This window comes from Phragmites australis, chromosome 22, assembly GCF_958298935.1.
Source record: "Phragmites australis chromosome 22, lpPhrAust1.1, whole genome shotgun sequence".
Lineage (NCBI taxonomy): Eukaryota > Viridiplantae > Streptophyta > Magnoliopsida > Poales > Poaceae > Phragmites > Phragmites australis.
Window position 1 is genome coordinate 23,935,375 of NC_084942.1, and position 70,451 is coordinate 24,005,825.

At 44.5% G+C, this 70,451-nt stretch overlaps 7 protein-coding genes across 13 annotated transcripts; 3 read left to right on the plus strand and 4 right to left on the minus strand.

Annotated features, from left to right (window-relative positions):
- Window positions 1-8,118: 8,118 nt before the first annotated feature.
- LOC133905110 (ocs element-binding factor 1-like) lies at window positions 8,119-9,015 on the minus strand. The gene has a single exon (XM_062346824.1). It carries the CDS (start codon window positions 8,936-8,938, stop codon window positions 8,441-8,443), a length of 498 nt encoding a protein of 165 aa, XP_062202808.1. The 5' UTR covers window positions 8,939-9,015; the 3' UTR covers window positions 8,119-8,440.
- An 11,857-nt stretch (window positions 9,016-20,872) lies between these two features.
- LOC133904644 (uncharacterized) lies at window positions 20,873-21,358 on the plus strand. The gene has a single exon (XM_062346109.1). The coding sequence runs from the start codon at window positions 20,903-20,905 to the stop codon at window positions 21,356-21,358; it is 456 nt and encodes a 151-aa protein (XP_062202093.1). The 5' UTR covers window positions 20,873-20,902.
- Window positions 21,359-26,382: 5,024 nt separating this feature from the next.
- LOC133904429 (uncharacterized) lies at window positions 26,383-27,038 on the minus strand. Its single transcript, XM_062345937.1, has one exon. The coding sequence runs from the start codon at window positions 26,898-26,900 to the stop codon at window positions 26,547-26,549; it is 354 nt and encodes a 117-aa protein (XP_062201921.1). The 5' UTR covers window positions 26,901-27,038; the 3' UTR covers window positions 26,383-26,546.
- A 4,981-nt stretch (window positions 27,039-32,019) lies between these two features.
- On the plus strand, window positions 32,020-34,512 carry LOC133904431 (glycosyltransferase BC10-like). Its single transcript, XM_062345938.1, has 3 exons — window positions 32,020-32,249; window positions 32,730-33,294; window positions 33,623-34,512. Exons 2-3 carry the CDS (start codon window positions 32,731-32,733, stop codon window positions 34,280-34,282), a joined length of 1,224 nt encoding a protein of 407 aa, XP_062201922.1. The 5' UTR covers window positions 32,020-32,249; window position 32,730; the 3' UTR covers window positions 34,283-34,512.
- A 3,345-nt stretch (window positions 34,513-37,857) lies between these two features.
- On the minus strand, window positions 37,858-39,253 carry LOC133904432 (elongation of fatty acids protein 3-like). Its single transcript, XM_062345939.1, has one exon. It carries the CDS (start codon window positions 39,165-39,167, stop codon window positions 38,142-38,144), a length of 1,026 nt encoding a protein of 341 aa, XP_062201923.1. The 5' UTR covers window positions 39,168-39,253; the 3' UTR covers window positions 37,858-38,141.
- Window positions 39,254-44,213: 4,960 nt separating this feature from the next.
- LOC133904868 (uncharacterized) lies at window positions 44,214-47,392 on the plus strand. 6 transcript variants are annotated; one of them, XM_062346488.1, is made up of 4 exons: window positions 44,214-44,337; window positions 44,424-44,502; window positions 45,670-45,729; window positions 46,445-47,392. In XM_062346488.1, the coding sequence occupies exons 1-4, from the start codon at window positions 44,215-44,217 to the stop codon at window positions 47,161-47,163; spliced, it is 981 nt and encodes a 326-aa protein (XP_062202472.1). In that variant the 5' UTR covers window position 44,214; the 3' UTR covers window positions 47,164-47,392. The 6 variants fall into 6 exon arrangements, with proteins under 6 accessions (XP_062202472.1, XP_062202473.1, XP_062202474.1 ...); XM_062346489.1 differs by lacking the exon at window positions 45,670-45,729; XM_062346490.1 differs by lacking the exon at window positions 45,670-45,729 and having other exon boundaries at window positions 44,224-44,342.
- Window positions 47,393-49,705: 2,313 nt separating this feature from the next.
- LOC133904380 (BEL1-like homeodomain protein 7) lies at window positions 49,706-54,931 on the minus strand. Of its 2 annotated transcripts, none has more exons than XM_062345846.1 (6): window positions 54,561-54,931; window positions 53,550-53,629; window positions 51,705-52,674; window positions 51,042-51,418; window positions 50,875-50,935; window positions 49,706-50,557 (listed from the first exon to the last, which is right to left on the minus strand). In XM_062345846.1, exons 3-6 carry the CDS (start codon window positions 52,548-52,550, stop codon window positions 49,928-49,930), a joined length of 1,914 nt encoding a protein of 637 aa, XP_062201830.1. In that variant the 5' UTR covers window positions 52,551-52,674; window positions 53,550-53,629; window positions 54,561-54,931; the 3' UTR covers window positions 49,706-49,927. The 2 variants fall into 2 exon arrangements, with proteins under 2 accessions (XP_062201830.1, XP_062201831.1); XM_062345847.1 differs by having other exon boundaries at window positions 54,466-54,931.
- Between the last annotated feature and the right edge of the window lie 15,520 nt (window positions 54,932-70,451).

The window sequence follows — 70,451 nt, forward strand, 5'->3', positions numbered from 1 at the left end:
TCTCCAGGTCAACCTCGCGCAACACACGATCCGCCCCAGGCCTGCCTACTGCTCCATCCTCGATGATGATGATCGGCTAGAAAATCTAGCCACAGCCGACGCTCCCGTACACACTTGTGCACACCACATATCCGCGACGTCTCCACACCGCCATCCACGCTGCACTGTCTGTACGCCTGCGTTGACCACCGTGACCACAAGCGCTTCGCCTACGCGTCGGCCACCGCCATGCTCCACCTTGCGCCATGTTTGCCTCGCACCGCCCGTGCGTGGCACGACGCCTTGTAGAAGCATAATCCTCGTGCCTCCATGAGATCTTCCACGCACCGTCTCTAGATCCAATCCAAGTATGGCTCTGATACCACTTGTTAGAAAATCAGCTATCAGCGGAAGCAACAGATAGATCTACTGAGATGATGCACACGATCACAGATGACACCAGAGGCACGATGTTTGTTAACGAGGTTCAACCGAAGCCTATATCCCCGGAGCATGACTACGGACGCTCCTCCCCAACTAGCAACACCGGCCGTTTCCCGGGGTTCCCACAAACTTATTGTCCCCCTACGAACCTGTCGCTATATCGTCATGGTTACAAACAGCGGTCCTCCTCTCATATTTATGAGGAGGCCTGTTTATAGCAATTCTACTAGAATTCCACTAGAGTCCTACTAGGATTCCGCTATAAACAGCTAATACAACTCTAAGTCCTATACGTAACCAACTTCGTACAATTATTCTGTAATTATTATATTTGACCATTTTACCCATGGTGAATCCTTATTCTACACGATTAACGTGAGTGGTACAGTCGTCACATGTGATATAATTGTTGTTACATGTGGCATGAAAGATGCTTATAGCTGTATACGAGACCCAACACAAGAGTTCGTGCTTAGTTACAAAAGAGGGGGCAATGGGACCCCACACCCCTATCCACTTGGTTTCATGTGACTTCGTGCTATGTTTCATTGAAGTCGTAGTTATGCAAACACTTGAACTCATGATTTTTTATTTTTGACATGTTCATTGTTATTTATTTCTTCCAATTGTAAAGTCTACAAATACCATCTAATACAAGACGGGCCACACGTAGGTGATGTCTTAAATTTGTTTATTTTTTCAAATGTTTAACTTCTGAAATACCTTCCAATATGAGGTAGGCTCACATGTCGGTGAGATATTAAAGAATTTTTATTCGATATGGTGCTCTGAAACAAAGTATTATTATGGGCATCTCGCAAAATGTAGCAGTCCAGCCCAACCAAATTAGGCCTGCTTGCGTAATTTTCTTTGAATGGAAATTGCCATTGGCGTAATACCAGACTTGTTTATAGCTCAGATGAACCCAAACTAAAACTGACACTTCACGGTCACAACAAGAAAAAAATACACAAGAGAAAAAGCACCCTTTACTGAGAAACATCCATCACAAAATCCACCATTTTGTTCCAGTAAGCCCATGACCTTGCAGAACTGAAGCCAAATAAAATGGGTACAAGCTTGACATAGATTCATGATTCACCACGTTACAATGACCTGATACAAACAAAAAAAAAATGCTTGGGGAACTACAGTCTTTAGGTTCAGGCGCCACCTTCACCACCCGACTTTCTTTGTTTTCTGGAAATACTTGATCAGCTAAAAAATCTCTTTCACAAACAAACAAAAAATATGATACAGCAAAAAGGAGAAATCTATTCCATCTCACGTCGCCTCGATCCTGTCTTGGTCGACTAGATTGTTAGAAAACATTGTCCGAAGGCAGAATATATAGATTTGTAAAAACAAATCGACACCACATGCAACTCGAGTCAAATGCAATTCTGCCAAAACCCGTACCTGAGACCATGCTTAGCTGCTGAATTGTTTGAAATATACTGAACAAATCAGAAATGACCGCTAAATATTCCATCAGGGCTACTCAGCCGACCGGATTAGAACAAGGTCGACCAACTAGTAATAGTTCTAGTTCAAATCATAAATTAAGTTTGAGTTTGACCACTTCCCATAATACAAGTGATTTTTTTCCGTAAGAGCCTCATTATAGGATGTTTGTTAAACAGCAAAGCATGCAATACAGAAAAAGTGCAGGAGACATGTTCTCAAACAAGTCGTCATTTTCACTTTGGGCCATAACCTTTTCCTGTTTCTTTCTCCCTTTTTCTCCTAATGCTAAGCAAAACTAAATTTAGCTGCCTTGTCTTAAATTTTAGTGGCTAGTTGGCAACATATTAACCGGTGAATTATATAGTATTGAGTACATGAGCTACTTCTAAGTTTTTGGCTGCAATATGCGAAGTAGGTATGCAGAAAATTATATATGTTTTTCGCATACAAAGGTAGCTATTTCTGCTTAATGTTATTGTGCATCTGCTTCTATTTTCTCATTGTGACTACATGGTGTCACCTGAGGGCTCAGATTCGGATTTCAAGGATAAACAAAATCCGCATCATTGTCTTGAGATAACACACAGAATTTGTATCATTGGCTTTGGGATGACATTCATGTTAGAACAGGCCTCAATGTGAAAATGGTTCTGCAACAGTATTTTGCAGGAAATGCTAGGTGGTAAAAATAGTTAACCATGGAGTGCTGCAAACAATTTGAGGCCATAGTAAATGCTCATAACCTCTAAAATCATGAGGCCAAACAAACATTGTCAACCTCATTGCTGAAATTTGCGCTTGACCAAAAGGATCCTATCTAGCTATTAACTGCACAGTAACAACCGTGGAATGGAGAGCATGCTTACAAATTGGCTCGGGCGACGGCGGGCAGTGCGCTTGACGACTGGGGAGTTCGAGTGTGCCACAGGCCGGTCGGGCATGTGGAGCAGGCGCTGCCGATGGCGGCTAGTGGCGCGACTGACAATGGTCGCTGGGTGTCTGTTCGAGGAGCGGCGCGGACGTCCCTGGGGGGCGACGCGATTGACGACGGCCGCTGGGTGGCTGTCGGGGGAGCGGCGCGGGCGTCGACGGTGAAGCGGGGGACTGGCGCCGGCGACAATTGATTCGAGCATGCCTCTGCCACCTGCCACCGATTCCTGCCTTTGGATGAAATCCCAATTTTTCCCGTGATTTGAGAAACGGAAAGGACGAAGATTGGGGAGCTTGTTTCGATCTCTTGTGATTTGGGGAACGGCTTTGGAAGGGAAGGAGATCGAAGAAGAGAGGAAAATTGGGAAGAACCAGCGCCCTGGTTCTTGTTCTCGTGATTTGGAGACCATTGACGTGTGGATGGTGACCGGAAGTAGCATATTAGACCATCTCTAACGGTTTCTTTTAGCGTTCAGAATCTCTTTAAAAATTCTCATTTTCTTTAGCGCTTCAATGGTTTCATTTCACGGATCCTGTCACGAAAAGATTCTCAAGATCATTCACTTCGAGACGGGATTCTCTCTCGTTTCCTTTCACGAATTCTTTCGAAGGGAAACTGTTAGAGATGAGAGAAAATAAAAGAATGAGAACAGGAAGATGAATCGAGAAGGGAACGAAATGAAAGAAATATGATTGAAGATGGTTTTATTTGTTTTCTTACACCTTTAATTGTTTTTCCTCTATTAAAAATCAAGGGCTCAGAACTATTCTACCTCTTAGCTCCACTATTCTACCTCTTACCTCCTAATAATAGGTCAAAAGGTGTACCGTAATATGGCCCTTCATTTAACATTTCAGGTTGGTCTATGTATCGCCCTGACGAAATGATCCCTGCACGAGTTGAAGATGTGGTTCCTGTTGAATTAAAAACACTCAGATTGAGCAATGCACGATCGAGTTGCATGCCAAGAAAGCCCTCTCCAACAAATTCAGATATTTCAATTACTTTCAGGAAGGGGGGCATCCAGATTTCCATACTGATTATTGAGTTCTCCAAAAGTGTCCCCTGTCCACAGTGCAGTATAGACTCTGTTGCGATTTGTCTCCCAGCCGGTTTTAATTATCTGACAGAATTCAGATGATTTTGGTGTTACCGCTGCTACTGAGTAGCAGTACTTCGTATATGTTGGCACAGAACAGCACGGTGAGTTGTGCAACTATTCGTGCGGCTACCTGAAATTACAACAAGTCGTGACCCATGAGATGGAACTGACAGGGCAGGCATTAGTGATCCCAAACCAATACGCATGAAGGTCTTTTTCTCTGACGATGAGTTCAGTGGCATGAAGAGGGCGCGTGCAGTTTCTGGATTGCAAGCCATCCCGACCGATGCCCCGTGCTTGAAAGAAAGAAACCACGGACGTCGTACAGACATCTGACACGGATGCTAATTTCAGGTAAGATTATCTGTACCGGATTACAAAATCTCGTTGTCCCAGATCTGAATGACTGAAAAACCTGCAATCCAGTTCCAGGGGGAGAAGAATGAAAACTTGAAAAAGGGACAGCAAGTGCTCAAGATTGTGTGGCCCAACGCATGATTGGTGCCACTGATGGTTTGCTACCCATAACCCTATTTCCGTTTTGTTCCTTTCTATTATTTTCAGCTCCTTACAAGAACACAAAAATTAAGCCTCTGTCTGATTCACTTTTCTACCTTTCAGAACCTCGACACAACTCCTAGTATTTACTTTACCATCAGTTGCACCTACTCTCAGAATCAAGTACTAGTATTTTTTACTAATGGAATAAGAAATTTTTTCCTATGGGCTATGCCAGTCACTGCGGATGCACACTTAAAGTTAAATACCATGCTAGTACAAACAGTTCAATTCTCTGCCGTCTGCGAAGCTAAAAACTTGCGTGTCTCTGGCATCACCAGGAACATCCTTGGTTCGTAACCTCACCTATCGATGGACAAATTTTTTCAGAATTTTTGGAAAGTTATTCATATGATTTCTAAAGAATTTGCTTCATTTCCAACTCCTGATCCATTTTTATTTGAGATGCACGGAGACGAGCGAATGATTTCTTGGCAGACAGAGCCCATGCATTGCAGCAGTCCACGCATGCATGTGCAGCTCGATTGCGAAATGTCAATAAGATCGCCTTGTCTGATTCCAACTGCCGCTTCAGACTTTTGCACGCCGGAGCCTTCATCGATCATCTGACCACCCTGTCCAGCTGCTCTAAATCTATGCTGCTCACAGATGGATCCAAGTGGACCATTTCATCACCGTGCAGAAATCAACACTGACTAACCTGAAGCTGCAGTGAAAGGCTGGACGATCAGAGCACCGGATCAGTTTGAGATGGCTGAACCCATTGCTGGCTGAACCCAACGCGTCTACCTTCTAACTTGGACAAGACCACATAGTCCTTGAGGAACTAATAACCGTAGGAATCAAGCTATGAAAGCCTGAAGCAAAGCAGAAGCAAGAACACAAGATAAGCAAACAAAACCGAACACCCAGAGCTCCAACAGTCTGACTGTAAGTCTGTAAAAGCGTTGCGATCTGGCGTAAAATCTCGCAGGCTGACCGCTGGGTTCCTCGCAGCCAACTGAACAAAATCCCTCTGGCTAACCTGGCGGTCTGACCATCAAAATCTAGCTGTCTGTCCGTAAAATCTCCTGCGGTCTAACCGTTGAGACTTCTCGCAGACAACAGACAAAACCATCTCAGTCTAGGGAGATCCAAAAGGTGATATCTAACATGCAACTCCATGCATAACAACACTAACCATATGCTCAGCCATGCTCTACAAGCATGCACATGCATCTATCATCACATACAAAGCATAAAGGCCAATGCACCCATACACAAACATCACTCATCTTGCATGTACTTGTTGGCAATTACATTAGCTAGACCATCCATGATCTCAGAGTTATCCAACATCAAGCATCACTCCGAAATTTAAAACATCCATGCATGCATACTTTCGTTTGTGCATTTGTCAAAATGAGCACACACTAAATGATTACATCATCAACTGCATTCTGGATGCTTCATGAACAGTAGTAACAGGATAAGTAGTAGCATTCTACAACTGAATTGTCATTTCCCTTCGAGGACGGCTCCACACTAAGTCGGAGTGTCAACAAGCTTACTGGCGAGTCATCAAGACTTTAAGGTACTGGCATACCAAGAGGTACAAGCTTGGATCACTCCTTAATCCACTCTCTAGACAGCAATTATATAGCAACAAACTCTCTAGACCTATAAGCACTAATCACTCTCTAATGGTATGCTTAATCATCTTGAATAAGCACTTTAAGCACTTTGATGGTTTGAATGTCTTCTCAGGTGTACATGAACGTCTCAGGACTCCAACTGTCTCAAATGACTGAGTGAAAAGGTATTTATAGCCTCAAACTCGCTTACTAGCGTTTAACTCAATGGCTCAGAAAAATTGTTAACACAAAATGATCCAGTGGAAACAATAGTACCAACACTGGATCATCCGGTAAGTACACTCTCACAAACTAGCCGTTGAAACCCTATTTAAGCCTATGTGAACATCGGACACTCCGGCGTATACTTCATCTCCATCACTGGAGTATCCAGTAAGTTATCATGAGCCATCCGAGACTTTTCTTCTTCTCTGTATAAATTACTCCGGTGAAAACATCCGATGCACATCACTTTATCACCGGACTATCCTGTACTTTGAACTTCATTCTTTAACACTTGGCACCCTCTCTATGTAAATTAGTCTGGTGCTTACTCTGGTGCACTTCTCTTCATCACCGGACCTTCCGGTGAGATATCTTCAGTCTTCTCTTCTTTTCCCTGGAAATGCTCTGATACAATTCTTTGTAATCACCGGACTATCTGGTGCATTGATCCTCAACTTCCTCAATGGCCGCGACCTTCTCTGGTAGAAATGCTCCTGTGAGCACAGTTGCTAATTACTGGACCTTCCGATGAGGTCTTCAGGCCTCTCTCCCCCTTTGTCAAACATGCTCGGGTGAGTACAATACCTAAAGTAACAGATTATCCGGTGAGGCAAATCTTGCTACGACTTCTCCAATTCAATCCAACTTTATCCCGGCTACAGTGGCTTCTTCATGTATTACATCCATGAGACCTACCAACATATATTCTTGACAAATATGTTAGTCATATTGTTTATGTTATCATTAATCATCAAAATCACAATTATAACCTAATAGTGCTATTTTCGCTACACCTTCTCAACTCAAGTGATCTTTCCCTGGGTGATAAGGGTTCTAGTAGCAGGAGAGAAGAGGAACTATAAAGACGGGTTATAAAAGTAATATCATTGTAATCATGTCTTATAATTTTAATGCTTTACTATAAGTTGATCTAAAATGAGAATTCTCTAGCTTGTATCATTTTGAACTTGACTGGATGAATAACAAAGTGTATCTGTTGCATGTGCTAAATGTATGTGATGAAAATATGTGTATACCTGCTGCTTGTGATGAATGCATATGTATTCTTATAATGCCTGTAAGGCACAACATAGTTGGCTTTCTGCTTAAACCGAATGTGATATGAAATGTAAACCCATCTCAGCCTCCCTGTACTTTTCGCCATATAGTCCTTTAATTTCACCAGCGATTTAAGTAATTAAAGCAGAGCCACTTTGCAAAAGCTAGCAAAGGTGTCATTCAGCGTTGAGATCATACAGGACGCCATTAGCAAACGCAAACCACAATTAAGAGACGTAGAACGCATTGCTTGCTTTCGTCGTGGCGACGGCGACAAGCCACCAGCTACGACTGCTGGTAAATAACAAAGCTAGCCGCCATGGGCGTCGCTGTCGTTCCACCTTGAAATTGACTCGATCGAACACCCCGGAAATTGAAATAAAAAGCACGAAACAGTGCATAAATCTCCATGCCATATCAATTTGATTCGCTCATCACAATTCAGAGTGATAAAAAAGGGACAGATGAAAATGATATGTGGGACAAGCTAGCATATATGCAATCCTACGCCGCCGCCAGTGACCGCGAAATTCTCGACTTGAGCGTGACAAGTACCAAATTTCCCCCACAGAATTTGACATACAGCGCTGAATAATGCTCGAGAAGAGTCTAGTAACCACAGAGATCAGTTCCAGCACGTGAACATATCAAACCAGATATCGGTCGAGACGAATATATATGGATCACGCCAAAGCAAATAGTTCTATCTCTATGATGTAACGATATAAAGTTTCCATTATAAAAAAAAGTAAATTGATCGATTCATGTTTGAGCTGGTTTTATCAATCCCGGCCGTCAATTTTCATCAAACGGAGTGCATATGTCATAAGCATGCATTCTTAGAACCAAATATTAATCGGACGTTCGCTGTGCATGCATGCATATATAGTTCCACACGTACGTGCGCAGTTCATTTTTTCATCAAGAATTGCTTACTTGCTTGGTGCTGCTACTAGCAGTAGTAGTGTATCTACAAGAATATATATCCATCCTGCTTGTGAATTGTGATGATTAAAGTCCTTTCGTTCCAGGTGAGCCAGTCAAAAAGATCAGCACGTGCGTGCATGCATGGGCATGGCATTCCCAGCCGGCCCAGCGCGCCTACACGATCAACGAGGCCAGCGTCTGCAGCTCATGAAAGCCGGCGGCGTACAGCTGGCGTAGCACTATGGCGCGCTGCGCGGCCGCGAGGCGGCGGCCCAGGGCGGTGGCCTCGGCGCGCAGCCGGGCGTTGCCGAGCCGGACGAGCGCGGCGCGCGCCTGGAGGCCGCGGAGGCGCACGGCGAGCTCGCGGTTGCCCGCGCGGAGGCGGGCCGCGCGAGCGCGCAGCTCCTCGAGGTGCAGCTGCTTGCGCGCGCGGGAGCGGCGCGCGGACTCCCGGTTCGAGATCTTGCGCCGGAGCCGCCGCCGCTCCTCGTCGGCGGCTGCCGAGGCCGACGTCTCCTCCTCCTGCGCCGGCGGCGTGGCGGCCACCGTCATCGCGTCTTGAAGCGGAGTAGCCGGCGGTGGCGGCGTGTGTCCGGGCACGATCCCGATCCCGAACCCGATATCGGAGAGGAAGGCCTCGACAGCGGGATCCGAGATGAGGGGGAGGGCCATGGCTGCTGCTGCTGCTGCTGCTAATTGGCCAGGGGCAGAATGGTAATTAGCAACTTATTAGAGGGGGTCGAGTGGTAAGAGAGGGAAAAGGGAGGGAACAAGTGTAGGAAGGCCCCTATTTATAGGCGAATCAGGGGAGGGGGGGGGGGCCCATCCTTAGTGGTAACCTGACGTGGCAACTTTGTTCTTCTTTTCTTCTTTAGAAAAAAGGTCTTGCATCGACAGGTTGATTGTCCTGGCATACAACTTTGCGGCATAAACATATATATACTCCAAAATAAAATTAATCACAATGCAAAGAGTTTTAAATCAATGAACTTATCAACCAAATCGATCGGCTGGAAAAAAGGATCGATTGGTTAAGACATAAAAGAACTACTCATAAAGGTGCAAGAGTTTGTCGTGTCCAATCTACTCGTCCAGTTTCAAACAGATGTCATGTTTCAAAATGCTAATGATATTGCAGATGTCATGTTTCAAACAGATATAACTTTGCGGCATAAACATATATATATATACTCCAAAATATAGTTGCACATACTTTTACGATTTTCCCAGTGGTTATCCACAGAGTTCACTTTGAATCCAACAAGATCTTGAAGGAAAAGTTGATGAGTTACATCTCGAATAAATAAAACCTTAGCGGAGAAGTTGAAAGTTTGGTTGGTACTCTGTGGGTTAGTTGGTTGGTGCATCCATGCATGCATATACATGGCCAAAGGTAGAAGAAGAGGTGACTAGCCCAACCTAACTGAGAAGCCTCCAAACCTTAGTCACTAAGGAAGATCTAGAGATCAGCTGGATCCTTCTTGTTTTGCCACGGCCGTGAGACTTTGATAGGATCAGCCCATATCTTTTTTTCATTCTTGGGATGTGAAATTAATCGATCGATAAGCTTCAGATTCTTGATATTGTAATTAATTGATCGAGTTTATATATAGCTACGAGGCGAGATTGACTTAACGTTCAAAATAGAGATCGATAAATATTAAGGAATTTGCAATCTACGTTATCTAGTTTATTTCTTAGTCTTGTTTATTATAGGCAGACAGGTTTTATGCAGTAGGCGTATATGCAGCCTTGCAAGATAGTAAAAAACTTAATTAGCTAGCATTCACCTCATGCATCATGCGTTATGCTCAACCACTAGTTTGTGGACATCTCAAGTGATCGATCGAGAGGTCGTAGCTAGAATTTTAGATTTTTAAGCGAGCTAAGTGGCAGCCTAGCGTGTATCAACCAGTACTTTAGTTACAGGTATATATCTTGAGCTTAGGCCTGAAAGCTACGCCAAATCATGTGTTCTGCTTCGTAATGCACCAGTACAAAAAATATCTGCTCGATCAGGAGTGTGCTCAGCCACTAGAACAGCATATATCATCAAGTCACCATCCACACAATCTAAAGCAGTGAGAATCGAAAGCAATACTCTCATCAAAATGGAGTACGTATTCCGGCGTTGCATAGCATTGCAAGTAAGTAATCTTTCCATTTAATCATAGACAGAAATGTAGACGCCGTATGTCGTCACTTGATAGTATCAGCGAAAAATCTAAATCGACAGATAAACTATATATATGTGAAAACAGTTTTCATATAACACTCTGAATTGAATATGAGGCTGGTTGCATGAGGCAGGCCAAAACCTTGAGGCAGAAGGAAAAGAGCCTTGCCTGCACTGCATTGGAAAACAAGTCCTCATCGACTCTCTTGAGAAAAGTGAAAATATGTTTTGATTTATCGTGATGAGTGATTGATAAGATTATAGTTTTGGTTTGACGAATTTTGGGTTGCGTGAGTATGTCTATATGTTGCAAATATAATCATATCTGATCAAAGATGAAAAAAATAGAGTTTGTGTTTTTGTCTCCGAGTCCAGAGAAATTGTACTCACCGGATGGTCCGGTGTGTAAGATATTATATACACCGGATAGTCTGATGATCAAAGACAGTGCACACCGAAGCTATTTTTATACAGAGGCAAAACTTAAACTGTGCACCGGATGGTTTGGTTTCAGGGATGTGAACACCAGAGTATTTTCCAAAAATGTATGTTTTTTGTGCCAAATGGAGTTTGACCCATCGAATGGTCCAATGATGGAACTCAGTACACACCGGACAATTTTTCAGAGAAGTCTAATTTTGGTGCCAGAGAGAAAATGTGCACTGGATAATCTAGCGATGAGCGGAGTGAACAACGGAACATTTATCAGAAAGGTTGCAAAATGGGATTTGATGCAGATGTACTCACCGGATAATCTGGTGATAAGCTTAGTACACATCAAAGGTTTCACCAAAGGGTTTTACAGAAGGTTTTTAGCAGAGAAATCAGTTCATACACAAGATGATCTGGTGTTCAGAGATGGGTACACACTGGAACATCCGGTATTCACAATTCTTTATGAATTTGGTTCTTTGACAGGGATCTTGATGTTGGGCTAATTGGAGATGTTTTTAGAGGTTTGGAGAAACATGTTTCCTTATCTAATATTATGCATGTGATGGATGCAACTTGACAGTCGACGGCGGGATGATCAGGGCTAAGCGGAGAGTTTGGTGCTGGATGATCAAGAAGGCCGGATGAAATCAAGGGTAATAATAGTTATGTACATGGAGATCAAGCAAAGTATGGAAGGAAGAATGAAGACGATGTGGTGATAAAGTCAAGCGAAGGAGATACCGATGCAAGTGACAAGACGGCCCGAGGGATCAGGAACCGAAGAGATTTGTGGACGATCAAGATCGCAAAACAGAGTACATGTGTCGACTTCGGATGCTCGCTAACAGAAGACCATCAATTTAAAACAAAATTAGACAACTATTTACCCTCGTCACTCTCGATCCTAGTCTATACTAAACAGTCCTAAAAGCAACACTGCATCACTTTTCACTACACTTGATCTGCTGCCTGTCGAGTACTAAAGCTGCCTGTCGACTACTAAAGCTGCCTGCCTCCTTTCTGCTCCAGCAGCAAGTGGACTGCACGAGAGAGATCCAGCGAAAACAGGCACCCAGCAGACAGACCCTCGCGTACAATTGCTTAATCGCAAACGGAGAATGATTGCGAGCTATTGGAATTAACTGCTCAGAGGCAGTCTAATTAATCAGTTAGCTGCAGTGATTAGGGATCAGTGGAGGGAGTTATGTTCGTTAAGCGTTCGCTGCCGGACAGATGCCATGCATGTGTGGGTACGTAGCTAGCTGCAAAGCCTGCATCCTCGTGTCTGTAGCTGCACTGGATCATGGGTGCACGATGGGAGATGGGATCTAGCGATCGAGCTGGGCGGGACGGCCACATGGTGTGCCTCAGGATTTGGGGGGATAAAGCAGCCCCTCTCTCTCTCTCTCTCTCTCGGAATCTGAAATCTCTCTCTCTCTCTGGGAATCTAGTTTAGGAAATCTGAAATCTCAGTTTCTTGTTTTGTTAGACAAGAGAGGATGAACTGAGGATCTAGATTGGGCCAGGTGTCGAACATGCAACAGCTGCACCCCCGGCCTTGGTGTATCATCTTTTATTTCCTCCTTGCATTTGTTATGAAGTACTGTAGTAGATATATAAGCATGTAATTGATTCTATGTGATTATATATATTACTTCATGAAGAGGTTAAAAACCTCATGTTAGGCCGATTTGGAGACTGTAATGATAGGTAAGCTTCTTGTTTTTCTTTTTTTGAGAACTTAGGTAAGCTTAAGTAGACTCTGATGCATGCTAATGGAGTAGGGTGTGATTACAAATGATTACTGCATGCTATTTTTTCTTGCAAAAGTGTATATATTGTGAAGCCGGGGTGTCACCATTGGTTGTTCATAAAGATAACCCAAATCATGAAAAGGGAAGAAAGCAAACAGTGCAAAAAATACCTACAGAGAATCACATGCATGGATCATTGTATATCTAAAAATTTGACTGCCGTCTTCCCTTCATTTTAATTAACATTTCCTCTTGCAGTTCTCTTTTTTTATCTGAGACTCACTGTTATGTATCATTGTTATGCTGCACCGATGGAGCTCGTTATTACTTGTGCATCCGTTATTACTTGTGCACCGATGGAGCTCTTTGTTCGTGCGCTGCGAATCGCACCATTTGGTCACCAGCAGCTGCAGGAAAAAGAAGGAAGAAGATGGAATAAACACACATGGTGTCGCCGAGGCCGGAAATCATATTCCAATTGATGCATGCCAGTCGAGGTTAAGAAGAGAGCATCCTGATCCTGACAGTTAAGTGGAAATAATTCAAACAAATACTAGATCATTCCAGCTGCTATGTACAGTTTAAGTGAGCGAGAAATTGACCCAACAGATCGATTCTTTGGTGCATCGATCGATCGATCTTGCATGCATCAGAATCGTCAGGGGCGCTCAAAAAGGAAGATTAAAGTGGGATCCTTGACTTGTTGGAAGGGGATATCATCCTTGTCGCTGGAAGTGGCCCACGGCAGCCGATAGCGGAGGCCGAGCTGTCCACGCCATCGACGACGGCAAGTCAACCTTCCCTTGTGTGATGGCCGGCCGGCAGGGGCAAAATGAAGTGGTTCTTTTCCTCCGCCACGGATATCGCCACCACGGACTTTGGGCGATGCGTTGGTGACGGTCGGTAAAAAGGGCAAAACAAAACCGGTGGGCGACAACAGCATCTTCATCCTCTCCGGCAACAAAACCATGGCCACGGGTGGTGCCGGCGGACAACGGCCATGGTTCACGCGCGCCGGCTAACGCCTCTTTCCGTTACAAAGCCCAAAACAAAGGACTGGCCCCTTGCAAAAGCCCGATAGAGGTAGTCTGGAACGAAATAGGCATGGCCCGACTCAAAACCAAAAATTATTTTTCGTCTAGTCTCCAACACAAAACAATTTTTAGATAAAGAAAAATTTTATTATTCCGATCTCTGCACAAGGTATGCATTCAATCATTCGTTATTACATAGTTTTAGCCTTCGACTGTGAATAATAAGCTAACAAATGGCAAAAGAAAATAGTTCACCAATTATAAACATGATAATAATCAAACATCAAGCACCAAGCCTCCTAGTAGACATCCACCCATGGTTCGTGAATATCTCTATTATGGTGGTCTCCAACATGCGGCATGCGCAGCTTATTTGGCACTTTGCCTCCTCCTTTTGCGATGAGGACCAGTGTCGAATCCAATAAATCCCCACGAAGATGATCTACATATATGAGTTAGCTTTTGATTTTTCAAAGATAATATTATTCCTTGTTAACCATATTACACAACATAAAGCACTCACCCCAACCCAAATTTTAGGTTTAAGCTTTAGATCAATATTACTTAATCAATTGCTAAACATGTGTGATATACTAGTTGGAGGTGGAAGACCTAAGTCAATCTGTACTGTTCTCCAAACAAACTTGGTAAAATGGCAATAACAAAACATAAGATTGTCTCATTGTTATTGAAAAACAACATTGAGTATTACCTTGCCAATTCTGTTTTATGAGATTGTCTTTTGTAATGATAACCCCTCTAACTAGATAAAAAAAAATCTTAATTTTTAGTGAAAACTTTAATTTCCACAACTTTCGATGTGAACTAGTAAGACCTTTATTCATAATAACCTTATACATAAACTAAACCGTGAACCTTCCAATTTTATGCAAAGCTATTTAAACACATCACTTTGATCATTAAGTTACACCAACGCCACTTTTGCTACTAAATCATGCCATTTATGTAACTTTATGCCTATAATGGATCTACTAAATCATACCATAAATTTTCATCTATACGGGGCAGACTAGAATAGTGGATGCGAATTACCAAACATGCTTATTTGAGCTTGTATCCGTCGGACCAGACTACGGAGTAAAACTCAAATCAAGCTTCACTCGAACTAGAATAAAACCATATATTTATATCCATACGAGGCAAACTAAAATAATAGATACAAATAATTAAATATATTTTTCTCTAAAATTATACGCATACAAGAGGCTACACTGGGTGAGATTCCGACAACTAAACACACCCAGCTCTACTGCCAGGGGCTTTGCTCCACCTCCGCCTGATGCTTTGCTTCTTACTTTCTTTCAGCAGCTCATCTAACAGATCAGATTAGTTGCTTACAACTTTGTCCCCATCCCGTGTGGAAGGTAGAAGAAGCTTTGCCAGCTGCTGCATCCACATCTATAATTCGTCTATCTTTTCTTCCTATGGTTCTCAATCCCAGACAGAGACCGAGGACTCTACAAAGGCATGCATTATATTACTATTGATCAGTTTCGTAACAGGATCTGCTGCATGCATGCATGGACCCTTGCATGATATATCCATAATCCATTGCAGGTGCTCCAGCTGGTAGCTCAAGTGAGTGCTGCTGCACTGTTGATACGTGCGACGCAGACATCTCTGCTTTTTTTTTTAAGAAAAAAGAAGACAGACAGCGAGACACGCGTGTCTCGCGATCGCAGTCACGTCGTCGCGTGTGCATCCATAGAGATCGACCGCCACTCGAAAGGCATCTACGCGCATACTCTCAGTCCAGAGCTGCCCGGAGCCATGGCCGCGCACCACTGCACCCGCCCCTGTTCCTCCTCTTCATCTTCGCTGCCACCGCCTAAGCCGCGCGCGATCTTGATGGCGCCAACCCCCTCCCGTCGCCCGCAAGGCTAGCGCCTTACTATGGGTTACGGCACCATTCCGGGCATCCCTCCCGGTGGCTTCTACCGAGGCTTCGGGGTTCCGGGAGGACTTAACGTCGGTGATGGGTGGGACGCGCAGAACTGGTTTTATATGTCGGCACATTACGACTGGTTTCTAATGGGTCAGCAGTGATGAAACATCACTGCCGGTTCATAAGCTGCGCGAAAAGAATCAGCCATCGTGGCTTATGAATTAACAGTGATAAGGTCATCATTGCTGGTCGATGGATTGAGCTAACAGTGATGTCCTGCTCGCTCATCACCGCCAGCTTAATCCACCGACCGATAGTAATAGCATAACATCACTATAGACTGGTTAATTGAGCCGGCAGTAATATCCTGGCTATATAAAAGTCGCCCTCTCCTTCCGCAAGCTCGAGCACAACAGAGAGAAGCACTGTTCTTTCTCAGTGACGGCTATTTTTGCTCACCGAAATCTTGGTGGCTTCAAAATTTTGAGAAATTCTCATACTCTAGGTGTTCCAAGGTGTGTAACTTCCTCTCCAATCCTACTAGGTTAACATAATGTTAATAAATATAAATAGTACAAACTCAATCGAAATCACCTAAGTAACGCAGCGGTTTGTTCAGTCTTACTTGGTGTAGGGCTTGGGTTCGAGTCTCTGCCCGCGTGCGCGAAGCTAAAACAATTTTTTTTTTCACCCCGCGGCACCATCAATGAAAGGGGTTTCACTGCCGGTGGACATATTGAGCCGGCAGTGAAACTATTTTCACTGCCGGTATACTTATTGAGCCGGTAATGAAAGTAGTTTCACTGCCAGTTGCCCTAGTGAGCTGGCAGTGAAGGTATCTTTTCACTACCGGTGGTCATATTGAGCCGGTAGTGAAATTTCTCACCTATAAAATAGCTCGATGCCCTGCGCTTTTTGATACTTAGAAATTTTTTCCCCTTCCCTATGCCGTCCGTTGAAATGCCTCTCGACCCCGAGGAGCCCACGCCGCCAGAGGTCCACGAGCTCGTGCCCGCTGTCCGTGTCCTCCTCGACGACGTCGTCCTCCTCCCTGCCGTCATCGTCGTCCTCCTGCCCAGTGCCATTCCCGTCCTCCTCGACGCCGTCATCCTCCTCCCCGTCGCCGTCGCCTTCCTCCTCCCCGGCACCATTCTCGTCCTCCTCCCCAACGCCATTCTCGTCCTCCCGAGCTCCAATACATCATCGCGGTGAGTACTCCACCTCCCAGACGGTGTTTGTGGTTGCTGCAAAGTGATAGGTACTGTGAGGTTAATGGTTGATTTGGTAATTGAGTTCTGGTTTCATCATTGGGTGGTTTAGTCAATTGAAATTGAGCCGAGTGAGCTCGGTTGTGGTGTTTAGAACTTTGGTGCTCAGGCAATCGATTGGTGGTGGTGCTGTGTTGGTGGAGGTGCTGTGTTGGAGGTGATATGCTCTGTGATGATCAAATGGAACACTAAGGTTGGGCTAGATGTCTAAGTGCAAGAGGTGTTAAATCTGTTTGTTCTCTGTTGTTGGATCGGCACAGATTGCCAGGGTAGTAGTGGTGCATTCCATTGTTCAGTCCCTGTGCTTATTGTTGGTAGTCTGTATATTGTTAGTTAGGCTTGATTCCTAAACTAGGAGTTGCTGTATTTGTTCATTCAATTTATCTTGTTTTGATTGAATTCTGGAAGAGCAGGAAAACCTTTGGTACTGCTGTGATATTTTGCTACTTGGTTAGTGTTTGTTTCTCAAAGAGTAATCCTCTCCCTGTCAGCTTTTATGTCCAGTAGCATTGTCCAGGAAGAAAGCTCAATTTCAGAGAATATTTTTTTCAGTTTTACATCTAGTTGTGATCTTAGCTTTTAGCCTAGCTTGTGATGTGTCAAATGGACAATTAGGGAGCACGATATCGTAAGTCCTGGGGCCAATTGTTATATTTATCTGAGAGCAAATTTATTCAATCATCCATATGTTGTTCAGTTCATTATCTTGCTTGATAGGAGGTGATTTTGCTTCTATGCTTATGGCACTTATGTGTATGTTCATGTTTAGTGTATATGAATTACTTTGTTTCTTGATTTTTATATTCGGTGGTCCTGAAGCATATTTTACAGTCGCAAATGATGAAAGGAGATAACTATTTACCATACATATTACTGCAAAGCTCGACTGGGATGGTTATTATACATGCACCTTGCACGTCTTTTCACTATCTCAGTCGAGCTTACAGTCGTATATAATTATCTCCATAATCTGATGCGGATCAATCAAATAATAGTGGCGATGATGATATGGCTCGAGGCCGTATTTCTTTATTACTTTTAGGACTTTAGTACTGATTTCGTGAGTTCGGAGAGGAAGCATTCTTGAAGAAAACTGTTTAGGCCAATCTCAGATAGAACGTCCACCTCGTCTTGAGAGAAGCTGATCTCTGAATTAGTAGGACTAGTACATAAACGCAGTCTTGCAAATAATACTTTCTCTCTGAACATGTAATTAATATTGAAGTCCTAATAGGGCCATTTGCTAAAGCCACTGAGCCTCACTCCCTCCCTCGTCGGCTTTATCTCTACCTCCCTCCTTTCTCAGCTCTCTATATGTATACTACTCAACCGCTTATCGTCATCGTATGCAAAACTTCCAGGAAGAAATGGCACTAACAACCACCGATCCGGCCCAGGTGCCAAAAGGATATGTAGTGCCACCGTCAAACATTGAAGAAGGTAGCCCGAGCCACTACCTCAACCTGGAACAAATCGGCGCCCGTGGAGTCGATGAGGTAATGCATAATTAGATGAAGGCATCTCTTTTACATATTATCGTATAGGTTCTCAATAGTTTTTTCGCATCTGCACAGATGCTTGATGCTCTGGAGGGTCACAACAATAGCAATCCCAGGCGCGGCATCGTGTCTGAGGTCCCTCAAAGATGCCTACCGGGTGATTTGTGATCACGGAGGTCTCTCCAGCAAGGGAGTCAACTGCACCTGAGAGAGTTCTGGGGCCATACAAGTGAGTCTGTGGGATTGCTATTAAGAATTGTGGACTAGCGAATGAGGTGATCCGCATGTGGTTCCTGATTCGATCAAGAACAACATATTGTGACCCAAGATATTAGAGAAGTTCGACTTCCCTAAAAGGACAGATTGGGATTAGTTAAGCGTAAGACGCTAATGATTATGGGTCTTTTATTTAAGAACTGGAAGTGCACTCTAAATAGAACATATTTGTAGAAAGGTACAATGCCAGATTTTCGCAAGTGGCCGCAACTGAAAGATCATTAGCAAGCCTTTGCGGAGTACAAGTCGTCGGAAGAAGCACAGAGGTTGAGTGCAATGAACAAAGAGAACTCAAAGAAGAACATCTACCCTTACAAAGTCGGCAGCCGTGGGTACATAAGGAAAGAACTGCAGTGGCAACAACAACTAGATCAATTGCGAGAGAGAGGTGTCACGCCTGAGACAGAGGGCTAGAACGATCAACTTTGATGTCTTTGACATGCCAGCAAGCCTAGAACATAGGCGACGCTTCGGTCGATTAGGTGTTCCCGGGTCCTTCGCTCCACCACCATCGGCCCCCAACGTCCCCGGACGTACTCACGCCATCAATCGTCAGTGCGGGGATGCGGTCCTCGTCGCGGGAGAGGTAGAGGGATACTAGACTGGCTCAACTCAACCGACTTTTCAGGGAGTGACTTGTAATATTGTGTGTTTGTCGATACCTGACTTGTAATATGTGTTCATTACTATATATTAATAAAGATGTTTTTATTATTGATTTACAGTAAATATATGTATTATTGTATGTATGTATTGAGAGAGAGATGGAGAGCTTGAGGAGAGAGAGTACAGAGAGGATAAAGAGGAGGACCGTGGAGGGGCGAGAGGGAAAACATTGCCGGTTCAAACCTTCGGCCGGCAGTGATACTCAAAGCATCACTGTCGGTTGAAGGATACAACCGGCAGTAATAAACCCCTTCACTATCAGTCCATCGACCCGACACTGATAGAACTTGACTATCACTGCCTGTTGCTCACTGCTGGCTCCAAAACCGGCAATGAAGGGGATTTTGGAGTCGACAATGAAGGAGTTTTTTTAGTAGTGGCGGGATACGGTGGCCCGGGAGGAGGGTACACGCACTGCCCATGTGCCGACAGGTCCTCGGACCCTTTGGCACGTAGAAAGTCGGCACGCGGAGTGTCGATAAGTACCTATTCTCGTAATTTTGTGAATTCAACTATTTTTTAATTTTTCAATAAAATAATATTATTAATAACCTCTAATTGATGTCATTGTTTGTTCATGGGTGCCACAACCATGGGGAGTATTTGGTTTTTCCAAATAATGTTTGGTTGAGTTGTATCGTATAAGCAGATAAAGTAGAGTCATATTTATTAAAAGGAAATGTATTTAGTTGGTTGTATCTGTCTGAATAAGCTGAGCTGAGTTTCTATTTAGTTAACATAATCTGAGGCTGTATGAGCAGATGCAAGAGTTGAGATTGTGATTTATTACTCGCATGAAGATGCATGATTTTATGATAATGACAAGTGGATTTGCCTGCATGAGCAGATGTAGAGCCTACATCCGTCGGGCTAAGATGAGATCGTATATTTTTATCCATGAGGACCTGACTAGAATAGTGGATACGGGTTACCAAACACGCTTCTCTGAGCTTGCATCCATCTGTATCTGTCGAATCAGGTTGCAGAGTAAAACTTAAATCAACCTTCCCTCTTGGACTAAAATAAGCCCGTATAATTGTATCCACACGAGATAGACTAAAACAGTAGATGCGAACAATAAATATGTTTTTCTCTTAAATTATATACAACAGACCAAACTGGAAGATATTACGACAACCAAACACACCAGCTCTACTGCCAGGGGCTTGGCTCCACCTCCGCCTGATGCTTTGCTTCTTTCTTTCAGCAGCTCATCTATCAGATCAGATCAGTTGCTTACAACTTTGTCCCCATCCCGTGTGGAAGGTAGAAGAAGCTTTGCCAGTTGCTGCATGCCTGCATCCACGTCCCCATCTCCATTATAATTCGTCCATCTTTTCTTCCTATGGTTCTCAATCCCAGACAGAGACCGAGGACTCTACAAAGTCATGCATTATATTACTATTGATCAGTTTCGTAACAGGATCCGCTGCATGCATGCATGGACCCTTGCATGTTATATCCATAATCCATTGCAGGTGCTCCAGCTGCTGCACTGCTGATACGTGCGACGCAGACATCTCTCGCGATCGCAGTCACGTCGTCGCGTGTGCATCCATAGAGATCGACCGCCACTCGAAAGGCATCCACGTGCATACTCCAGTCCAGAGCTGCCCGGAGCCATGGCCGCGCACCACTGCACCCGCCCCATGTTCCTCCTCCTCGTCTTCGCCGCCACCACCTTCGCCGCGCGCGACCTCGACGGCGCCAACCCCCTCCCGTCGCCCGCAAGGCTAGCGCCTTACTACGGTTACGGCGCCATTCCGGGCATCCCGCCCGGTGGCTTCTACGGCGGCTTCGGCGTCCCGGGAGGAGGTTACGCGCACAGCAGCGTGGAGGTGCCGACGGTGGTGTGCCAGGAGAAAGGCCCGCGCTACGGCAAGAGGGTGGCATGCCCCAAGAAGTGCTTCTGGTCCTACAGCCGCTCCGGCAACGGCTACGGCGCCGGAGGCCCATCGACTGCAAGGCCAAGTGCACCGCCTACTGCTGATCCGCTGCTAGTGACTTATTTTCCATTCGATGAGCTCTATGTATACTATACATTTGTGGCATGCATGCATGTATGTCATGAGACATAGTAACTATATATATGCACTACTAGTGATATATATATCAAATAAGTGTGCATGGTGTGTGTGATTTTGCTTAATACGGTATAACCCTGCAGACATCATATCGATCCCAATTAGTAGTATAATGAGCTAGGTCGATCGCCTTATGTTGTCCTTCCGGTGTATGTACAGTATATGTGCATGTGCCTTCTACCGTGTATATTATATATCCTCTTGACACTCCGGAGAAGAAATCCGGTCGTACTAAAAACTTGAAGGAGGTATGCATGGAACTGAATCTGCAGTGCACTCAGCGGCGGCATCAACACGTACACAGCTAGCTTGCAGCTAGAGATCGATCGATCAGGGAGAGCTCCGGCGAGGCAGGCAATGGTTCAGGGAGAGCTCTTGAGCTCGCCGTGCCGCTGGAGTAAGGCCGTAGTGCAAGGGAGACGAGTGGCATGGGTGGGCCGGGCCTTGCAAAGTTACCGAAGCAGTCCTCATCCCTCCACTCCGGCCCATCTCAACGGCCGGCTGCTATCTAAAGCTTTCTTCAGCTACCTTGCTCTGACAAAGTAGGTAACTGTGAAACCAAGTTAAAATTATTTTGATTTATATATGATGAGTGATTAATAAAGTTGTTAATGTAGTTTGATAATTTTAAGGTTGTACGAGCATGTATATATATTGTAATTACGATAATGATTAATTAAAGTTGTAGAGAAAAATAAAATTGGTGTTTTTTATCTCTGAGCTACGAAAATTTCACTCGCCAGATAATCCAACGTTGGAAATTTTGTACACGTTGGATGATCCGACGCTCAAGAAGATTTCACGTTGGACGGTTTTGACTTAGAAGAGAAAATCTATTGCAACACCGTATGGACCGGCGATGGTCAGCAGTGCACGTCGGACTAATTTTTTCAGAGAGGTTGCAAAGCTTGTCCTGTGAAGATGTACACGCCGGATGTTCTGACGATTGAAGATGTTCTTACCGGAGTGTTCACCAGAGCAATTATTTCAGAGAGGTTGCAAAGCTTGTCTGGTGAAGATGTACACACAAGATGGTTTGGCGATTGAAGATGTGCTCGCCAGAGTGTTCATCGAAGCAATTGTTCCAGAGAGGTTGAAAAATGGGGTGACTGGTGTAGTTGTACTCACTAGATAGTTCGGCGATGAAGAAGTGTACACCAGATGCTTCGCCGGAGGATTTTCTAGGAAGTTTTCAATGGAGTCATAATTACAAGCGCCGGATGATTTAGTGCTCAGAAGGAGTGTACACTGGATCATCCAGTGTTCACGATTTTTTTGATGTGCTTTAAACTGATAATTTTGATTTTTAACTAACTTGAGATGAAGTTGGAGACATGTTTTTGCTTATCTTGTCATGTGTAGGTGATGGATACAACTTGACAGCCGATGATGTGATGATCGGGGTCAAGCGAGGTGCTTGGTGCCAAACAATCAAGGAGGTCGGGCAGAATCAAAGGTGATCCTAGTTGTACACATGGAGATCAAGCAAAGCATAAAATAGGATGAAGATGACGTGTTCATAAAGTCAAGTAAAAGGGATATGTGTGCAAGTAACAAGGTGGCCCGAAGGATCAGGAGCGAGAGGGACTTATCGGTTTTTAGGACCGTAAGATAGAGTACACGCGTCAATATCAGATCGCTTGCTTAAGGTGTAAGCAAGTGACGGTGAGTCACGTTTTGAGAAGTGTGCAAGACAGTTTTGCGGTTTGGTCTTAAAACCGTGGAAAGATGAAGTGTACGTGATATCATCGCGAAGCTTGCTCGAGACGAAGCTAAGTCATGAAGTCATCACAGTCATTTGATGGATGGAGAAAATATTAGACCAAAATACCCCTATGGTAGTTAAGAGTGCACTAGAAGTGAGGGGTATTTTGAGAATAAGAAAACTTAAGGACCAAGGAACCTCCCTATGTCTATAAATAGAGGGGAGTTGTGTGAGCCATCTATTTAAGAGTTGTGTGCTAGGGTTTTAGGAGAGGGAGAGAGAAGTACTTAGCCTATGTATTACATGAGAGCTTTTGTATGAAAAACACTTTGTAATCCGACAAAAATAGGGCATTCCTCTGTAAGAAATGAACTTTAAGTTTCCTCTCGTGCTTGTGTTCATCTCCTTCTAGTTTCTCTCTATTGGCTCACTTACTTGGTTGGAAGTTTCTCGGTTTTCGTTACAATTTTAGTTTTTGTTTGAAAGCTAAAAATTTTCACCTTATTGAAGTTGTTCTTCTTGTTGCTGGAGGAATAAAAATCACATATGAGTTGGTCTTTAACCATCTATATCCTCTAGATCCATCAACTTGAAGAATTTCTTCATCTGGTTCTTATTTCTTTGGATCTAAGTGTTTTTCATTCAAGTTGCAAGAGTTTGTGAGTGATGATACTTAGATTGGTTTCTCATGGAACCTAGTGTTTAGAATCATCCAATGAAGCCATGGTCTTTTCATGATCATTGTAATTTTCTCTTATTTCTCTAGGTTTCTTACTTCTGTTCTTTGTTTTGAGGTGCGTTGGGTAAAAAAATAGGAAAATACCATCCAAGAATTTGGTGAGACACTTATTCATCCTCTTCTAGTCGTCGTTCTCGGTCCTACAGTAACGAATGTATAGTTGAACTGAACTCAAACCTCTGTTGCTCCCTTTATATGGACGATGCGGCCATCTGTCCCGGATATAAATGAACTAAACGCTCTACGACAGATCTTAGAAACTTTTGGCAAATGTTCGGGACTAGTTACAAACTTGCAAAAAACAGAAATCTACCCAATATGTTGCAGTAAACCGGATCTTGATGAACTTCTAGCTGATTTCCAAGGAAAGATGAGCAACTTCCCTTGCAAATATCTCGGCTTGCCTCTCCACACAAGACGGCTAAGAAGGGTAGAAGTATAACCCTTTATAGACAACAAATTGTCAGAATGGCAAGTTAGACATTTCACACTGGCGGGCTATGAGACTTTGGTCAGGACTGTTCTATCGTCGCAATCAACATATCACCTGGCCGTTTTGCCACTGCAGAAATGGTTGCAAAAGAAAATTGATCGCATACGACGAAGCTTCCTTTGGAGAGGGGAAGAACTAGACAAGGTATGTAGGGGTCATTGCCTAGTGAATTGGCCAACAGTTACAAAACTGAAAGAACGGGGAGGGTTAGGTATCTCATACCTTAAGAGATTTGCTCGCGCTTTGAGGGTTCGTTGGCTATGGTTCGAATGGCAGGATGATAATCACCCTTGAAAGGGCCTCCTTTTACTGTGTGATCAGGCAGACCATGCGCTTTTCAATGTATCCACAATTGTTACAGTGGGAAATGGAGAAAAGGTAGACTTCTGGAACTCAATTTGGGTACATGGGCAAGCTCCAAGAAGCATTGCGCCACTGATCTTCGAAAAATCAAAGAGAAAAAACTTTAAGGTTAAGCAAGGGCTACGAGACCATCATTGGCTATCATACATCAGGGAAATCTCATCGGAGGAGGAGCTATCACATAATGCATCACTGTGGGGAAAGGCCAGACATATACAACTCGTGGAGGAACAATCGGATTCAATTTATTGGCGATGGACTGCAAACGGTCAGTACACGGCTAATAGCGCTTATAAGATTTAGTTCTAGGGGACTTTACTGAAGCGTGATATGGCTGTAGTATGGAAAGCGAAAGCACAACTTAAATGCAAAACGTTTGCACCGCTCTTATTGCAACAAAAGATATTAACACCGGACAATTTAGCAGAGCGAGGGTGGTCCCATGACCGATCATGTCACATATGTGATCAAGAACAAGAAATTTCAACACATCTTTGTAAGGATTGCGCCTTCACATGAGAGGTTTGGTACAATTTGACCCCATAGCTACACCTTTCTAACCTGCCACCCTTTGAGCTTTTTTGTACTTCATATGCATGGTGGCGCGGCAATGAAGAAGATTGATAAGCAGTTGAGATGTCAATTCAAAGGTCTTGTGCTCGTCTTTTGGTGGAACATATGGAAAGAGAGAAACGCAAGAGTCTTCCGAGACACGAGCCTAACGACGCTCGAGGTGACACATAAGATTAAGGATGATTTGGATGAGTTCTTTCTGAGTAGGTATTAGTTGTGTTTGCCCCCACCTCTTGTGGTTTCTCTTAGTCGATCGTAGCTTTTGTATTTTTCTCTCGCCAATGCTGGTCCTAACCAGTCCTTAGCACCTTGCTGTCTTTGCTGTTTTTTTAAACCTCTTTTTTCCTAGTCTAATAAAATATGTAGATCTCCTACCATTCTTTCGAGAGAAAAAAACTGAACTGAACTCAACATCTCATTTAAATTCGTGTTAAAAAACACAAACTTGAGTCCAAAAGAACTCAAACTTTAAGTGATCTATGCGTATATTTATATTCTCAATCGATTGAGCTAGACTCAGTTTCTAAACTCTCCCAACATAGAAATTAATGAAGAGGGGAAGGAAGAAGGCAACACAGCGGTCAGCAGCTGGTGGGTGAACAGGGCTGAATGAATCCCCTTGATGCGTGTGCGTGCGTACGTGCGGTGCGGGTGAAGGTGTTCAACGCGGCCTCGTACAACTTGTTTGACCAAGACCAACCATTCCGTCATACGGTGCCTGCCGCTCTCAACATCCGGTCGACAATGCAAGGGAGAAGGCCAAATGCAACAGGCAGAGCAGGAGACAACCGATTGATCTAGAGCGAGCGTGCAACTTCTAACAAAAGTTGCATTCATCTGAGCTGACGTAAGAGCGTCCATCACACGCCGAATAATCAAACTAATAGATAAACATTCAGTTTATCCTCCCCCCTGAACATCGATGCGTATATACGTACTCTATATGAGAGTAAATCATGACAGGACAGCTTCTTTTTTTTTGAGGTATGACAGGACAGCTTTATTAACCCATTCAGTTGATAGATACTAGGAGCGTGTGTTTTCATCGCAATCCACGGACTCCTTGTGATTAGTAACTTTTACCAACTGGATCTTCGATCCACGGACTCCTTGTTAGTAATCACAATCCACGGACACTAACAAAGTAGTAAACGAGTATGACATTATTATTGAGAAGATATACAACGACTGCTACCAGTGATCCAACATATTATTACACTTGTTATTACTTGTATGATTTGTGTGTGAGAGAGAGAAACAAAAAAAGCTAAGCTTTTGCTGCTGCTTCCCTTGATCTATTTTATGATGATTACATGAGGGCGCCGTTGCCGCGATGGACGTCGAGCCCCGCCAGAGGGAACGAGAACCACGGCGCGTACAGCTGCTGCTCCTCGGCGCGCACGGGAGCCATCTGCTGCTGCTGCTGCTGCTGCCTGACGCCCCTGGCCGTGGCCGTGGCCGTGGCCGTGGGAGGCGCGCCGGTGAGCCTCTGCACGAGGTCCCGGAACTCCCTCGGCTCCACGCGGTACACCTTGGGCGGCGGCGGGGGCGAGGCCGACGCGCCCGTGCCGCGCCAGGGCTTGGTGGGCGGCTTCTGCACGGCCCTGAGCGCCGCCTCGCGCCCCGGACGCCTCTGGTCCGCGTGCCCGTGCTGCACGTCCATGAATTGTATTGGTCCGACAACTCGATCCGAGCAAAGAGCAGAGGGAAGCGAGGAAGAGCAGGAGATGAAGATCTGGCTCTGGCAGAGTTGAGGATGAGCCCGGAGAGGAGATATATACGTGCGCCGGTGCCCGCGCGTGGATCGTAGAAAAGAGAGAGAGAGAGAAGGCGGAGGCGGTGGCGGCGCAACACGTGGTTGGAACAGGCTCTGCCTAACCTTGGATCCGTCACCACCTGGAGCTGCACCTAGGTGTTACCGACCACCACCTAGGCCTTCATTCTGATTTCATCCCATGTGATGTGATGTGATGTGTCCATGGCCATGCTTGCTTGCCTGCCTTGTGATCATCCCGTCTTTACGGGGCCTGCGGCCTGCCATCTATGTACTCTGCTTTTCTTTTCTTTTCTTTTCCGGCGGCGCCGGCGCGGCCCGCCTCCCCCCGCCGCCGGTGATACTGATATTCCTAGCGTCGTTGTTCGTTGTGAATGTTTTAAATACATCTCAACACTATGAAACTCCCAAAAAAGCTGAAAAGAACCATAAAAGTTGTGGTGGTGATTCCGCATACTTGACAAGCATTTATACAGAGGTCATTTCTATCCGTACTGAATATGCACGCAAGATTGATGAGAATTTGAGCCTGCGTGAAGGTTAAAGTAATAAAATTCAAAGGTTACACTTAGAACCTCTGCAAATACGGTACATCTCTTAGCTCAACTCTATGGAAGGGGAGGGATACGTCGAGAGGAGGGGAAGTTCAAGCCGGGCATCGGATCCCAAGAGAGGGCGCCATTGAACTAATAGAAGCGAGATGCTGAACAACTAAATACAGAGCAAGTCTAGTCAGATAAAAATAGAAATAATTTATTGAGATCCATAAAAGAGTCGTATCACGATTAGATTTATCGGCTTTAAGATTTATAATATGAGAGATTCGTCAAAAGTCTTAGGATTAGATTTAGATACACTATATCGTAATTGTTTTTTATAAGATTAATAAAGATGAAATATGACATAGGAGTATTATCTTAAATAAGACATGAACATGTATAAAATCTCGTGTCCTCATCTTCGATACGAATAGTTGATTACCATCATTTTCACTATGGTAATATTTCATCGCTCTGGCACATGCTACTTATCCCGCTTATAACACTTGTGGTCACTACACAAACTAAGCTATAATATTTTGCAAGATGTGTTCCTCATATGTTACACATGCATTGTATGTATATTTTTTCATTGCACCAGTCATATCTTTCCTTGCATTGTGGTAGTGGTAAGTGCTCGTAGGGGTATAAATTGATAAATCTAAGAGTACTCATCGATCCTTTTTAGTTTAATTAATTGTACCAGTCTTCTAAAAATTTACTCACTTTAAAAAAATAATGTTATTAGTTGAACTAAAAAGAGTTCACAGGTATCTTTAGTTCACCAATTTACGCTCCTAGGTGCTCCGATCGAACTATCACGTTCATACTACCTGTGCATGAAATGCATGCATGCAAGTTCAATTAGAATGGCATTAAGGGTATGTTTGGTAGGAGAAAAATATTGGCTAGCTTATGACATTTCATGTTTTCAGGAATAAGATCATCCAAGTTGTCTGTTTGGTTAGTTAGATAGAATAAGTTAATTTTGTATTTAGTTAGAGAGATACGTACAGAGGAGGGGTAGTCCAAGCCAGACAATCGGATCCCAAGGTAGAGAGAGAGAGCCATCGAACCAATAGAAATGAGAAACTAGACAAGTAATACAGATCAAATCTCATTAGATAGGAGCAGAAACAATGTATTATGATCTATAACAGAATCGTATCATGATTAGATTCATCCGATAAGAGTTTTAGGATTTAGAATATGAGAGAACTCGCTTAAGATCCTTAAAAATAGATATAGACATGCCCCATTATAATTGTCATTTCCTAATATTAACCAAGGTGAAATACGATGTTTGACTATTATCTTAAGTGATGCATGAGCATGTATAATATCTTGTGTCCTCATTTTCAATATGCATAGTTGATTACCATGTATTTTTACTTTAAATAAGTACTTATATATTGACTTATCAATCATTGACACGGTGGCATTGATAGTTGCCTCTTACTGCTAGTTTATATTTGAGTCTCTTGCAAGAGCCAAGCTCCCTGCCAGATAACTTAACGCTTCTTACCGTTAGACCTTCCCATAGATTGGTGGGTCTTCCACTGGACGCACTTAGATGCTCGTTATCATTTTCATTATGGTAATGTTTTATCGCTCCGTCATAAGCCAATACTTGTGGGCGCTTCACAAACTAGGTTAGAGTGTCTTACAGCGTTTGTTAATTTCCCACATGTTACAAATGCATTGCACGTACATTTTTGCAATGCACCAGTCATATCTTTCCTTGCACTGTGGTAATGGTAGGTGCTCGTACTCCGATCTGCCTACCATACCGGTACTACCGGTACATGGAATGAATGCATGTTCAATTCGAATGATATTAAAAATGGTGTATATCTATTTTACATATATAAAATCAATTCAGATATAACATCTAAATAAATAAAAGAATATAGTATAAAAAAGGATTTGCATACACGATAGTTGAATCTAAATAGTCGTGCAATGTGGAGATGGATAGTGTTAAGGAGATAGTAGTCATCGATCAATGGAGGTGGCCGGTGTTGATGAGATGGATGCGAGCCGATGAACGGAGGTAGTCGATGTCCATCCATGGAGGTAATCGATGTGTGACTAGAGTTGAAGTTGTTACGTGTCGATTCATGTAGACGGTAGTAGGGATCTTAGAGACTAAAGCTGGATTTAGAAAATAAATTAAGAGAAATAAAGAGAGTATAATCATTAGAGATCTTGTTATAGTTTTGAAAGAGGGGAAGAAAAGGGCACATTGTTAATTGGTCTTGGTCTTTTATTATGCGATAATTATTTATCTTAATTTAAGTTTTAGAAATAGAGTGATAAAAGAAAAAAGAGCACATTGTAATCAAGTAAGGCGATCAAGGACAACGCATGTGGAGTATGTTGATGATTAATCCGTTAATTGATTTACTTTTCATATAATAAGAGAGAGAGGAGACCGATGACTAACTTTAATTATAAATCGTTAAATCGCATAAAATATATGATAAAAATTATTTGAATATATAGTAACTCATGTTTTTTATAGAGTTATAGATATAGATGCAGTGCGATCAGCTCCTTACCACAATAGTCAAGAAACGATATATCATTTCCGTCCAAGTCAAGCAATTTTATAGTCGGGAAGATGAAGAAATTAAGACGATTGATTCAGTCCAAGTCAAGGAATTTTATAGTAGTACTAGCTAGCGCACTTGGAATGGAATAATGAGGATCGAGAAGATGTGGATTAATTCATTCCACAGATCGAAGGTGTCTACATTCCCCAACAGACGCCTAACTCCACTAGTAGTAGTAGGAGCGCCATTTTCTCTCTCTTGTTTTTCTCTTATTTTTTAAGGAGAGAAATGAAGTCTAGTAAAATATATATATAGAAAGACGATGACGAAGGTGACGTCAGGCAGCGTCGTGCTGAGCACGGGTTGCCCAAGACGCACGCACACGGCCCAGTCCTTGGCTTGACTAGCCACCAATACAAGAATCCCACGGCTTTCTTCTCTGTCCCGCGCCGCACGGCAGGCAACATTCATCGATTCATTGTCTTCAACTCTTCTTCTTCATTCGTGATGACTCGTGAAAACGACCTAGCCCGGCGTTCGTGCCTTTTTTTTACAGTGGAACTCATTTTCACGTTTTTTTAAGATAGGATCGAGCGAGACCGTTCCATACATATCTGTTTTGTGTATACCTGTACAAGTATTAGGGCTCTCGTTCCATACATATCTGTTTTGTGTATACCTGTACAAGTATTAGGGCTCTCGTTCCATACATATCTGTTTTGTGTATACCTGTACAAGTATTAGGACTCGAACGCGGAGCGACTCGAGCGCTCGCACTACGAAAGCCGTCCTTACCAGCTAGGCTAGTGCCTAGATGCAGCACGTTCGAGTTTACTGCTCTTGATTTAGATATCAAAGCGGAGCTTTCGATGCTGCTGATGTTCCTTGCTTCCTCGCTGTTCCGTGCATATATAATTTCAAGCAAGTTTCATTCCAATCGAGAGGAGACTGGCATGCAATTAGAAAGCTCCGCCCGTTACAACTTGCAAGGATGAGTTGTGTATCTGTGTTCTTGGTCCATGTCCGTGGTTGCAAGGATGAGTTCTGTATCTGTGAAATTCTCGCCACGTCCGTGAAAACGCACCTACTTTTTTTTTATTTTGTTCCATCGACAAATCAGAGCCATTTGATCTTAATCCGACGATTCACGTACTTTCTTCTACTCTCATCTCAAATACACTCTTCTTCTTCTTCTTACTTTGCCTAAGTCGCTCTGCACCCATGCTGCCCACCTTCTCCCGTCTTCGACGGTGTCTCCGCCACCACCATCTGTCGCTACGCTAACTAATCCATTTTCAAACTTCCCGCCGCCCACCGCCCATGGCTCCAACGTGCCACCGCCATAACTCACCACCAGTCCGACCATCACTCTAAGTTTCCCTCTAACCCCAGAGTCATCGGTGAGGCTCAAACCCTAACCCCTCTCTTAAACTTATCAACGTTCACACATATCACTTGAAATCGAACGTGCGATTTCATATGCTTCAAGATAAGGAAGCGTGGTGCTTAAAACATTAGTACCATCGGATGGGCTACCTGAAGCTGAAGCTGCTGCTGCAAGCCTATGTAATCAGTTTTTTTTTCCTTCCAATTTTAGAGGTGCTACATTATGCTCTTCAGTATTCACGATGTATATATATATATATATATATCTCCAGAAATCCCCAGGAAAACGAATGAAGGCTGCCGTGCAGCATGTTCTCTTCCGATTCCCTTAATCACAGAGAGAAAATGATAATATCGTACAGTACCTTGTATCTCTTGCACTTAATTTGGTAACAGCAGCTGAGAATGAAACATGATTACCTAAAAGTTGGGGATTGACCGAAATAGCTGAGGGTGTATTTGAGAAAAATCGTTGAAAAGAAACTCCCCGAAAGGGAAGGAATACACGGATGATCCAATCCATGTCCTGCTCTGCTCTATAATTCTCGCGTTGAATTTTCTACTACCCGTAGGAAGACAGGAGAAGGGCACAGCTGCGCTGCGCCGCGAGAGAGCCGGCCTTTTCCAGCGGGCGCCTCGTGTGCTTCCGTGTCCGTTTGTTGCCGCCGCTCGATTCATCCAGCGGCCGCACGGGAAGGGAACAGGATTCCTCCTCCTCCTCCTCCTCCTCCTCCTCGAAGCGAATCCAGAACTCAAAGGTCCATCCAATCCGACTCTGTTTTACTTATTACGTAGCAGTATCTTATTCGATCTCTCCTTTTTTTTCTCTCCCTTTTCTGATGATTTCTTTCATCTTCTCTGACCGGGTAAAGCGTGCGTGCGTCATCTTTATGCGTTTCTTGCCTCCCCGTGAAGAAGAGGAATCCTGCTGTTCCTTCCTGCACGCCTAAGCTGTTATCGGTTTATTGTTTAATTACGGAGTAGCTCCTACTGCTTACTGCTCCTCCGAATTCTCCCCAGATATTATTAATTTCAACAGAAACCGCTGTTCCATTGATTGGGATTGGGTTCAGTAACCGCTGCTCTCATGCCGCATGCACCGATCGATCAAAAGTTTGATCTTTTGATTCCACAAGCTCAGCAAGCTCCAAATTCCTGCACCCGCCGATACGAAATTCATGCTAAACCTCTGGCTGAAAATCTCTCCTTTGTTTTTCTGCTCTTGATGAGCTGATCAGCATGCACGGGACAGCAGTCGTGGATGGCGATGGCAAGGACGGCGCACCCAACCCCACTCGGATGCCGCAGTCGAGCAGAACGACGCTGCCCCTCAAGCTCCTCCGGCCGCTCCTCCTCTTCGCGGTGCTCGCCACCGGCTTCTTCGCCGCCGTCCTCCTCCTCCTCGGCAGCTCCACCTACTCCGTGGTCCCAAGGCTCTCCGTCCCTGACGCCCTGTCCGCGGCGCCGTCGCGGCAGCGGTCGCCGGCGTGCGCGCGCGACGAGGAGGTGGTGCTGGAGCGGTGGACGCGGGCCCCGGCCAGCGCGTGGCACAACATGAGCGACGAGGAGCTGCTGTGGGCGGCGTCGTGGCAGCCGAGGGTCCGGCGGTACCCGTACCGGCGGGTGCCCAAGGTGGCGTTCATGTTCCTGACGCGGGGGCCGCTGCCGCTGGCGCCGCTCTGGGAGAGGTTCTTCGCCGGCGCCGACAGGGAGCTCTACTCCGTCTACGTGCACGCGACGCCGGGGTACCGCCCGGACTTCCCGGCGACGTCCGTCTTCTACCGCCGGCAGGTGCCCAGCCAGGTACGCCACGCCACAAGTTTCAGTTTTGCTTTGCCATTTCAACCAAGCGCGTCCGTCCGATCTGCGAATTCCCTGTCCACGACGTGGCAGAGAAAAAAATGGTTGAAAACGATGACCACGATGCCGGTCAGCAAGGAAAATAAATCTTCACTTGCTATATAGAAATTACAAAGTTCATTTCACTTTCACTTTCACTTGCTAGTGCTAGCTAGCTGTGGTGAAAATAGTTCTGGATTCGAAACGCGAAGTGAAATGCAAAGAAACCAATCTCACCATCTGCTCCATGCTGACTGATCACTGCACATCCATGATCCATGTTGACATGTAGGAGGCTCGTTGGGGTGACACGACCATGTGCGACGCGGAGCGGCGTCTTCTGGCGAACGCGCTGCTGGACGCCGGCAACGAGCGCTTCGTGCTTGTCTCCGAGTCGTGCGTGCCGCTCTACGGCTTCCCCGTGGTGTACCACTACCTGACCCGCTCCCACCACAGCTTCGTCGGCGCCTTCGACGACCCTGGCCCGCATGGCCGCGGCCGGTACCGCGCCGGCCTGGCCCCCGAGGTGCGGCCCGACCAGTGGCGCAAGGGCGCGCAGTGGTTCGAGCTGGACCGCGCCCTCGCCGTGGACGTGGTCGCCGACGGCCGGTACTACCCCAAGTTCCGGGAGCACTGCCGGCCGCCGTGCTACCCGGACGAGCACTACCTGCCGACGGTGCTCTCCGTGGAGGCGCCGGGGCGGATCGCGAACCACAGCGTGACTTGGGTGGACTGGTCCCGCGGCGGCGCGCACCCGGCCACGTTCGGCGGCACGGACGTGGGCGAGGCGTTTCTGAGGAGGCTGACGACGACGGAGCAGCGGCTGGGGCAGCGGCCGTGCCTGTACAACGGGCAGCCGGCGGAGGTGTGCTTCCTCTTCGCCAGGAAGTTCGCGCCCAGCGCGCTGCAGCCGCTGCTCAGCCTGGCGCCCAAGATGCTCGGCTACGGCTGATCGATCACCTCCTCCGGTGACCACTGCTCCTCCGGTGATGGCGTCCTTTTCTTGCCTGTTAGTACAGTATGACTTACACGATGTTACGGTCGGTATACAGCATACACTGCTCGTTCGATTCGATGTATAGTATAGCTCGACAAGACAATATATACTTACAGATATACGCCCACACGAACAACATTTTTTGGTGCAATGAAATAAAGAAAGGGCATCTAACATTCTTTTCATGATTAAAGTTATGGTTACAAGCTTGAAACTTTGGAAGTTTGTCCAAAAAAAAATCACATATAACTTCTTTTTCTTTAGTCCTCACCTGCAACTTTGTAGTTTTGTCAAAAACCCCTCTATGACCATTGATTGTATGATATGGTGTCCAAGACTTCCTAGCTTGGCATATCCTTTTGACGACATATTGATATTCCTCATGCTGCAGCCGATATCTAGTTTCACTTTTGACATCTCGAGACTATTTAAATAGGACTAGAATTTAATTATTTGGACTCTCGATTCACATACTTTTGAATATCCATCATATTTAAGTGTGCAAAACCAGAGTGACAGATCCAAATTAATGGTTCAAGATACTACTAAAAATCGTTTAGAAGCTATCATGTCATTTTGAAAGTCACACAAGCATGATGTCACGCAGTCAAACAATGTTAGAGGGTATTTAAATAAGAGTTCTAGGCGTTGACTAACAAAAAACAAGTTATAGGGTGGTTTTTGGCAAACCCCAAAGTTGCATGTAGGTTTTTGTAATATTTTCTAACTTTAAATATCATTTAATCATAACTCAGTCATTTAAAAGGTCACATACATTAATTATTGCATTACTTAACATATCACAAATTTAAAGAGTAAAAAGATGTTAAATTAAGCTGATAAAACTTAATTACTCATATATATTATCCAATTTTATATGTTGACAAAGTTTGTTGTCAGGATTCTACAGATCCTATGGGATGATATATATCCTGTACATAGGATCACAATTCTATAAAATTAAGGGATACATATGATGCCACCTCCATACGATTATAATATACTTGTTAGGATCCTGACAACCTTGTGTGTGGCCTCACAACTCTTCTATACACTCCCCTATATATGTAGAGATAGTTCTCTATGTGTCACTGGATGTTAACAAAGTTATTGATTTGTCGTTGAAATAACCATGCTCCTGTATAACGTCACTTATAATTTTTTTTTCTTCCTTGTGTGCCATCACTGTCATAACCGAGTTGATGGTATTGGCACATAAGGTGTCGTTACCTCCATTATAACGACAACATCACTTAAGTGATGAAAAAACTAAATTGGTTGCGTGAAAGGAAAGATGATTTTTTCGTGGGTAAATTGAAATTTTCAATAATATCCAATGGCACACACGAAATTCTACCATTTATGTGCTGCATATTCATGGAGATCCCATACATGTATGTCTCACGTAACACATAACACTCCCTTGTGGTGGCCGGTGCCGGCGGTGCGCGAACGTCAGATAGGACGACGGCTCCAAGCGTTAGCCGGTGCCGGCGGTGAGCGAACGCGCCCGCTTCATCATGTGCAAGGTAAGGAGTCCAACGCTCTCCGTCAAAGGAATAGCACTTAACGTTCTCACCATAATGGTTAAAAGAAAACTTTATTGATCATGTTAAGGATATGTTAATCGCAAAAAAAAGAGGATATATGAGTTGCTAGTTGAAACTGTGGCCGTGTGCAAATAGAGACATGGGTTTGTGAGCCTGGTCCCATCTGGTTGGCTTTCTAAAAAGCAATTTTTTATACATACCGACTTTGATATATACGACTTCACCCATCAGGTTTTAAAGCCTAGTGCTTGTTATTTACACGCACGCGAGTGCTTTTAACGTATTATCTGTGGGCATGCGATATGAGTATACGCACGGGTGTATAAGTGTGGTGTGCATGCGTCTCACCTAGTGCTGGTCAAATAGACCGTGCTTAATAGACCGGTACGTGATTCGACACTATAGGTACTGTCCGAACATGGCACAACACAATCTTAATCGGGCTAGCATGATCCGTCCAGTCGTGCCTAGGTCAGCCTGACTAAGCTGCCCTGCTCGGCTGCACCGCCCTGCCGTCATTGGTCGCGCCACCCAGTCGCCTCGCCACACCACCGTCCTGCCCCACGCCATCTCGTCCCATCGTCACCTCACCCTATCGCTGTGTCGCCGCCGTGTCTAGGCGTGCGATAAGGGTGCACTCATGAGTGTATGAGTATGGTACGCATGTATAGTGGTATTTATGTGTCACCTTGTAATGAAAAAAAAAAGCAAATAGTTTTTTCTTGTCGATATGGCATTGGGCTGAAAGCATTTTGTGCTCTGTAACCGCATAAACTTATTAGAATTAGCAATGAAGCAGGAGAGCAGAGCATCAGACAGGCTGGGCCGGAAGAAGGGCATCGCTGGGTTGGGCTAAGCTACGTCTGGCCTCAGGGCCGCATGGGGTCCATATCGCCGGTGGGAACCGACGTGACACGGTCACCGGAGGAGGAGCCCCCAGCCTTGACCGGGAGGGGTAGGAGTAGGACCCCTGCATGCTGGCCGACACGGACGTGGACACAGCGAGTCAATGAACAGCAGCACCCACCATCACACAACACTTGTTGATTAACAAAAGTGGTCTCCAAGCACTAGCCACAGTGAACAGTAATCAGAAGACGGTTATTTCCTTTTACAATTTCTTAAGACATTCCTAGAGGCCTTTTTGCTCCTAATCTCTTCTTAGGACGTGCACGCATGTAGAGTACCTCTAGGTGTGTACGTCCCGTTTATACCCTAAAAAACAGTGAGTTGCAGGACAAGGGAGCAGTAAACCGCACAATCATATGTACTGCTCTTCTGTAACTTGGAGTAATGTCCCGTGCATATAATGGCTGATGAGTAGGCAGCTTCTGGGGTTTTCTTGGAAAAATAAAAAGCCCGACGAAGTGGTTCGTGTCTCCTCTGTCAAAAGGTACCCAGCTGGTTGCTTGGTCACCGGAGCTTGGCTTAACCAGAAACCAAGCCAGGCACAGATTCCTCGGTTCAGTTCACCGTGCCTCCGTCCTGGATTTTTGTTTCTTTCATGCTTGAGAACAGGGCCACTTCGTTTCTTTAATTTGTTTCTTCTACCCTATGTGCACCTTTGCTTAAGAAGGAAGAAGAAAGGGTATGTATGGTATGCGATGACATTCAGAAAGATACTACTACTATGAGTATAGTGGTACAGAAATGTCACCACCAAGAGTAGTGGCGTCAAAATTGCTAATTTAACTAGATGCATGTGTGATCCTGAAATCCTATCTTTGTCATCAGACACAACGGATTTTGCAGGCTCACCAGTTCATGTCAAGATGGTGCAACTAGTATACTGATAATCATTTTGCAACCGATCGCATTGAATTGGTTGAAACAGCTTTCTGTATTATTAGTACCTTTTTGGCGTTTCAGATCTTTTTTTTTTCAGCTTCAACTCATAATCTCAGATGATAATGCTATGTAACGCAAGGTACCCATAAGTTAACATTTTTATCAACCAGACAGCGGCAGTAAGACGAAATGTCAACTCAGATCATGGCGCAAGAGCAGTTTGGTTTGCAAAAAAAATGGTTTTTTCCCACTGAGTAATCCCATGAAAACAAGAACAGATCACTAGTAAATAATCTAAGCAGGGATTTGATCTCTCTCTCTCTCTCTCTTGCAAGCAAAGAGGATCGATCCCTTTGTTTCTTGTTTATCCCCTCCCCATTCGATTCCATCGCCAGGCCTATGTACAAAAATATTACAGGATTTTGTTTTTTCGGGGATCATCAGTCATCACCTCGAAAAAGGGCGCTCGCTCGTCATCATAGCTCCTTCTTGTCGGTGCTGTCGGCGCGCGCGGAGCCGCCGTCGTCGCAGACGCCGCGCTTGCCGTAGCAATGCAGGAACACCCAGAGCAGGGCGCCGTTGAGCAGCGTGTTGAACACCCACGCGCCGATGCCGCTGCACCCGCCGCCGACGACGCTGAAGTGCATCCACACGACGCCAACGTGGCAGGCCAGGTTGCACCCGAGCAGCGCGAGGTGGCAGGCCAGCGCGACGGGAGCGGCACGGGCTGCGCGCGCGGCGGGGAGACCCGCGCCGACCCAGAACCGGAAGCCGAAGGCGACGGCGTGCGCCAGCGTGGAGGCGAGGATGGCGAGCACCTGGAACGACTGCGAGAACTCGAGCCAGAGGAACGCCATGGCGATGGAGGCCGCGTGTGCGAACACCCTCGCCGCGGCGCCGCGCCGGCGCCGCAGCACCGCGAAGACGCCCCGCGCCGCGTGGAGGTACCGGGAGAGGTAGTAGGCGTAGGACCAGAAGAAGACGCGACCCGAGGAGCGCGTCCCGGGCGGGAAGCAGAGCAGCCACCGGAACGGCGTGGTGCGGCTGCGCCCGAGCCACGACCACCGCGTGTCCCGTATCTCGGCCACCGCCGAGAGCAGCGTCCCCGCGAAGATGGCCGCCGACACGGCCGCCATGAGCAGCGCGTGCGCGGCCGGCACGGGGCCCAGCGGGAGCGCCTTCCGTCGGCGCAGCGCGGCGCCAAGAAAGGCGTCGAAGGCTAGGCAGAGCGCGACGTAGGAGGCGAGGAAGCCGAGGAGGAAGGCCCAGGTCGAGAACCAGAGGTGGGTGGGGCTCCAGCGGAAGCCGACGATGGCCGGATGCTCGGCGAGCCAATAGGCGGTGGCGCCCATGAGGAAAAGGAGCTGAGGAGGTGGTTTGTTGCCGTTGTACGGTGTGGAGGATGGAAAGGGATTTGGGGGAGAGGGCGATGGATATATATAGAGGCCCAACGCCATTACAGGAGGTTGGTTGCCTTCTTTCTTGAGCTTCAGCCCCTCCATCTGTCTGTCGGTCAAGCCTCATCGCCTATTCTGTTTCTTCCTTTTTATTCAGAGGTTTCTTTCTATGTTCAAATTCTGACTTTCATTTCTGTTTTATGAGTTTCCAGAACTCTTTTTGAGACCAATGGATGAACTTTTTTCTAGATGAGGCCATGAAATTCGTCTAAGAAATGTGCTTCTCATCTACTATTATTAGCCCGGGGTTGCTCATCGTTTTGGGGTCACCAAGCACGGTTTTCATGCTATGCCGGCGCACCTCGAGCAGCTTGCATACACTTCCTTAATCAGATGCGTATGCTCGGTTGAGGTTCGTGAGTCATGAGAAATTCGTGTCTCGCGATCCAATGTTGTCTCTCCAAATGAAACACTCTACAGGATCCATTCACTGGCAACTTAATCAGAAAAAGAAATGAAGCAAACCCATATTTTTAACCAAACAAAGCAAGGCAAGAAAAATCAGGTGACCAGCGCTGAATCTTCAAAGGCAAAAATTTACAAGCCCCAAGGCTGCTCCTACTAGTATTGTTTAACGAATACATAGCAGGTCGGCGGTCGGCACCGTTAGTTGCATTTGATAATCTCCTCCTGCCCTCAGTTTAATTTAGCAAACTGCCAATGCTGATTAGTTTAATCTTCTGCCGTCGGTTTCACGAGCTCCTCTAATTAATCCGGCTTATCTCCTCCACTGCATCAGTTGCTCTGTCCTTCCTGAATCAGCTTTTGTGAGTTGTGGCTGCCTACAAAAACAAAAACAATTCCGCTGTTCTAGACGCGACACTGGACAAAAGCAATAGAATTTGTCAAAACATGCATGCAATGCCCTTGGAATATGAATCTTGGAATTTGTCAAAGCATCTTTCTAGAGTTTGGATAAAGGTTGCTTGCTGCAACTTCACTGAAAGTCTGAAACCAAAGGAATCCCCGGCCCCGTTTCTTTTCTCCATCACAAGTTTGCTGGGGCTTTCCCTTTCTAGAATCTGGGTTGGGTTGCTTCATTCTCCGTAACTCTTAATACTACTAGCTTGCAGCAGGTGATCATGACTAAATTGACAGCAAAGAGTTGCTCTCAGTTTTGGTTTGCCTGCAACTTAATACCTGAAAAGGGATTCTGATGCCCCGGCTGCAGCTAGCGTTTCATGAGAGTAAATGAAGACGATTGCGCTGCCCTACAAACCGCTTGCTTTTGATGAGAAAGGAATGGCACCGGAAAAGACCCTGGAGCAGGAGAAGCTCATTGAAACATTAGGTTGCTGAATGAAACGAGGGAAAGTGTTAGATTATTATAACAAAGCAAGCGTGGAATGGAATTCATCTTTACTCATGTTACAGTGGTGAAGCATCTTCAGAAACTAGTAAACGTGCACGTGTAATACACGTGGAATCAATATTGTCGGAGGATTAACTCCTATCGCAGGGATCCCGAGAGACCTCTTTTTAGAGATTCGGCCGGGGGATGATCCTGAATAAGTTCGTCGGAGAAATAAATGGAAGTGGATGTAAATGCAACGGCCGGTGGTGGGGGATGATCGACCTAGTGTAAAGAGGAATAAATGCACCGGAGTTTAGACAGGTTCGGGCCGCACGGGGGCGTAATATCCTACTCCTGTATAGATGAATTAACTGTCCTGAGGGAGGTCCCCCGAGGATGTATCTGGTTACAAGAATATTGTGTCTAACTAAGAGCTTGAGGCTCCTTGTTTCTTGGCAGAAGCTTTGCTCAGGCTAGCTCACAATGTATTCGTCTGTTGGCTTGATTCGTTATGGGGTTCGTCTTCTGTGTCTCTCCTTCGTCTTCTTTGTCCCTCCGGTGTGTCCACTCTTTTATACACTCGCCGGCTACGACATACCCCGAACGGGAAGGAAGGGGTACAAGTTCCAAGACGCCATGACTGAAAAAGGCGTCATCATTTTCTCTGGGCGAAATGACTGGGGCGGTGGAAAAAAGCGCGACGCGCGTCTGGTCACTCGTCACTGTGGACGCCCTGTCAACGGACGCCGTTGAGAGGGCCCACCGGGCAGCCACAGGGGCACCCGGCGTGCCCGTCCTATCTTGTTCCTCTGCTGCGACAGGGCGGTAGGCGGAACGCCTTGATCCTGGCAATGCTATCTCGAAACACACCGGGTGATACGGGACGGGGCTCGTGCAATTAATACCCCCACGCCCCTCTGCCAAAGCATGGCAGGAGCTGACGCTGCGGCGGGAGCAGTTGGATATGTCAGGCCACGCGTGCCCATTCAATGCGGCCTTGGACCTCTGACGGGCAGACACTTCATCGGTGGGCCCCTTGGGGGCCTCCCTGGGTCGTCGGGGAACCGAGTGCTCGGGGGTACCGTTGACCTCCCCGAGCACTCTCTCCCGAGAATGCTTATCCACGTCCTCGGGGCACCGGGTACTCGGAGGTACCGTTGACCTCCCCGAGCACTCTTGTACGAACCTTCGGGGAACCGAGAGCCCGGGGACTGCCACACGCAACCCCGAGCACCCTCTCCCGAGCACGTTTATACTGACCTTCGGGGAACCGTGCGCCCGGGGGCTGTTGTGCGCAGCCCCCAAGCACTCTCTCCCGAGGCTTAGCTCTTCTGATCGTCGGGGGACTAGGGTGCTCGGGGGCGACCGGGCGCCTCCCCGAGCACTTTCTTCCCGGGACTTAGACTTTTCTCACCCCGCGGGGGGAACCTCGCGGGGTGGTGCCACGTGGCGGACAGCTGGCCTGGCCTCGGGACTCAGGGACCCCCGGTTCCTGATACACCGATAAATATGTTACAACATGAGTAGAGAATTTTCACAACACAAAATAGTTTATTGGTAAAGCATAAACAAAATAACACCATAAATCCATGTACCTCGTGCTTTTTATAAAGGTATAGATAAAAATCTCACGATGTTTCAGGTAAAAGAAAAAAAAGAAAACTTAAAGCTCTATGTCCATAACATTTGACCACGCTAGGCTATCTCCAACATATACTCTAAAAATTTATCTCGTATAATACTATTACAGTATCCTCTAACACTATTATAATATCTCCTATTTTTTATCTCCAATAACTACTCTATTTTTTACCTTATATTACTCTCTTTCTACCTTAGAACTCACAGACATACTTAGAGAATAGTGATGCGAATCCTCAAAACCTTCAGCAAATTTACCGACCGTCAGCCCCAAAAATGCCGATGCCTGCAAAACCGTAGGGCCGGTATACCCAGGCGATCGGCAAATCCTCGGCATAGTAGCCGGCAACAATAATGTAGATGGAGATGACGATGCTCTCGGAGAAGGCCTTAGATCAGATATCTTGCAACAGTAGAGATCAGTATAACATGCCAGTCTTTTTTTTCCAGAAGAGAAGAAATATCATCCCCAATGACAATATAAACGAGTCCATGATTGACAGTTGGACACTGGATTCGAGGCAGGTAGTGCTGGCCGGCGATCGGTCAGGTTGGGACGCCGTCCAAGACGGGGCAGAAGAAAGAAGAAAGGGTGGAAATCATGCACGCGACGTCCAAGACGGGGCAGAAGAAAGAAGATCGAGTTCCTTTCAAGAAGACAAGGAAATAACAGTAGAGAAAAAGAAGATCGAGAGGTCGACGACGACAATGAACAGGACAGGCGACTGAAGAATTTTCAGACCTAGCTAGTGCGTACGTAGTAGCTTAGATCGATGGGACGTGAGCCAAACGTACACCACCCGTTTTAAGCTCCATCGTCCGCGTCACCGCAACAACGAAGCCTCCAAAAATAAAGACAGATGAGACGCTGATGCTGGCTATATAGTACAAGATACACAGTTCCAAAAATTGGTGATGAAATCAAGTGACTAATCGCTGGTCTTAAAGGAGGGGATGGTGATGAAATCGAGTGATGTTTCATAAACGCACAAGGAAACTAGGGTCGGTTGCGTTCGCGGCTTGGGATAGGGTTTTCTCGCCGCCGTTGCTCTTGGTCTCTCTCCTCCTCTTTCTCGGAGAACCTCATCAAAAATAAGTAAGAGTAGGATCATATCTTTTTCGTATATCTTATATAGGATCTGATTATATTATCTTTGTAATTATTTTATTTCTTTAGGATCTTTATGTAATATGGGGATATATTTTTCCATGTTTAATATAATTCCAACCCTGTTTTTTTTTAAAAAAAAAGAATAAGAGATATGCTCTAACCAACCAAATATGAAGTGACTTTTCAAGGAGTAGTTACTTGAGTGCTGGTAGTCGATCAAGCAGCTCGACGTCTAGCTACAGGATGAATTGAATCAAATGATCTTGTGACCGAAAGGAAATAAAAGATCGGAGGAAATATATGGCATGCATTTTTAAGAAGGTGTTGACTGAAATTGTGGTCGATGAAATTAAGCACGCGCGTGAGATGGACAAGGCGGTCGATGGGTGCAGTGATCCTTCAACTCGACAACGAGCTCTGTTCAGCTGACGCGACGTACCTCTGGAAGGCATGGTACAACCACTAAATTGTTTCAGAATTTTTGTGGAGCTCATCGAAATCGGCTCTGGGATGGGATAGCACTCCAATTCCAATGAATGACTTTCTGTTACATTGAAAAAGATAGGATTTGGGGTTATTTTGTTTGCCAGTAACTAGCTGCGCGGTTTGGTGTCAGGAATAAGGTGGCGATAGAAAGAATTTTTTTTTTATTTGATGTCTGAAACTATATGCAGAAATGGTGCATTCTGCTGATGGAAGGAGAGAGAAGAAGCCTTCCTTCCTTCCTTCCTTTAGAGCTGGGCCAAAATCAGCTCAAGGCCCAATGAGCAACGAGCCCGACTCCAGGCGAACGTAATCATACGTGTACGTATATGAGTACGTAGTTAATTACGTACACCGATTAATCGGTTTGTTCGGAATGTTTACTTTTCAGCCATTTTAGAAAATAATTTTTTTTAAAAATCTATCCTTCAGAAAAATTGTTCAAAAATAATTTTTTTATGGTACCATAATATTTGACGCCGTTGATCCGCTGCCTGCTAGCCGTGCGACTTCGACGTGCTCTATTTCTGGATAATTTTTTCTTAAAGGTCTATTTATAAAAAATGTTTTGTAAAAGACGGAAAAGTAAATATTCCACTCTTCTTCCTTCCCCTCCCGTCGTCGCCTGCCTGGACTGGAACGGAACGGAACGGAATCTTCTCGTCTCGTCTTCCACTCCACCGCCGGTAAGGTACCTTCCACCGCATCTCCTCCTCGCGCCCCCGCCCTCCCCTTGGGCCGCCCCTGATTCGCAGCTTGCCCGCTTGCTTAGGTCGTCGGGTTGGGATTTGGAGTCAGATCGCCCGCTCAGCGGGCTTCCTTCTTCTCCTGCCGACTCGACCCAGTAGGAGGTATCTCTTTTCCCCCCTCCACCTCCTCCTCCGGTGATGTATCCGATGGTTTGCTTGCTGCGTCCGGGTTGCCGGATCGGGGCTGTTCGACGGTTGATTTGCCCCCTTCAGCTTCGTGGTATCTGACCGATGGTTTTCGCTTGTTTATACGAGGTGGGATTTTGTTTTGTTTGCCCTCGTCAGATCGCGCTTTGCGTCGGTGATTTAGGCTTGCCTGACGGATTTAGTTTACTTGTTTTACTCTGCATCTGTTCAATTAGTGTGGCGATTTCACCTTTTAGACCCGCTTGAGCTTCAGATCTCAAAGCCATGCTTCTGGGTGAAGCAAATCACTGGGGATTTTCGTTTTCCAATGTAGTGACTAGTTGCTTGGTTGCTCCTGGAATGCACAACTTCGTTCCTGGACTTTTCTAACCATAACTAATTGCAGGCTCCGACTGATCTCTCTGCTGTAGATTTAGGGCTCAGTTCCTGTCTCAGCACAGAAAATTAGTGCCCTTCCATGAATAGTGGATTACTACCCCTGTTATTTGTTTTTACTCCTCGTTGTGGACATGGACACTCTGTAATTACTAGCTGTGTTGCAAGTAGGAAAGGAACGGTTTTGGTACATCTTAATCGACTAAGATCTTGCAAACATCTCCGTCACCAAGATTTGAACTAGATTTCACAGGAATTAGGGGTTAGGATTTGGGGATTTGGGGTTTGGGTGTGGGGATTACCTGTGCCAGCGGGCTTAGAGGGATCGCCGGGGAGGTTTGCCGGCCAGCGGAGGTGGGGGGCGGCGGGTGGGACGGTGAGGCGGCCACCGCAGTGGTGGAGGACCGCTAGTGGGCGGGGGAATCATGCTTGCAGTGGTTAGCGATGGCGGCAATGGCGCCGTCGGAGCTGGTTAGGGTGATGGTGGAGGCGAGGGCGAACGGCCGAAGTCAAAGAAGGATGGATTGTGCTAGGACCGGGAGAGAGAGGAGGGAGGAGCCGCATCGGGGGAGGGAGGAAGAGCGCCGGTGAGGCGGCGCACGTTGGGGGTGCGGGTGGCGGTGCCGTCGGGTTCGGGTGAGAGAGAGATTGGATGGGGATTAGGTTATAAAAGGATAGGTTGATCCAGATGGATGGATCTAGATGCAAGAGTCCTAAAAATTGACCGAGACAAATGCAACATTTCAGGCAACCGAGGAGGAGACCCGACAAAAGCTAATTCCAACCGGAAACACAATCTACAACCAGGTTGTTCATGCTCAGTCTGGCATTCATATACTTCAACCAAACATAGCTTGGCTTTTCCACTGCTGATGCATCGAAACATTGTATGTATGACATGCATGCACTCTGCTGAGTGTAAATAATCGATTGGAGTAGAGTAAGAGCGTCGGCCATGGGGCAGTTTTTTTCTTTATTTTTTTGGCGATATGCAGTTGGATGCGTTGGTGGAGCTGCTGATTTCTCAAAATATATATAGGTTGATGGTCTATTTTGGAGTGGTTAGCTCCGCCATTTGTCCAGTCTGGTGTTACCTTGGGAAGCGGGAAGACATGAGGCGAATCCAATCACTTCCATTTGTCCGATTCTCTTCTGCGGGGACTGATCAAGGGTAGATATATCTTTAAAGTGGTAATCAACGGTTGAAATTGCTTGTAACATGCTTTGGCGAGAAAAATACAGAGTAGATGGTAAATCCAATTCATAACAAACGCATTATAGAGTGATATAGATACGTTAGCGGAAAAAGAATGCAATTGCAATGTAATGATATGAAAATACTTTTCAAATGAATCTAGCAACACCATTTCCATGTGACAAATCTAAATACTTATTATCTATATTAGTTTGCATACATCTACCTGATAATATCTGTTAAAATTTACATCTGAATTCTTCTTTTGGCATCCTACTGTATGTTGCTGACAATTCTGGCACATTCATCCATTGCAACCCATCTCAGTTCCAGGAACACCCAATATGGCGGCAAACGTTGGGGAATCAACAAGCGGCAGTGGCAGTGGCAGTGATGCTGGGGGTAGCTTTGAGTGCAACATATGCTTTGAGCTGCCACAGGAGCCGATTGTAACGCTCTGTGGGCACCTCTTCTGCTGGCCATGCCTTTACAAGTGGCTGCACATCCACTCGCACTCGCCTGAGTGCCCAGTGTGCAAGGCTGTTGTCGAGGAGGATAAACTTGTACCCCTCTATGGCCGTGGCAAGGACCGTGTCGATCCAAGGTCAAAGAATGTCCCTGGGGCTGAAATTCCCAACCGGCCAGCTGGACAGAGGCCTGCCACAGCTCCACAGGCCGATCCTAACAACCACTTCCCCAATGCCAATCCAAACCCATGGTTCATGGGTGGAGGAGGCATCCCGCTGGCCAATGCACGGTGGGGGAATTACACGTTCTCAGCTGCGTTTGGAGGTCTTTTCCCGCTGCTTAGCTTCCAGGTGCATGGGTTCCCAGATGCAACAGCCTATGGGCAGCCAGCTGGGTTTCCTTACGGATATGGGCACGGGCATGGCCACGGGCATGCATTTCATGGCGGCCACGCTGGGCATGCTCATGCTGCTCCCCGGCACGGGCCTCCTGGGCAACAACAGCAAGCAGATGTCTACCTGAAGGCGCTGCTCATCCTGGTTGGTTTTCTTGTGATTGCAAGCCTCATCAGTTTCTAGGTTTGCTGGTGTGATATTGCCTTGGTTGCACGTAATAAGAACGACAGTTGCCGTGGTAATACTTTATGATGTTGTGTACCTTACCTTGCCTCCATAGACGACCAAATCTGAATTGAGTGGTGCATATGCATGAAGATTCCTGTATATACTTTTTGGGTGTGGTCATTGGAGCATCTACATACTGAAGTTTGATGATACATGAATAATTTGAAAGCTCTGTTTGAATGAATTCACTGCAGCAAGCATTAAAATTTGAGACCATCACGACACACCATCGCCTCAGATTATAACGGGCTCGAGAGAGAGAGGAGTAGCAGCGTGACAAAGCACCACAGAAACGACCTCCGTCATCTGAACATGTGTGGCACCCCGCCCGTGCCTCCAAATTGTTCAAGGAATTTATCATCAGCAAGTGCCCTGTCTAGGCGCAGATTCATTCTTTTGCTTCTTCCCCAATAGCAGGTAGACTCAAAGAGGACTCCCGTAGTCGGGTCAAAGCTCCGAGATACATATAAGATTTAAAATTTAAAAGATAAAATAAAATAATTTAAATATCTATTTTTAGTTTAATATAAGAATAAGATATTTTAATAAAAACTCTCAATCTGTCCGCAATTCAAACTCTAAAAATTTCTATAACGACGAGAAATGATGGGCTTTAATTTTTTTTAGAGCATTTCACTTGCCTAAGGAAGAGTTGGAATTGAAACGGGGCCTCGGAAATAAATTCTATAGGATTCTGTCAAAAAAAGGAGATAGAAGAGTAAATACGTGTCATCACAGAGAAAAGAGTCTTTCGTAGAACCGGATCTTATAGAATTTGCTTCCTCTGACCTGCAGCTACGAGGAGGGGTGCAGCACATGTCAAGCTCCCATTGTGTGCCACCCTGCGCTTCCCGCCTTCCTTTTCCAGTTCCCCTAAGGCAACCACTACTAGGCCTCCCATCGGCTTCTTCTACCTTCAATTCGAGGTCGCCTTGCGGAGCGGAGGGAACCCTACCCTAATCCTACCGGGAGGAGAGCATGCGGCGCCACCAGGACACGCCGCTGCCCGACGCCTTTGAGCTCCTCGGCAAAGGTCCCAATTTGCCTTTCCAATCTTGATCCCTCCCTCCCTCCCCTGAAACCCTCTTCCTCCTCTATCTGACTGTTGCTTCTCTGTGCTGTCGTAACTCAACTATCTGTGCTGTCGTAACTGATTATTTTCTTAGTCATAACTGTGATCGCAACTGGGTCACCTCTGCGTACATCCTAGTTACGATCTAAAAAGTAGTATAGTTGCTATCGTAACTGACTTTTTTGTCATGTGATCGTAACTCAACTATCGGTACCGTTGTAACTGATTATTTTCTTAGTCGTAACTGTGAGTGGCATAACAGTAAATTACAATGCTTCTTGTAATTATACATTTTTTATTATGTGATCATAATTCATATATATATGCCGTCGTAACTGACTGGTTTTTTAGTTGTAACTGGGGTGGTGCGAAGGTGGCTGCAGCAACTAAGGATGGTGCAACGTAGTTCACTATTGCGCCTATGTGTAGAATAGACTCGCCGTGTGTATGTGTGTGTATATATATATATATAACTGATATATTGCCCTATCTGTTTGTTACGATTAAAAAATAATCAGTTACGACGGCACAAATAGTAGAGTTATGATCACAACTATATGGATCGCAAATATATATATACATGGTGGTGCTATTCTATACCCAGAGTGTAGAATAGTTATTCTACATCATTCTACACCCTCGGCCCAGCCCACCCCGCCACAGCAACCCCTCGGCCCAGCCCACCCTCGAGCAACCAGGGCGTGCCACGTGGCGCACACAGCCGCACCAGTGCTTGAGTGCCCCCTGCGCCAGCACGTGCCATGTGACGTGCCTGTTGCGCACGCGCCCGCGCCCACGAGCCAGCGCGCACCATGTGTCCTTGCCCTGCGCCCCATGCAGCCCCGTCCGTGCCCAACTACTGACCACTAAAGACGTGACCAGCTACTGAAGACTATTGAAACAACTATTTAAAAAAACTACTAACACTATAGAACCAAACTACTGATACTACCGACACAAAATACTGAACAAAATTTACTATGACTTAAAACAACTGAACAACTACCGATACTACTAAACACAAACTACTGACACTATTAAACAAATTACTAATATTACTATCAACTATTGACAACTACTGAATAAACTAATAACAAAAAACTATTTACGTTATTGAACAAACTACTGATACTACTGACACAAACTAATAACGACTATTGCCACTGTTGAATATTTTTTTTATACCTTGAAACTAATGAATACTTAAACTATTGTGCACTCTTAGACTACTAAACTACTATATATTATTGGACTACTAAACTATTAAATACTACTTAGCAACTACAAAGCTGTTACTAAACTATCGAACGTTATTAGTATATATATATATTACAGCGATGATTTCTTCTACTGTTTTCTTTAAAAAAGAGTACCCGTCGTATACAAATTTATACTAGGACCCTAAGTAATCATTGCTTTACAATATGGTGTTCAAATCACAAGCTTTTACACGTATAGTATAATGTGTTTATCTTTACAAGATCCTTTACCCTATCACCTCCACAACCTACACTATTACATTTCCTGCTATACCTCCAATCTGTATCAAATTGCAACTACAGGCTACAACCCAATGCTCTTTTAGGCATGTTATTCACCCAGCAGGTGTTACAAATCTTTTAGCCCATGGCCATGAGGTATGAGCGTTCAGGCCACAAAATCATGCAGAAGAGGTGATTGCTCGAACGGTTGCCGTTGATCCATCTGGTTCATCGATTCGTAGTCTGAAGATACAACGCTGACACCAAGATGAGCGGTAGCATTGTAGATGTCATCGTCTCCGACACCGGGGAAACTCTGCTGGGCATTAGGAACTGAGAGGCTGCTGCTGGAGTGCTGCAAGCCCAGTGTCAGCGAAACGTTGCCATTTCCATATCTCCCAAGCTCTGCCAAGTGGTAGGCCATGAATCGCGCATTGTCATCTGGATGATGAGCGACGGCATTATGGAGGAGGCCGCCATCTGCTTCGTTTGATCGTTGGTCCTTGAGCATTAGGTTCATGAAACTGTCATCAGGGTTGGCCTCATTCTGGAACCCAACGTTCATTGTCCCAATGCTGGCTCTCGACTCCGTCAGCTGGCTGGTCTCACAAACTCGATGCGTACTACTTTTCAGGTCCTCCTTGTCTTCAGAAGATGCCACTTTGTCCTTGCTTCTTGGCGCATTGTCAGAGGAAGAGTTGGAGTCTTGCTCTATATCACCAATCTCTTCTTTGTACATGTCCTCAATCATTGGTTTCCAAAGGCGGACACGGGCATTGATGAACCAATTTGAAATCTGGAGAGGCACCAAGTAGTCAAAAGATAGAACGCTTGAATAAACACAAATAGCTTATATGGGGCATAAATCTAGTAAAAAAGAATGAGGTTTGTGCCCTGTGCCATGTGCCCGTGCATCAATAAAATCATAGAAGTCGCAACAGTTTCATGATAGAAACTTAGCGAGAATAATAAATTTGCTGAACAGCATCTGGCATGTGCATACAGATTGCACCAATCCGCATAATCATATCAGCTAACACATACAAGTGAATTTGAAGATAAGGTATGCATCAATAGTTCAGTGCAGGAAAAGGCAAGAACAAAAAATATTACCTGACTCCTTGTCAAGCCTGTTTGCCTTGCTAGCATCAATTTTTCAGAATCTTTTGGGTACCTGCAAAAACAACGTGAAGAATGGTGAGGAACAAGAACAAATGGATTATATTCTCACAAAAAAGCAAAAAGGATTATGGAATAAAGCGCCAGAGTAAGGAACTTACGGGTGAAGGAAATGTTCAAAGAGCCAAGCACGAAGAATCGTAACAGAGTTCTCAGGAAGTCCTCTCTGTGGCCTCCAAGCGTTTTGTGGAATCATGCCATACTGTTGGAAAGCTCGCTGTTGCCTTAGATGTTGATCAATGTACCGAAGTCGAGTTAATCTGCCCTCCTTGGCAGATGAATTTTCCTCCTCACCAAGCTTCTTCCTGATGACATTGATTTGATCATTGATAGCATCCTTCAGGCACCGGAAGTGTCGTGAGATTGTCTGAAGAGCAACTGCAGTGTAAGGCTTGGCAGCTCCGGGCCCAGCTACCACATCAAAAGATGAAACTACGGTTTGCATTTGGTGGTAATAGTGCTTGTATTTTCGGTCCACCTGAAAATATATTTCCTCAACATTAAATGGTTACTGAAAAGACATAAAAGTTCTGTCCAAAATCTGAAGCTAAATTGGTTACAGGACGAAGATTTGCCAATCTTATCAAAACTCTGCATCAATTTGCTAACATCACTTAGCTACGACTATGACACATTAAGCTGAAACTAATCTTTTAGACACATAACTTTCTGATATAATAATTGTCTAATAAAAATGAATTGGTGTTGGTCATTGGAGTTTATTTCAGGGAAAACCACGTGATAGTAGATGAACACTCACGCACCTCATCCAACATTGCCATCAGTTTTGCCATCTTGTTCTGAAGCTCTTGCTTTTCAGCAGTAGAAAGCTCAGGTGCCGCATTGGCAGCAGATTCCTGCGGGTTCGAGGACACACCCTCACTTTTTGGCCCTCCCTCGGTCTCTTTGCCATCTGTCTTTCCGGCTTCGCCTTGTTCTTTAGCTTTCTGCTTAATATTCTTCCAAACGTTCACAACCTCATCGAGCACTTCTTGTGCTGCCTTCAGATACCTTGAGTTCCGGATTGCACGTGAGGCCTCAGACTGCATACTCTTCATTCGGATGTCTTCAACTCTAAGACTGTCATGGTACGAGTGCGGCGACAAGATATCTGGCTTGACAGACCAGTATGGTAAGGAAGGTGCCAGGATTTGTGTGTTGAGGCTCAGAGATAAACCTTGGCCTTGCACTGATGAGTTGTGGTTGTTCAGAACACCAAACTCAAGCTGTGCACCATTGTGGGCATTGTCATGGATGAGATCAGCAGTGCTACTTTGTGATCCATCCATCATATGCATCAACATCTCGTTTTTCATATCTTTGACAGGACCGAAAGAACGTTGCTCTTGATGGGAACCAAGCATGTCGGACTCCCTTGCAGATGAGTCTTGGGACATCACTGAATGATGGCCAGCGTTAGGCATCTCCATGCAATTCTGCTGAGACTGCAGAACGCCACTGAACTCGGTGTATGGTCCAGAAGTAGGATTGTTCAGATAAAGCAAGTTCCCTAGAGCCGATGGCATAGGATAAGATGCGTTGCTCGGGTCTCTCGAGTACATGTTCTGCGAGTCCCTTTCACTACCAGGGTTCGAGTAATAAGTAGCCATCTCACAGTTTTGGCCACTTACTGATCAAGATTACTGCAAAAGATGTGTATGCAGAGCCAGGTTGGATATCGACTCGATGAATCAAGTTTCAGCAGAAGATTGAAACCTTTCGCTTACAGCTCACCTGCAATTGAGTGGAGTGAAGTGGGTCAGATAAGAAGCTTCAATATAATTTAAGATTGATAAGGTTTTTCTTTTCTGCGATATCAAATGGCACACTAATGAAGTAGAACTGCAAGTGTTTGTAAAGCAGTTCAGTGAAATGACTCCAACAGAAACTTTGCAAGCAAAAGGTTTAAAAAAACAACTTTAAAAAAACTCGACCCAAGGGGAGAGACATCATGAAGGTATTGCATTAAGGTCGAGAAAATGCCCTAAAAACCGGCTACAACTCGCACGCTATCGCTGAGCGACTGCGTGAAGAAAATGCCCCAAAAGCTGGCTACAACTCGACCGCATCAGGACCACGGGGAACACAGTGAGAGGCCTTCTTTTGTGAGAACCAAGGTTCGAGCCCTGATAGGTAGCCTCACACCCGGAGGTCTGCAGGGACAGCAGAAGCACTCAGAAGTCTGTCACAAGTGAGATATCAGAAATGAAGCTCATGCTAAATTTTGGCTCGGTTTACCAGTGCTTGATAGAAATACAATATTCTGCGAATTTTGCTCGAGAAGTGTGCTAATATGAACTGAAAATGTGACATGCCAATTGGCAGGCTGGAGGCACAGGTGGTCCTTCCACTTTCAGATTGGATCAATAAAGTTTTCGGCTTTGTGCACCTCCTCCGTTATCATGATAAACAAGAATATATGCTTGTGAATTCCTTTTGTTATACAAAGATCTTTTCGAAACCAAAATCAAATAATCGCACAACACAAGAAACCAAAATCAAATAATTGCACCAATATCTTTTCGAAACACCGTTGGGATAACCCTATTAAGAAAAAGAGAATTGCACAAATGACTCTTGAGAGTGTACTGATCGTTTCTCAGTAGTACCTTGTTCAACCAATAGAATGAGGCTCCTCAAAGATGCTTCACCGGCGTGTTACCAATACGAACAACGTTTTTTGATCAATCTGCAAGAAGAGATAGAACTGCTTAGCCTACTAGTCCACAGTTCGGGAGGAAAAAAAAAAATCTTTCTAGAGACTATTTCTTAGGACATAAAAGAGGTGAAACCAGGAGAAAACCCCAAGGCAAAAACTTTGCTGTTATAAGCTACCACAGAATAACAGAAGCACTTAATTCTGATGAAAAAGACGTAAGATTTCCTTCGCAGAAAAAAACACTTCTGGTGCAGTAATTCGAACCCAAGAACTACCTCAAAAAGGTAAGAGTAAAGGAGACAAAGTTTTTTTTTTTTTTTGAGGATTGAAACAGAGCTTTAAGAGCTTGGCTTTCATGCAAACATCAAAGGAGGAAAGAAAAAACCTTCGAAAATTCAGTCAGAAATCCAATTCCAAAGGCCCCTCCCCTCGTAAACAAGCTCAAATTATAATCCAAGATACCAAAAATGAGTTGGTTGCCAGTTCGAGGAGGAGGTAAGAAACACAGAATTCACAGAAGCAGCCATGAGTTCTGAATCGAATAAAAGAGGTTCGCAAGCATCAGGAGTTGAGTGCAGCATGAAAGCGAAAAACTTTGGTGAGCGCATGTCACCTCAAGGCCATCTTTTCTCCCGGGCTTTCGATTCTACAAGAAAATCCAACACCATCATAAGACCAACTCTAATCCGTATCCAACTCGCAAACAACTAGAGGAGCTCAAATTATCCAAATTCAGAGGAACAAACAGCAGGGCCCTATTCTACTAATCCAAGAAAGCAAGAGAAGCCAGGAATCGAAGAACACGAGCTCCACAATTTAGATAAAATTTCATCAGCGAGCCGAAGCAAAGAAAGAGCAAGACATACATGCAGGGACCAAGCAATTCTTTTCTGCTGCAGCAGCAAGAAGGAGGAGGAGACGATGGTACAAGGCAAGGCAATAAGAAAATGGGAGGGAAGACCTGAGGGTGCGCTCTTGTTATGGGGAGCAGGCAACAAGGCAGGCAGGGATTGCATCCACAACAAAGCTGATCTTCTTCGGGCTAAGGGGAGAGGGGAGCAGAAGGGGTGGGGGGGGGGGGATAATCAATCCTCCCAATATGGGGACAAAATCAGATCCCGGGATTAAAATAACAATTCCAGAAGAAAAAGGAGAGCTCTGAGCTCCCTCTTTCTTTCTCCTCTGGAGCTAGCTCTGTCTCTCTCCCCTCTCCTTTGCTCTTCTTTCCTTGTTGCCTAAATAAAAAAGCTCGCACCACCCATTAACAACAGCACCAAATATGGAATAATGTGTGCCTCCAAAGGAAATTGTTTTCCTCCGTTTATTAATTAGTTGTTGTTGAGCTGAGCAGGATTATACTGGCTTTAACTAACCCCTTCCCTACTGTTTGCAGCATGGAGTGATTTGCTGGTGTAACCACCACAGGAGGAGACAGAGGCTTCGACTACTTGCCGAGTTGTTTCTTTACGATAAAGCCTATGCATCCATCCATCTAGCATGTCTTGTTTTGAAAACTAAACTAACATTGGAATTGTGCACTAAAAATTAAAGTTTTATAATTCTGACACTGGGAGAAAAATTGAACTATTGTTCGAAAGGACGGCACCAATAATATCGATGCCAGTTTACGAGAGAAATCGGATCCGAAAATCTTAACAATTGTACGGTTGATTTAAGATCAACCGGCGGAATACCCAACGACGTGAGCGTCCGGACAACGAAGGTCGAACACTACCACACCTCGGAACAACCAAATGGAATATGCAATCGAGTCATCGTTACCGAGCTCGTCCCACAAAAGCGGCCAAGCAGCTCCGACTTCCCAAACACAGACCCAAACCTCCGACATCCCAATACAAAAGAGGCCACTCGAACCACAAGAAAGGAACTCCCGAACGACGCCACCAGGGAGAACACGACATCAAGGCCACCGCCGTCACTCATTCGGAAAGACCGGGATTGGGTTTTCACCCAAACAACCTCCTAGAGAGACAAGGAGCACAACAACACCGCCTCTAAGGAGGTAATGGCGCCCGAGGGTGTTGCCGGTACCGACATCAACATAAGATCGAAAGGGCTTTCGCCTAGCGCTCCCGGCCAATCATGGTCACACCACAATCACATTGTAGCCCCCGTGAAGATGCCACCAACGACAATAGACGCCAGGGTTAAAAGAAGGAAAGCCGCCATCCCGCATGCATGCCGTCGATGAAGCTAACATCAAGCTATCAAGGCCCTCATGAGCCAGATCGGGGGAGAAGACCGATCCGATAAAAAGGAGTCTAGGCTGAGCAGAAAGGCACAAGCATCATGGGCATCGGCCACCAGCACGAAGACAGACCCGACTTCAACAGCAGCAGGGCGGCACGATGTTTGTGGCCACCAACAACAGGACAGCAACAGGAGCACATCACCAGTAAGATAGCACAAACAAATCGACGACAGCTTCAGCAGCATCACCAGGACACAGAACACCGACAACGGTAATAGGTTGTCGACATGGCAGCAGACGACAACAACGGTAGCCAGGCACACGGATAAGGCTACCACGCCACCAGTGCGCACCGCAGGTTGCACCGAGCATGCCATTGTGCCTCCAGGTCGAGCCCCCGCGTCATTTGGAGCGTGGAACCGGCCACCGCGCCGCGCTGCCCTGACCTCCCCCGGACAACAGATTCGAGGGAGGGCGGCCTCGCCGGGTGCCGGAATGAGACGAGTGCAAAGCACCGCCGATTGGTGGAGATGAGGAATATGAGAGGAGGGCGGACGCGATTTAGCCCCGCCGTCACCGTCCTTGCAGTCGCGCGGGATTTCGACAACTTGCTCATACAGCGATGAGGTGGGAGGAAGGAGGGAGAGGGGGTGGCGATGGCATGGGGGATGGAGGGGCGCCCGTGCCACTCTTAGGAGCTAAAAATTGAACCATTGCATTGCAAATTTTGCAGAGCTTGGTGCATTTGGCTTTCTGGTTTGATGCCAGCTAGGTGATGGGCGAGATTTGCAGAATCATGAGATCATTAGAGGACAAAGACACGGAGGCAAGAGGATTTATCACGTGTGACATCAACGCCTCAATGAGAGAACCCAGTGGTGGTGGGGCACGCCCATTTTCTCTTCCTTTGGTTCGGGTGGTTCATGTGGTCCACGAGCACCAAATTGCAGAGCTGGCTTACCTGCCTGCATGGCTGCATAACCAAATTGATGCAATATTGAAGGGCTTGAATTGGAGCTTACTAGGAGTAATTAGCAATGGCAAGACCCCAGCAGCAGATTTAATTTGTTTCTGGCAGCTGCAGTGAACATGAACAAATTTAGGCAAAATATGCATAGCCAAAGGGTGTAGAATATTCCACAAGACAAAAGTACTAGAGTTCACGAGGAGTGCTCCAACACGAAAGCCAAGAAATTCTGCAATTGTGTGCCGCAGTATATAAATTCCCCACTAAAATATTAGTCAAAAAAGTGGAATTGTTAAGTGTAGCCTCATATAACAACATCAAAATGGTAGATATGATACTAGACCCGTGGTGCCGTCCCGGACTAGACAATCTTCCCTGCTTCAACTTTCAGTGAAGGTATGATGTGGCACTTTGACACGTAATAGTAACACCTATATATTTTATGATTCTACTACACGTGAATCGTAACTTAGACATAATCCCGATGTATCCAATGGATCAAGACAGAGATACCGCTAATTAATTACTCTTGCTAACGGTGGTTAACTTGGTAACCTCTCTTCAAATCAAAGGCTGGGACGGGCGTGCTGTGCACACATTGAGGTTGGGAGTGGGTGTTGAGGTTAGGGACGGATAGATGCCCTCCATCTCCTAACAACCAGTGGGTGGACCTAAATCAACCCAGCCAGCCTTGTCTTAGACTTCAAATTACAAATCCATCCCTACCTGCTGTAGTGTAGTGCCTCCTCTCCTTTTTATCCTACTGGCTACTTCTACTATCTACTACCCCATCTTTTTTCCTTTTTTTAAAACTTTCCTGTAACCACCCACTAATTCATCTCTTTTCACTTTTAGCTTGTGATGAAGATATATAGCATATTTTAAACATGCATGACAGTCAATTGAAATATATCCAAACTTTCTTACAGGAATCTCTAAATGTCTCAAGTTACCCAACCATTCCCTGAACAATCAGATGGAGCTCTTCAAAGAAAAGAAAAAACGCTGAGCAATCAGTTTAGATCCTAACTGCTCCTTTGGTATTGTTAGTTGTTACTTGTCAAGATGAATAAGATAATATAGTTATTTGCAGTACTAGTCTACTAGAACACATAAAAAGAAGGCAAAAACACAATAATAAGCAAATAACTATAACATCTTGAATAATATGTAATCCGGATGACAAATCTTATGGTGCCTTGTTAGACAAGAGAAACACTTTCATTGGCCGTTTTATTTTCTGGGAAAACCGGCAAAGTCATCTTGCAGGTTGAAGCCAGTTCTAGGAACCATCCACCATCGATATCTTATTCAAATGAGTGAGTTTAAGATAAAATAAGTAATGGCCGCCTTGATGAATAAGTTGTTCTTTGTCCGCCTTGGTAAGCTCTCCTCCTTTTGGATTAACTAATGACCGCTTGCTATAGCCAATTTAGAACATCCATGAAACTGCCATCCAATCTACAACCATGGTAAATTATACAGCAGAGGAAATTAAATTCCCTCGGATTATAAGACACAGCGATAGAATCTAGCTGTCGAAGAATTATATATGCTTTATGGTACTACTGATTTATGTTTCGAACTTGTTGCAAACTTTCGCTGACAAGCTGGAGATGTATATCAAATTAATCAAATAAAGTGCAAGATAGAGGACCTCCCAATTTGCAATTTCGTTAATTTGCACGGACATATATTACAGCTCTTTAATAGTTGAAACTTAAATGGTCCAAAGCTGATCGCTTGGAATAATATCCTTTCGAGAATTCATAACATCAACAGCACACAAGAGCGGGATAGATTTAACTAGAATTTGACATAAAATGGTGCATTCTCGGTAAAGTCCTTGTATAGCACTCTAAAGCATATTAACACACCAAATATAAACAAACAATTATGGGAACTAAAATTACCCACAAAAAATAAAAATCTTCATTTAGTACCTTCGTCAAAGAGTTTTGCTAACTAAGTATAATCTGATAAAAAGAAAATGGCAAGGGAGTAAGAAACCAATTTGAAATGTGTCTGGTTATATGTGTGATGAGTGATTGACGAGTGTGTTAATTTGGTTTGATGATTTTGAGATTGCATAAGCATGCATATATACTACAATAATGATCATGAGTAACAAAAGTTGCAAAATAAATAGAGTTGGTGTATTTGTCTCCAAGTCCAAGAAAATTGTACATGTCGGATGGTCTGCGCTCTGGAAGTTAAACACGTCGGATGATTCGGCGTTCAGACGAATTACACGCCGAAGCAAAAAATGAAGTTCGCACAAATGGTATGGAGATAGGGTGAAGTGAACGTCGGAACATTTCTTACAGAGAGGTTACAAACTTGTTTTGATGAACTTGTACATGCCGGATGATCCGACGCTGGGTAATGCGTTCGCCGGATGCTTCATCGGAGTATTTTTTTCGGAGGGTCTGCAAAAGGGCGTCATACATGCCGGAAGGTCTGGCGTGTACACCAGAGGATTGCCAGACTATTTGTTGTAGAGAGGATTCTGGACGGAGGGGTCTGTTGAGTTGCATACGTCGGATAGTCAGCGCTCAAGAGGAGTGTGCGTCAGATCATCCGTCGTTCATGTTTTTTTCTAAGATGTGCTTTGAACTGAGAATTTTGATTTAGACTAACTACATGTGGAGTTATATATTGTTGGAGATGCATGTTTGCTTGTTTCATGATGTGTAGGTAATAGATGCAACTTAACGGCCGATGGCCGGATGATTGGGGCCAAATAGGGTGCTTGGTGCCAGACGATTGAGGAGGCTAGATGGAGTCAAGGGTGATCCTATCTGTGGACATGGAGGTCAAGCAAAGCATGAGAAGATGGATGGAGACAATATATTGACAAATTCAAGTGAAAGGAATACCGGTGCAAGTAAAAAGGCAGCCCGAGGGATCAGGAGCGGGAGAGACTTGCCAGTGGTCAAGATCGCAAGACGGAGGACACGCATCAACATCAAAAGACTTGCTTAAGGTGTAAGCAAATGGCTGTGAGTCATGCTTTGAGAAACGTGCAAGGATGTTTTCCGGTTTGGTCGTAAAAACTACGAGAGGATGGAGTGGATGTGGTATCATCACGAAGCTTGCATCAAGGTGAAGCTAAGTCATGAAGGCGCCACAACCATTTGATGGATGGAGAAAAATTCTGACAAAACTACCCTCGATGGTAGTGGGAGTGCATTGTAAGTGAAGAACAATTTAGGGATATGATAGCTTAACGGTTAAGCTACCTCTATATGGCTATAAATAGAGGGGTATGGCTATGTGGGAAGGAGAGACAACCATTAGAGAATTGCATGGTTGAATTTTTGGAGAGGGAGAGAAGAGTGCTTAGCCTATGGGTAGGTGAGAGCTTTTGTGAGCAAAATATTTTTATAATATATCGAAAAGAGGGATATCCTTTGCAAGAAATGAAGTTTATTTTATCTTTTATACTTGTGTTTATCTCCTTCTAGTTTCTCTCAATGGGCTCTGTTGCTTCCTTGCGAGTTTTTCCTTCTTGGATGAGATTTTTGTTTTGATTTTTGAGCTGAAAATTTCTTCCATGTGAAGTTCTTCTTCTTATTGCTAGAGGTATAAAATTCACATACCAATATATACATGTGGGTACTGAATTCTCTTGGCTCTAGATCATCAACTTGGAGAACATCTTCTTCTTGTGATCTTCTTTGGATCAAAGTGCTTCTCTCATCTAGTTGAAATCTTTTTGTGGCGATGACTTGTGGATTAAGTTTTATTAGAACCTAGAGTTCACATATAACTATGAGAGTCATGATTCCTTTTTGTGTGGTAACTTGTTTCTCTCTAGATTTAGCTTCCCTTGAGTTTTTGAGTTATGTTGGGTGAAACGTAGGGGAAGGCTATCCGATTCGAAAGAATTTGGTAAGGTTTATTCACCCTCCTCAAGTCGTCATTCTCGATCCGAAAATTGATATCAGAGCCGGTTTGATCACCTGTTGACCTTAATCGGCTTTGTGATCCGTAGGCAACAATGGAGAGAAGTGGGAAGATTCTGGTTTTTGATGGCCGTAATTTTTCATACTGGAAGGTGCGCATGGAGGCTTATTTTCTAAGCCAAGGAAGTGCAATATGGAAAATAGTTGATTTCAATTATGAGATCTCTGCTGCTCGCACGACTCAGATTCAAATCGAATAGTATGAGACCAACAACAAGGCTATAAATATTTTATTCACAAGATTGAGTCGGACTGCACATGAGATTTGGACTACCCTTAGTGTCTTTCATGAGGGTACAAAAAAAAATCAAGGCTAGACGTTAGAGCACATACAACTAAGAATATCAAATGTTTGTGCAAGGGCCCGATAAATCCTTGGATGCTATGTTTGATATATTTGATGAAATTATTAGCAACCTTAGATTCACTAGTGTTTTTGCCCTATTCTGACCATAAGAGAGCGATCAAATTTTTCTATGCTCTTGACTGTAATATATGAGAAGTTAAGATTTCGAGTATTAAAGAGCCATCCAATTATGACACATTGACTTGTGATGAACTCTTCAGTAAGCTCAAGTTCACTGAGATAACCAAGACAACTCGGATAGGTCTTGAAATTCCCTGTCTCAGAGCATGGCATTAGTTTCCGAACCTAGTGGTGGCAATCAGGCTGGAGTTAGCTTTTCTTGTGCTAACACTTCATCGAGTGGATTTGCTTTATCTTCCTTAATCTTTATCACAGAGGAGCAGATGGATGTGCTTGACGATGAAGATCTTGCACTGATTGTGAAGAAGTACACCTGCTTCTACAACAACTACTGAGACCGGAGAAGAGGTGGTTTTCGGGCGTGCTATGAGTGTGGTGACACCACCCACTTCAAGGCGGACTGCTCCAAGCTCAAAAAGAGGAAAGACCGCAATCACAACCATGACAAGCACAAGAAGTCCAAGAAACCCTTCTTCAAGAACTGTGACAAGATGGTTAAGAAGGTGACCAAGGTGGCTTCAAAGGTGTTTGTGACTGTGCTCAACGATGTCAACACTTCCTCAAGTGAGGAGGAGATCTTGGAGGAGGAGGAGCAGTCTGTGAAGAACAAGAAGAAGGCTAAGGACTTCACCGGCCTTTGCTTCATGGCGAACAACAATGACAACGACCTGAGCTTGATTCTTCTGAGGTATCACCCTCCTATGATCAGCTTTCTATTTAGATTGATACCTTGAATGATGCGCTTGTTAGCTAGGATATGTCGCTTAAGAAAGCGGTTTGTTAGGTTAAGGAACTCAAATCTAGTCTAGAGTGTTTATTTTCTGAGCTTGAGTTGGTTAATTCTAGGGCTAATGATGAGTAGTGTGATAGTTGCTTTGTAGTCATGAGTGAGCTTGCCGAGTTTCAGACTTTACATGCTCAAGTCGTCAATCAGCTTGAGACTGATGGAGAAGAAGCTCTTTAAGTAGGAGTCTAGACCTACTCTTTTAGGCGTTTGCAAGAATTACCATTTGCTCTCAAAGGATGTTGATGCGAAAGAGAAGCGCATAAAGAAGCTAGAGTCTAGATTAGAGAGTGCTAATAGCTCTAAGGATGTGCAGCCAAATTGTTCCACCTACATTGTCCTGAAGGGCAAGCTCAGTTGGGTTAGAGGGCAAATTGAGAAGCTCATGATCGAGAATAAGTACTTCTTTTCTCTTATGGAGAAGTGCTCAGAAGGAAAGGGTAAAATAGATTTGATCTTGGTCCAGACCAAGATGTGTGCCGATAAGACGGGTTTAGCCTTTGGTTTGAGTTTTGAGAGGGTGGCTTACAATGGGGCTGGTAAGACTGTTTTCACCTCTCCTACTACCCTAGAAGCCGAGAAGTTCAAAATCAATACCACACCACAACCCATCAGGAAACCCACTCTACAACCCACAAAGAAGAAAGCCACATCACAATCTAAGAGAGCTCCACAACCCAAAATAAGAGTCCCTGTGAGAGAGTCTAGAGTGACCGGCAGTCGAATTCCCAAGAGACGCTACCATTGCACCTACTGCCAGAGAGAGGGTCGTCTAGTTAGGTTTTGCTTTCACCATGGTGAATCATCTAGGCCCCTAATTCGTGTTTTGGTAATTAATGACAATAAGAAATTTGTGGACTAACATATTTATTTGAGTTATGAAAAGGTTAGTCACAAAGGTGTTGCGAAGCTAGAAGAAGCATGTGTGAAAAACATAGAAATGGCTAGCTCAAGGTAAAGGTATAATTGTAGGGCATTTTCTTTTGCCGGTTAAAGGAGATTAGAGGAAAAAAATTGACCGGATTGATAGGATAAGTGCCGTACTATTAAGAGGGGCTGATGTGCGTTTATTTAAGACATATATAGTGCCGCAATTGCTTAAACTTGCATTTCATATAGAGTGGGAAATTTAGTTTGAGAAAACCAAAGAAAGACGACCTTTCGGGTGTTTCTAAGTTGTGGCAATCTGACTGTCGGAACGATCGATCTGACCACTATATAGCAAATGTTGTTCTATTCAAGTTTCAAATATCGCGGTCTGACCGAAGGGCTTTGCCGGTTTGATCGCTGTATAGCCATGTTTGAGATGTGTTCGGAACTTAGTCCTGGTCTAACCGTGGTGCGGTCTGATTTGACTACCAAGGAACAAAGGGGTGCAGACCCTCTGCTCTGGCTGGCGGTTTGACCGTTGGGCATGGCCGGTTTGACCACCCGAGAACAGAGAGTTTTGGCACTATGTTCCCTGCTTGCGGTCTGACCAAGAGGATTGACAGTCTGACCGCCAACCTATGTCAGAAGTTATCGTCACAACTTTATAGCCATTGAACGGCCTGGCGGTCTGACTGCCAATGTCGCAAAGGTATCAAATCAACAAAAATGATCACATTTTGGAGTGTGGCATATATATAGTCACTTGGCTGGTTCAAGGGAGGTCTCTAGCACTTCAACACAATACATTTGAGATCTTGCCCTTCTTCTCTCCCTTTCTTGGCTTAGTGGCTGCATACTTGAGAGTGTGAGAGCATCTAGTGCATAACTTTGAAGATTTTGAGTATTGAGGCACTAGTGATCCTTCAAGCAACCATCATCGACTTGTTACTCTTGGAGGTTGCCACCTCCTAGACAGCTTGGAGGTTGTTACGCTGTTGAGCCCTTCAAAGAAGATTGTGAATAAGCCACGACAATGATTATGAGAGGTTTTGAGCACGCCTTGCCAAAGTGGAAAAATGCTACTCTAGTGGAATCGAGGTGGTGAGTAGTTCATTGCTCTATTCCAGCTTAAAATCAAATTACTCGGTGTGAGCCCTTCCTCCGTGTCAGAATTGGATACTTGATAGAGAAGCGGTTAGAAGCTTGAATTCACCTCAACATGGATTAGGGGTGATCGGCAAATCACTAATACCACGAGATGAACTTCGAGTGTCATCTCTTGAGCTATTTACTTTATTGTTGAGTTATTTACTTTTATGCAATTTACCTTATGCAATTTATCTTTCTAGAATATAAATTATTTTCTGTCACCCTAGGATTGTAAACCTTGACATAGCTCTTAGTTGTTTCTTATTGTTCTAGTGATCTTTAGTTTGTTTCTGCAAGTTTTGTTGATCGCTTAGTAATTAGTTTTAAAACCGCCTATTCACCCCCTCTAGTCGGTATCCTAGATCCTACACATGGGAGGGATAAGCGGCTTGAGTGGGAGTAGAGTATTTGGGACATGTACCGCCTCTCTTTTGATGTATATGAGCATTTTCTTTGTTCCTACTCATGAGTCTCGAGCACTCCTCAGCTTTCTCCTAGAGGTGGTGCTCGGCATGGATCTTACCATGATTCATATGGTATTGATTCACGTGTAAGAGGCTGTGAGTTGCAGCATTTTGGCGGACCACGTTTCCCTATCGTGGCACACGCCCTCAGTGCACTAGTATTAATTTGCATCCACTTACTTCTACTGCTTCATGGCAGATGACCTAGTACTGAATTTCTAAGAGGTTTTTGTCTAATCCCAGTACTGAGCCATCCACCTATTATTATTCTTATATGTAGGTGGCAGGTGGCGGATGGCCTAGTACTGACCTAGTCTGGAAAACAAGTGGCTCATCAACTCCGGTTGTTTATGTCCTATGACTAAAGATTCATCATGGTTCTCCAGCCTCACTCTGATGAAGAGACATGAGTACATCACTTTTGAGGATGATCAGAAAGGAAGGGTGAAAGCTAAAGGTATGGTAAAGGTGAATGAGATTTTCACTCTCAAAGATGTGACTTTGGTGGAGAATATGTGATACAATTTGTTTTTTGTATCTCAGTTGTTGGATGAAGACTTAGAAGTACATTTCAAACACGATACTTTTTGAGTTCTTGATTCTTTGGGTGCTTTGATTTGTCAGATTTTCAGAGTTGGGAGAGTTTTTAGAGCTAATTTTTCTAAGTCTATTGGTTTTTCTCAATGCTTAATTGCTCAACCCTCTTCTAAGTTTTGGATGTGGCATAGGAGACTAGGGCACATGAGTTTTGATTTGTTTTCTCATTTAAGTGCCCTAGACTTGATCCGAGGATTGCTCAAGCTCAAGTTTGAGAAGAGTCTTGTTTCTGCTCTTTTTTAGCATAACAAGATGGTTGTCACATCTCATTCACTAGTTAATCTGGTGATGATTGAACGACGAGGAGAACTTCTCCATATGGATACTATTGGTCCTTCCTGAGTTTGTTTGGTGGGTGGGAAGCAGTATGTACTTGTCATTATTGATGATTTCTCTCGCTACTTTTGGGTCTTCTTTATTATGAGCAAGGATGAAATATTCTCACACTTTCAGAGCTTGGCTTTGAGATTGTTCAAGAAACTCCCTGGTGCATTGAAAGTAATTCGCAGTGATAATGACATCAAGTTTAAGAAATATCCATTTGATGCTTTCTGTCTTGAACAAGGTATTGAGCATCAATTTTCTATCCCATGCGTTCCTAGTAGAATGGGATGATTAAGAGAAAGAATCACACTTTGGTGGAAATGGCTAGGACGATACTCGATGAGCTTAGGACTCCTAGAAAGTTTTGGACAGAGGCTATTAGCATATCTTGCTATATCTCAAATCGGATTTTCTTGCGCTCAATTTTGAATTTGATTTCTTACGAGTTACACTTTGGGAGGAAGTCGAAGGTTTCACATTTGAGAGTTTTTAGTTGTTGATGCTTTATCCTAAAGTGTGACAATCTTGACAAGTTCGAATCTCGTTCTTTCGATGGAATTTTCTTAGGGTATGCCCTTCATGATCATTCTTACAAGGTTTATAATATTCACACTAACACCATCATAGAATCATGTGATGTGATTTTTGATGAACCAACCCCGTATGCTTGTTTTGCTTTCAAGTGTGCAGGTGACAAAGAGATTGGTGAAAGCATCTTCATATGTGATGACCTTCTAGCTCTCGGTGATGATGAGGATGATCACTACTTCCTTCCATTACACCTACTTTCAAGTTGGCTCCTGCTTCTTTTATTCTGGTAGAGGGTCCTGCAGCCTCTACTTTCACTTAAGCTATTTTCGAGTCTGCACCAGTGGTGGTTGAGAGTGAGGTCATCTCGCAGCACAAAGCCCCTCAACACATTCAGCGACGACACCCTCCACAGATGATGATCGGTGACCTTAATGAAAGGGTGACGAGGTCAAAATCTTCTCACCATGCTTATTTCATTGATTCTACTTTTGTTGCTTCTTTTAAGCCCCATGATGTTAGACACACTCTTTCTGATTTAAATTGGATCAATGCCATGCATGAAGAACTAGAAAACTTTGAGAGAAACCAAGTTTAGATCCTTGTAGAGCTACCCCCTAATATTCAGACTATAGGCATCAAATGGGTCTTCAAGAACAAACAGGGGGGTGATGAGTTAGTTGCTAGAAACAAAGTTATACCTATGACCCATGGTTTCACTCAAATAGAGGGGATAGACTTTAGAGAGACCTTTGCACCGGTAGCTAGGGTAAAAGGTATTATGATCCTCCTTGCATTTGCGGCATCCCAAGGTTTTAAGTTGCGTCAAATGGATACCAAAAGTGTTATCCTAAATGGTTTCATAGAAGAAGATGTTTATGTTAAGCAACTCTAGGTTTCAAACACCACAAATTCCCACACAGAGTATACAAGCTTTATAAAGCTTTGTATGGGCTTAAGCAGGCGCCTATGACTTGGTATGATAGGCTTAAATATTTCTTGCTAGAGCATGGGTATGTGATGAGGTCGGTGGATAAAACTTTATTTACTTTTAGGCATGACAATGATTTCCTACTTATTCAGATATACGTGAATTGTATCTTTTTTTGGCTCTTCTCATGCTCTTGTGGCCAAGTTTGCAAAAACTATGAGTAGGGAATTTGATATGTCGATGATGGATGAGCTCAACTTCTTGCTTGGACTGCAAATCAAACAATGTAAGTAAGGTATATTTGTCCACCAGACGAATTACATCAATGATTTGCTGAAGAAGTTCGACATGAGCGATACAAAGCCCCTAACGACACCGATGGCTACCTCGACCGTGCTTGATTCGGATGAAGATGGTAAGAAAGTAGACCAGCGGGAGTACAGAAGCATGATTAGCTCCCTAATGTACGTGACAGTGATAAAACCTGACATCCATTTCGTCGTCTGCTTGTGTGTTCGCTTCCAAGCTTCATCGAGGACGTCTCACCACCAAGTGGTGAAGTGCATACTCAGGTACCTCAAGCATACCCTTGAGTATGGTATTTGGTTCTCTGCACCCTCTTCGCTTTCTCTTCAAGGTTTTTCATATGCGGATTTTACTGGTTGTAGAATTTATAGGAAGAGTACATTCGGTACTTGTTATTTCTTGGTACATTTCTTGTGTGTTGATCTTCTCGTAAATAGTCTAGTGTTACGCAGTCAACTGCTAAAGCTGAATATATTGATGTCGCTAACTGTTGTTCTTAGATTTTATAAATGGTTGCTACCTTGAGGGATTTTGGGTTAGACTTTAAGAGTGTGCCACTTTTGTGTGACAACACCAGTGCCATCAGCTTAGCCAATAACCCAGTCTAATACTCTATAACCAAATATATAGATGTGAGATTTCACTTCTTGAGAGACCACAATGAGAAGGGAGGCACTGACTTGGGATATATCGATACCCAATACCAACGTGCTGACATTTTCACCAAACCTCTAAATGCATTAAGATTTGCTTATTTGAGGGGATAACTTGAAGTGTGCCATCCATATAACATTGTGTGATGAAGAGTTGCAGTTTTACATACTCAATATTACTTTTATTGTATTTGCATTGCATATCATCTTGCAAGATAATCATAGTAGTTGAGATTTGACTTGTATGTCTCTAGCATTTTCTATTGCTAGACTTGACTTTGGACTAAGTTGGGTAGTTGTGTGGACCAAACTTTAATCTTAAGCTTATCTTGATGCTTTGATGTGAAACATTTCAAACCAGCTAGCTTTTCTAAAGATGAAATTAAGTAATTTTATGAATCATGTAGACTGTGAAATGCTACATTTTTTTATCACCATATTCGTAATTGCTTTGGATTAGTCAATACTTGTGTTAAGACTAGTTTGATGAATATCTTATTGTAGGCTTCTTGATTCAAGATAGTGGATTGAAAAATATTGCACTATATTTTCTATTTTTGTCAAATATTTAGCTCGTGATAAAACCTTGAGGGAACATATGTTCCTTGTGTCACAAAGGCACTACTTGATTTGATCATATGAAAACTTGAAAATTTATGCAAATTTGAATAATATTGAGAAATCAAGTTTCTTGTGCTAAAATGCCATCCAATACAGTTGTCTTGATGCTTCATGTGGTTTGCTAAATAAGTGAACCAATGGTTGCTAAAGTCAACTTGAGGATAAGATGAATTACAATGAAATGTGCCTAATTGTTCAATCCTTTTTAATATCTTGATCTAACAACATCTTAGTTTCATATGTGAGTGTTTACAAAGCCTACTACCATGAATGCTTCTTTGCTTAGTTTGAGATTGAAACTAGCTAACTCTTAATGTTTGTATTACCTCGGCACGAGTGAATGCTTATGTGGTGGTCACTTTTAACATGATTCATCTATGTGAACTTAAATGAGCTAATGATTCTTCAGTTTAGCTTGTATAGCTTTATGTTATTGTGACACTGTATCTTTTTGAGCTTTGTGCACTTGTGAGCTCTACATTCTACTATCTATAGCCCTCTGATGTTTCTAGCATTTGCAAATGCTTTGTGGTATACTTGTGAAAGCTCATTAGGATTGTATGTTCATGCTTTGCATAGTGTTGAGTCCTTGATGTTTGCAGTGCCAAAGGAGGAGAAAAATATGCACTAAGCTATAAAGAAGATTTTTGCATGATGAAAGGGGGAGACAATATATGAGAAATATGCATTCATCAAGGGGGAGCATTTGTGTTGTTATTGGGTTTTTGAAGATTTTGGCTTGTCTCTACCTCTCTTAGGGTTTATGCAATCTTCTTATGCCAAGTTGCTTGCTTTTACTCTTTCTCGAAGTTTTTGGTCACTTGTATGAGCTTCTCTTGGTGAATTTCTTCAAACCAAAATCTTTGTGCTTTATGCTTTGAGAAACTACGTTAAAATGTGCCTGGGTTCATGTGTGATGAGTGATTGATAAGTGTGTTAATTTGTTTTGATGATTTTGAGATTACATAAGCATGTATATATACTGCAATGATGATCATGACTAACCGAAGTTGCAAAAGAAATAGAGTTGACGTGTTTCTTTCTGAGTAGAAAATTGTACATGCTAGATGGTTCGGGGCTCTGGAAGTTAAACACGTCGAATAGTCTAGCATTCAGAAGAAGTACACGCAGAAGAAAGTCAAAACAGAAGTAGAAAATGAAGTTCACGTCGGATGGTCCAGCGATAGGGTAAAGTGAACACCAGAGCATTTCTTGCAGAGAGGTTGCAAATTTGCTTTGGTGGACTTGTACATGCCAGATGGTCTGGCCCTGGGTAATGCGTTCGCCAGAGTATTTTTTTCAGAGAGTCTACAAAAGAGCGTCAAGGATTATCGGGCTATTTGTTGCAGAGAGGATTCTGGATGGAGGGGTCTGCTGAATTGCACACGCTGGATGGTCCGACGCTCAAGAGGAGTGTGCGTCGGATCATCCGGCATTCACGATTTTTTTTGAGATGTGCTTTGAACTGAGGATTTTGATTTGGACTAACTATATGTGGAGTTATATGTTGTTTGAGATACATGTTTGATTGTCTCATGATGTGTAGGTGATGGATGCAACTTGACGGCTAATGATGGGATAATTAGGGCCAAGCGGAGTGATTGGTGTCAGACAATCGAGGAGGCTGAGCGGAGTCAAGGGTGATCCTAATTGTGCACATGGAGGTTAAGCAAAGCATGAGAAGATAAATGAGATGGTGTGTTGAGAAAGTCAAGCGAAGAGGAATGCCAGTGCAAGTGACAAGGTGGCATGAGGGATCGGGAGCGGGAGAGACTTGCCGGTGGTCAAGATCGCAAGATAGAGGCCCGCATTGATATCGGAAGACTTGTTTAAGGTGTAAGCAAGTGGTTGTAAGTCACGCTTTGAGAAGCGTGCAAGGTGGTTTCCCGATTTGGCCAAAAAATAGCAGGAGGATGGAGTGAATGTGGCATCATCATGAAGCTTGCGTCAAGGTGAAGCTAAGTTATGACCGCGCCACGACCATCCGATGG

What these genes read in the sequence shown, in the direction of transcription:
- LOC133905110 (XM_062346824.1), bottom strand. Translation starts at nt 8,938, where the DNA reads ATGGCCCTCCCCCTCATCTCGGATCCCGCTGTCGAGGCCTTCCTCTCC.
- LOC133904644 (XM_062346109.1), top strand. Translation starts at nt 20,903, where the DNA reads ATGGCCGCGCACCACTGCACCCGCCCCATGTTCCTCCTCCTCGTCTTC.
- LOC133904429 (XM_062345937.1), bottom strand. Translation starts at nt 26,900, where the DNA reads ATGGACGTGCAGCACGGGCACGCGGACCAGAGGCGTCCGGGGCGCGAG.
- LOC133904431 (XM_062345938.1), top strand. Translation starts at nt 32,731, where the DNA reads ATGCACGGGACAGCAGTCGTGGATGGCGATGGCAAGGACGGCGCACCC. An exon ending in GCCGGCAGGTGCCCAGCCAG is followed by an intron (nt 33,295 to 33,622) that starts GTACGCCACGCC and finishes GTTGACATGTAG; the next exon opens with GAGGCTCGTTGGGGTGACAC.
- LOC133904432 (XM_062345939.1), bottom strand. Translation starts at nt 39,167, where the DNA reads ATGGAGGGGCTGAAGCTCAAGAAAGAAGGCAACCAACCTCCTGTAATG.
- LOC133904868 (XM_062346488.1), top strand. Translation starts at nt 44,215, where the DNA reads ATGTTTTGTAAAAGACGGAAAAGTAAATATTCCACTCTTCTTCCTTCC. An exon ending in CGTCTTCCACTCCACCGCCG is followed by an intron (nt 44,338 to 44,423) that starts GTAAGGTACCTT and finishes CCGCTTGCTTAG; the next exon opens with GTCGTCGGGTTGGGATTTGG. An exon ending in GAAACACAATCTACAACCAG is followed by an intron (nt 45,730 to 46,444) that starts GTTGTTCATGCT and finishes AACCCATCTCAG; the next exon opens with TTCCAGGAACACCCAATATG.
- LOC133904380 (XM_062345846.1), bottom strand. Translation starts at nt 52,550, where the DNA reads ATGGCTACTTATTACTCGAACCCTGGTAGTGAAAGGGACTCGCAGAAC. An exon ending in TTTGAACATTTCCTTCACCC is followed by an intron (nt 50,936 to 51,041) that starts GTAAGTTCCTTA and finishes TTGTTTTTGCAG; the next exon opens with GTACCCAAAAGATTCTGAAA. An exon ending in CAGGCTTGACAAGGAGTCAG is followed by an intron (nt 50,558 to 50,874) that starts GTAATATTTTTT and finishes GTGCCTCTCCAG; the next exon opens with ATTTCAAATTGGTTCATCAA.